Source organism: Coturnix japonica, chromosome 1 (assembly GCF_001577835.2).
Source record: "Coturnix japonica isolate 7356 chromosome 1, Coturnix japonica 2.1, whole genome shotgun sequence".
NCBI classification, from domain to species: Eukaryota; Metazoa; Chordata; class Aves; order Galliformes; family Phasianidae; genus Coturnix; species Coturnix japonica.
Genome location: NC_029516.1, coordinates 10,105,077 through 10,177,165, shown reverse-complemented (window position 1 = coordinate 10,177,165; position 72,089 = coordinate 10,105,077). Strand labels below are relative to the sequence as shown.

The following is a 72,089-nucleotide window of genomic DNA, read 5'->3' as shown; positions in this document are numbered from 1 at the left end:
TGATCAGGGGTGGGGTATATATCACCTCTCTGGGCAGCCTGATCAGTTCTTCACCACTCATTTGAATGGGACACCAGCTTGGATCAGGTGAGCAGAATGGAGCTGAGAGATGGTTTCAACCTGGACTTACTTAAACTGATTTAGATTATATACATAGGTGATTTTCCTCGTATAGATTGAAGATGCTGAGTTGTGATGATTAAATCCCATGTACTAAACGTAATTATATTGTGAGATGAGACAATGGGTCACCATCATAGTAAGTCTCCCATGACATTTTTGTTGGCTTAAGTAATGTTTACTTAAGTTATCAGCACATGCAATAAGCTTGTAAGATCAGGTTAGCCAAGACAACTGAAATCAGCTGCGATTTTAGCACTCAGGGTCTGTCTGTACCACAGTGATTTCCAAAAATGTCCCCAAAAAGGTGTGGACTGAATAGCTCTGATGCAACACACCGTTAATGCAACTGACCTGCATGGACCCAGAATCCTTCCAAGACCTTTCTGGAAAACCCTGTCATAGGTTCCCTAAGAGGACAAAAAGACCTCTGTTCAAAAGGCTTGTGGAATTCTAAGTCTTGATTTAGTTGTTTTAGTCAGCATTTTCTCTTGTTAGTAAAGGCACAGTCTCTCTCCTTTGTTCTCTAATTCCATTTGTGCGGCTTGGTGGCTGCTAATGGGCCAAAGCCCCACTGTAGCACTTGAGTGCTACACAAAAACAAACAAAAACACAAGAACCCTTGCTAATCCTCAGAGTGTCATGTGAGACACTGCATGGTTTATGGACCAGGTCATTAACTTGCTTTACTAAGCAGGTAGTAATTGAATCATTAAGGTTTAAAAGACCAATAAGAACATAGAATCATGGAATGGGCTGGGTTAAAAATTACCACAGTGATCATCTAGTTTCAACCCCCCTTCTATGTGCTGGTTTGCCAAGATCATCTAGTCTGGTCATCAGCCTGTGATTGCTCTAGACTACATTGCTCAGTACCAAGCTACTCTTCTAGAACAGTTCTGGGGATAGTGACCATGAACAGCTTGTTCCAATACCTCACCACTCTTTCTGAGAAGAAATTTTTCCTAAAATCCAACCTGAACCTCCCCTCGTGCAACTTACAGCCATTACCTCTTGTCCTACTGTGTGATTGATTAGATTTCATTAATTATTACTGGACACCCTGACTTTAAAGTTGGTATGCCTTGTATAGCCTTTGATAGGTGCCTCTTTTTAGAACGCAGGATCACACAGTATTTCTTTGTTTTCAGTTGAGATTGTTGCTAATAAAACACAGAGTAGTGGCCTTGCTATAATTTTTGCCTTGTCCTTCTTTCACTTTGTTCTCTTATCTTGTGTATTTGAGCTCCTCACGTCTCACAGTTAAGGGAACACCCTGATGTGAACATTCTGTTTATCTTTGTAACAGAATTAACAACCAGATACCAGCTAGAAAAATCCAGCAGAAGAAAAAACACGCATTTTCTTAACCATCCAGGGAAGTAGAAGCTGGATCTTGCAAGTGAGATCTTAACCTGAGGCACTGTGTGCAGTTGTTACTCTCAGCAAACTTGCTCAGAGCAAACATGCCAGCTGGGAAGCCAGGGGAGAGTGGCAGGTTCTTACCAAGCCTCAAATATTTGTTCTGAGACAGCTCTAGTCAGCTGCTAGCAAAGGCAGCAAAGCTGCTAGCAAAGCGTCGTTTGGACTTTGCAGAGGATTATAGAACTGTCATGCATTTTTTCAGTTGTGGCCACAAATATTTGTTTTCTTGCTAAAGCAATGGCTTGAGGGTAAATTTACTCAGACTTCTTAAAAACCTCCTTATGTAATGTTTGCGGTCAGATGATTTTCAAGAAAATTAAAGAAAAAAACTTTTGTAAGGTTGTACAGCTCTGGACAGCCAACCTGTGCTGTAGGAAGGAGCTGCTGAGTGTTAAGCTCCTGAGATGTAGGTGGAAATCTCCCCTTTGCAGGAGCATCCATTCTCCACAGCATATCGGATGAGGCCAGGAGAGACCTCATCCAAAGCATGTCTCGCTGATGTTGAGGTCAGCTCTTGATAAGGACTTTGAACTAAGTGTGCAAGCCAGAAATCTCTTCTCTCTACCCACAAGTCCCTTCTGTACACAGTGTTTTCTTAACATCAGCACAGCAAACATAACACAGGTTTTGGGGAAAATTGATGATTCTGATCAAATTGTTCTGCACTGAAATTAAGCAGCAGCAAAGTTTGGGTTAGTTCTAGTTGACATTCCTTTTTTTTTTTTTTCTGTAAAAAATGAGAATGTAAATGAAACTCCACAGAATACTGAGCTTGCAGCTGCAAAAATATAACGTGCAGCACCTGGCCAGGCTGCTCTCCTGCCTGGTGAGAGGACTGGGGCTGCGCCCTCCCACTGCATGAGAAGGACCAGCGCTTCATGCTGACATTTCCACTACACCAGCACTGCCTAATTTTAAGCAATAACAGTCTAATGTTTTAAGTTTTAACAATCATTTTTTAATTATTGAGCAGATTTTATACTGGTTTTGATAGGTATGTTTTTGTTGGCCCACGGTCACAGTTACCTGTGGATACCAACCAAACAAGGAACATTTGTAGGAGTGCTGATGGTGAAGCTGTGATTGAGATCATGTTCCAGTAAGATTAATTACAAAGTGCATATCCACTCTCCCCTGCTATCTTATCTCTGAATATTTCTTAGCAGCTTTTTAAATGGGTGTGAGCTGGTGAACTACAGCTCCCTGTCACTTAGGGGAAAGAATTTGTTTATTGGAAGAGAAGTTATCCAGAAAAGCATGTTTCGAGCATTAAAGCAGTTACATGATACATTTACTGCTGAGGAACATTAGATTTTACTTGAACTGGGATTCTAGAAATATGAATTTTACATAACAACATAGGTAAACAGAGAGAGAGCATCAAGTAGGAAATCCTGCTTGGATATATAGATTACAAAGTCCCAGTGATGAAGCTACATTTATAATTTGTTTGTGCTTCAGAGCAGACTTTGGCTGAGAGACCTAGTTTTTCTTTTTTTTTTTCAGTTGAGAAATTTCTGGCTATTTTCGTTATTGTTGTAGTTCAGTGATTCTCAACTTGGAATTATACAGTGAAAACCAGATTAATCAAGTCAAATCATTTACTTCTACTATGTAAAGCATTTACTGACTGACTGCTTCAGCTCTTCTTTTATTCCCCTGAAGTAAACTGGAGGAGGCAAAAACCCTATTCACAAATGAAGATATAAGTATGGTCCCTTTAAGCAAAGGCTGGTTTACTACCTTAATAAGAGTCATGGTGTGATGCTTCTGCCCTTGAGCACTCTTCCTTCTTTGATGTCGCCTATCTATTTATAAAGTGCTCTGAGACTGCAAGGGTGAAGCACCCCGTATAAAGTACAAGGTCTTTGTCTGCATCTATTAAAATGAGTCTAGACAATTTCTTTTTAAAAAGAGAGGAAAAGAAAGCAAAGAAGCCATGTTCCATGTGTTGTTTAGAGATCTGAAAAAAATCTTTGGATAAAGCTCACGTTTTTCTTCTATTTCAATCTAAAATGCACAGAGCTTCAGAAAGCTTCAGCTACTTTTCTGTTCAGAGCAAATGAGCCTGAAAAATTAGAGAAAAAAACTGAATAATAATTAAAAAAAAAGGAAGTAGAAATGGATGTCCAGATTGCCTTTGGCTGAGGAAACACACAGAGTTTACAAATCATATGAGAGCTGCTAGGAGTCCCCTTGGATCAGGCCCTCAACCTCACCATGTCATCACCAAGTTCAGGAGTCCAAATGCTCTCTGCCTGGTGTGGCAAAGCTCCATCTGGGGTCTCACACTGGAGAATGGCTGTATTCACTGATAACAAGAGGGACAATTTGGGCAGCCAATCTGTAAAGGACTTCAAGCACCTGAGCTAAACATTCCCAGTTCTGTAATGATTCTGAGTACATCCTTAATTGCCATGTTGAATTACAAGCCAGTTCTTCTGTTCCTTTCACTTGTACACCTAGGTCAATGAGATTGTCATGCTCTCTGTCACACTAGGTTAGAAAAAGAAGGTTCAAAATGAGACCCTTTCTTCTCATCTCGTGCTGCTAAGAGCTTTCCAGTTCCTTTATACTTAGTGGCTTGTGAGGTATTTGAGAATGGCTGCTTCTAACAAATTCAGTTAGCTGATTGTCTGCTGAAAGGCCACGAGAAGAGAAAAAGCCCTAATAAATACTAAAGGTTTTTTGTTTGTTTGTTTGTTTTGGTTTTGTTTTAAATTGTGTTGCCATTCTTTGTATTCCAGGTTTTGAGATTTGATTAGCTATTAGCATATAGCTGAACATTTTACATCAAATAGAAGATATCCAAGCTTTGGACACAGTGCTCATTTATTCTGACCTAACTCTGGGCTCCGTGTGAGCACAGCTATTGTTATTTCATGCAGGACAGATATCTGATACAGTGTGTGTCCCTGTTATTGTGACTCTGTAAAGCTCCTGAGGATTAAGAAAGAAAGGCAGTAGAAATGTGCTGCCTGAGGTGTCAAACATGAAAGAGGAGAAAAAGCAAAATATGGGCAAAGTGGATACATTTGTACCTAAAGCCCTCAGGAAATCAGATAATGCTCATTCGGTTTCTGACTCCATTACCATGTTATGAATGTGACTTTGGGAGAACCGTTTAACTTTTCTCTCACCATTTTCTCTTTTGCAATACTGACGCCACGCTTTGCTGAAAAGTAGGGGGAAAAGGGCAGATCAGATTTTGGCCTTATTTCAACACAGAGGTCATCCCATGTGGGTAACAGGAATATGAATGCTTTTTTAAAGGAATATACATAATTTATAACATTTTCCTTCTGAACTAGCCATAAATGCACAATGCTTAATGTACTTCTTTTTGGTTTATATCTCATACTTGAGTAAAATAGGATCTGTTTAAAACTATCTGCTTGCACCCTTCCCCCAGAAAAAAAAGGAAAGCCGACATTTGACCACCTGAAGCATAGAAAATAATAAATACCTCTTTTTTTTTTTTCTTTTTCTTTTTTTTTTTCCATCCTTGTTCCTTCTAAAGCTTTTCCTAAAAGAGTTACCTTTGGCAAAGGGTTTGTTTGTTGTAAATCTTCAGAAGCTATGTCAGAAGCCTGCACTGCAGTTTTCCATGTATTGGATCAGAACAAATCTTACACATTTTAACAGTAGCTATAAAACAAATGGAGAAGATTTAGGTATATCTCTTGTCAGCCAGCAGACCTCTGCAAGCTCTCCCTTTGGCAGACAGCACTTTTAAACATTTATATAGCCTAGGATTTATATGGTAACAGCATGAAAGCAAAAAAACACCCTAGTTGGTATCAAAAAGCCTTAGTGGATGTCTTATTTTGGGAATCAGCTTTTTAGGTTTATGCTGAACTGAAATCAGATGTTCTGCCATGAAGAACTGCTTCTGTTCAAGTGTTTACATACCACAAATAAATGTTTAAAACAGCCTTTCCTGTGAATAAAGCTCAAAACGAAAGGCCACTTTTACAGAAAACAGAGTAGATCACTTCGTGGTTGCTCCTGAATGTTCCAGGACAGCTGAGCTCCAACTGCGCCTGCAGTCCTCCATCCTTGGGTAGAAAGGTTTTGCATTTGTACTATGCTGCTATGCAGGTGCTGGGATCCTGCCCTGCAAATGCATGGGATGCAGGAATGACTGGGATACCTGTGCCACTGTCATGAAAAATGGGATTTGTCACTCATAAAATAAGGCCACAAACTCTCCAGGAGTCCAGTCTGGATCAATCCATATGGTGAGAATTGTAACCTCCTTCCTGCAGATGTAGCTCAGAAATGCTGAGAATCTGACCTGCAAAAGAAAAACACATCTCTAAGCAGAAATGGATGTATGATAGAAGATAACAAGGGCATTTTGAGCACTTGTGGTGTGGGTATCTTGGGATTTGGAAGAAATCTAGATATGAAGAAACTCTTCCCTATGAAGGTGGTAATGCACTGAGACAGTTTGCCTAGGGAAGCTGTGAATACCCCATCCATGAAAGTGTTCAGCGTCAGGCTGGGTGGGCTTTTGCTAACCTGGTCTAGTGGGAGGTAACCCTGCCCATGGCAGAGAAGTTTAAAGTGGGTGACTTTTAAGGTCCCTTCCAAACCAAACTATTCTGTGATTCCATGGTTCTATGAATATCTGTGGAAAAAATAAATAAATAAGATTATTTATATTGCATATACATAAAATAAAAGAACAACACCCCCCCCCCCCCCCCCAAAACACACACACACATACACATACACACAAGGTTCTTTACTCCTTTTCTGTCACTTTGTCACTTTTCTGTACTTAACTTGGCATCCTGAGTTGTGTCCTTAGTAATCCTCATGACTCATATGTAAGGTATTTGGACAGCATATGCTCTCCAAATGAACAGATTTTTAAAATGCGATTATTCACATTTGTATGAGCATAACCCCCTTCCCAAACATCAACCTGCACAAAAAATGATGGCTATCTTGTCCACAGCAGAGCAGCAACTGCAATTATAGGAAATGGAGAAATTACACGTCTTCATACATTTCTACCTGCACTTTCTTATATGTGAACCTCAGGCCTATGTATCTAGATGCCTACCAATTCAAAGAAAGCACAGCTTCCCTATTTTCACAGCACTGATGAAAGATGGGTATTTGTGCATGTTGACTGCAATAGAAATAGGCTCCACATTTTTTCACAATAATGATTTGATGTCCCTTCCTTCTGTTTCCCAGGGTTCTGACCTTTCAGTGGATTCCCATCGTTTTCAGCACTGTGTACTCAATTGACACAGGGGTAAAGCTAAACTGCAGGACTTTATCCTAGGAAATGCAGCAAGTATAAGCTCTTCTTCCTGATACAGTTCTTTCTTCCTTTCACAATTATGGACAAGCCCTGAGTAATACTTCAGGTACTATGCATTATGAATTGCACACTCCACATTGACCTATTTTTAACTAACCTTTTTTTTTTTATTTTTTTTTTTTTCCCTCCTCCCCTTTTTTTTCCCTGTAAAGTTTGCATCCAGACCAAGGATACAGCAGCACCCAATGATTCAGGCTTACAAATTATGCTACCAGGTTCTGCCTTGTTAAACTCACACCACATCATCTTCTTGACCTCATTTACCTCTTACAAGGCTAGTTTCTGAAGTAAAAGGGATTTAGTTTTCAAGGGGTTGTTTTGGCTTCTCATGTTTGAAGCTATTGAAGAACTAAGTCTCTGTAAAAGAGCTTGTGCCCCTGCAGCCATTGTTTAATACATGGCACCAGGAGAACATTATACTGTGCTGTAACAGCAAGCAGACAAACTGACAAAAGCATGAAGAGAAAACAGATCTGTTACGTTAGATACAAATATTCATTTATTAACCTTTGTTTTCATTGCTTATAAAGAAAGAAAGAGTTTTTCAAGCAGTGAACATGCAGGAATGGCACATATGATGGTTTCCTGAGCTATGAGCCTAAATATAAACAAGGGCTTTTGCAAATTCTTTGTCTAACTACACTGAATGCATTTGATTGGGGTTGATTTGCCTGTGATTGTACAGTACAGTGTTTTCTTACGTGGTCAAGCTGCCTAACAGCTGTGCAAATGGACTGGTGGGTGAGAGCACTCAAATACAGGTGTAACTGCATAAGAAGCAGTGTTCTTCAAAACACTTCAGGCGCACAGATTGCTTCCCTCTCTCAAAATATTCCTTGGGTCTCTGCAGCAGCTGGAAGATGAGAGGGCCCTAACTCCATTGAAAAGACTGCTTTGGTCCAGAGAGGTGTATGCATGTATTAAAGGCAGGTACAGAGAAGATGGCGTCCAAATATGTAGTTTAATCGTCACACGTTTATAACTCTACATGATAGCAGTACTATTCCTAAGATCAAAGGAGACTGAAGTAGGTCTGATCCTCCTTCCAGATCTGCAAATTAGGTGTATGTGTAATCATACATGCCTTTCTTTTTGCCGGCTTTTGTCTGTGCTCTCCTTCTCTTTATCTTTATGGGCCTTCCTCTGTGTATATGACAGCCAGGATGCTTTTGTTATTAAAAAAGAAAAGTCACATACCCTGCCATGTGAGTCACAGCAACTGGGGCTAAGAAGCTACTGAAACAGTTTTGTTCAACTACAGAACTATAAATCAGTTAGTTTCTCCATCAAATCCAATTTATACACATTGTTGCCATTAGTTGTGGAATCAAAACAAAAGAATGCAATTTTTTGGACAAGGTCCTTGAGAGCATATGAAACATCCAGTCTTTACTTATAAAAGTCACACACTGCACAACAAGTTTCTTCTGGCAAACATGGAAAGCCACTCTCTGTTAGTTATTATTTTACTTACATTATTTTTTTTGCTTTAAGTACTAATACCTCTGAGTTATTATCCTCATTCATGATCTCAGGTTATTGCTGTTGCTGTTTCTTGTGCTTAGTGTCTAATGCCTAGACACATTTTTGTGGTTTAAATCCTATGGCTATTCACTCTTTGCAACCAATAAATGTAAGAAATACTGACTCAAAGATTTTGCATTCCAACTCACTCTGCACATAATTTGATTGCAGCTGAATGAGTTTGAGCTAATAGTATAAGCTGAAGAAATACTCCCATAGCAAAATACACTTTGGCCTCCTCTGTGTCTGCAATATGTCTAAGGGAATAATCTGAAGAGAACTCTCTGTAATTAAGCACAAATGAAGGGAAACAGCAGGCTCCATCACTGAGAGGCTGATGTGTAGTTTCACTGACCTGGCAAGGCTACAGGGATAGAGTTCACTGAAGTGTGCTTTATGTGAATTTCGGGGATATTTAATCATTATTATATGCATGCAGCATGGGGAGGGAGCTTGGCTCTGGGTTCAGAGGAGTGGCTTTGGCCACAAGTAGCATTCACAAAGCATTTGCCAGCTCACACTCCTGTGTCTTTACCTTTATGAAGTTACAGCCTTGACTATTTGGCTGCATTTCTGATGCCATGTGCACATGCACACTTGGCAAAGTCCTATTAGCACTGGCCTTGCTGGCAGCCATCGCTACATCAAAACCACAGACGTGGCCTCCTCCCTGCTTTCAGCTGCTAGGCCAGCAGCTAGAGTATGTTTTACTTACCCACCCTCAAACCACCCAAGCTGTCATGAACTCCCGGTTGGGTTTGCTTTTTATGGCTGTTGGTAATTAAGGAACTCTCCTGAGAAAGGCGAGGACAGAAGTCACTGACCCTCAGCACTCACATGCAGGAGCAGGGCCACACTGGCAGAGGCAGACACCTGCCACCAATGCCACAGCCCTTTGGGAAGGCACATTTGAGCCACGTCCATCCCAGGCAGGCAAAGAAAGGTCTCTCTTCACCTTGGTGGCCATCATCTGGACTCTCTTGGCCACCTTGTGCCTGGAGAACCAGTGGCTAAGGCAGGTTGCTCAGCAGTGGCAGCCTCTGGTGCCTGCATGGAACGCTGTAATCATGCACAACGAATGATCAGAGTCTCCAAATTGCTTTTTTTTTTTCTTCCTTCTCTTAGAAATGAATATAAGACAGGCAAAATGAGAAGGTGCAGGTATCACACTAACCAGCTTTAGGCTTCTTTAGGTATTCCCAATCTTTAAACACCACAAATGTTCTAGTGTCACATCCTAGCTATGCATCTGATATTTCCTGATGGTTTTCAGGCAACCCTTCAGACCATTCTAACCTACTGAAGAATAATTTGTAGATCAGGGGAGAAGAGAGAACCATTTGATTCCCACTCAACCTCAAATCTAATTCCATCTTTCCCTGCACTATTTTCATAAAAACTGTGTGATTCATGGCATATTGCTAACATCTTTTCCTTTGCTGCAACTCACCCTGCAACCCCTTAAGGGAGCAGTTTCTTCCTAAGATTTGCATCCACAGCGGTGAATTTTTTATTTTACAGTCTCACCCCGTATCTGTTGTTTCCTGCTGCCCATCTGCTGTGTAACCTGTCCATGAAACAGCATCATTTTCTACACAAGAGAACAGTGAAGAGATGGATTTTTATTTATTAATCCATTGATGATCCCTCTTCAAGTTTCTCCTGTGTTCAGTAAAACTCAGGGTCAGTTGTTGAAGCTCAGCTTTATTGCCTTTTACATTTCTTCTAAGCGTTACTTCTATTAATGGAAAGAAGAAAGTGATGAGGGCATCTATATAAAAAAGCATTTAAGAAAATATCTCTGGGGATGTCATTACTACTTTGAACTTAAAAATAACCAGAAGGGGAACCAGAATATTTCTTATTCTCACGTGCATTTTATTATCCTTTCAAGTGTTTCACCATTTCCAGAATCTTTACTTTCAGGGATCACCCTTTTCAAACTTATAAGTGAGTTAATGAATTTATTTCATGTATAGAGCATTTCCAGATGCTGAAAACCTTCTTCCCCTAGATGCATACTTATTACTTGTTCTTTTCCATTTTCCCACATATTCTTCACTCAAATGTTATTATCTAACAAATAAGGAGTCTTTAAGAAGAAAGTATTTTATTAATAATGCAGTAAATTATACAATGATGAGATTAATGATGAGAAGATAATGATAATGAAAATCTATTATTTATTCATTCCACAGGTGAAAAAATATAAATCAAATCTTATTTGGGAGTATTAATTAATGATTCCATTACTGTTGCTAGTATCAAGTCTAAAAAGAGATGAAGTATTATGTCAACACAGTGCAGAGGAAGTGATTCAATTATAAGTATAAAATATTTACGTCTCCAGGCAGTGAGCTGGCAGTGTAGGTTAGAAATGAAACATGATGGTTCCAAAGTTTAGAGGATGATAATTTTAACCGCGCAGAGATCTTTGTCATCTTCCACAGTGTCCATTTTCAGATTACTGCTTTCAGATGCTGCCTCTGGAATGCAGACACAAATACGAAGGTGGGTATGAATCACCAAGAGTGGGCTCCCATCTTTCACAGAAAGACACTTCCCAAGCAGGCAAGCATGTCATCAAGTTCTTACAGCTCTGATTTCATTGTTTTTCTGTCAGTGAATAACAACAATGACCAACTCAGTACTGAGGAAACACAGCCATTTCACTTCAGGAGAGAAGAGGAAACATGACACTCATGATGGCAGAATAGGACCTTCACTTGTGGAGCAGGTTACTACAGTTACTTTGCTCTGCTCTGTATGGCACACAAAGAGATAAAAACTAATATGTAATGGTACAGAGAAAGGTGCTTTCTTTTACTGCAGTGTATGAAAGCAGTCAGAATGCATGGAGCAGCTCCATTCCCAACACTGTTCTAACCTGTGCTTATATAAAATAAGGTTTTCTTTTGTATGAAATATGATGAGGGTAAAGCTGGTTAAAAAAAAAAAAAAAAAAAAAAGAGGACAGTTTTATTTTACTCAGAAACCTGAGATACATCCAGTTACATCCATCAAAATTACTATGGCTCTTTAAATCCCTGACAAAGTCAGTGGAAAAATTCCCTTTTCTGGAAAGGACTTCTGTGGCTGAAAAGGCAGTCAGTGCACATCAAGATAGGACCCAATGAGCCAGACTGTACCATGTTTGGTACCACTTCAGTATTTCAAAGTCACATATCACCACTGTCAAATGGTATGTGTTCAGATTACTAAGATTAAGATCTCAGTATTTTCCAATCTATGATTTAAATATTAAGTCTATCCTGTAAAAAAGTATACTAAACACGTACTTCACACACAGATCTGGCCTCTTTCAAGACTCTTTATGGGTTGACTTGAAATACAGTTGCAACAGGTGTATTTATAAAACTAGATGTAGTAAATGTGTCTGTGCTGAAGCCTTCAGTTTCACATTTACATGCATCAGTGAAGGGCAAAGTCCTTTTCACTGACATTTGAGTTCTGAAAGTACTGATACTTTCAGTTTACTTGAGATTCAAACTTAATTAGTGTTTTAGAGTGATTCTGAACCTCTTGCAGTGTATCTGTACAAATACGGATGGTTCTACGCACAGAGTATCTGATTCTTCATATGGTTTATCAGTCTCAGTTACAAATTATGCATTTCACAGTGTCTTATAAAGTTAGCCAAAATTCAGTTGTTACTGAAAACATCATGGTTTTGTTACTAGGGCAACCCAGGACTTTTGCTATGGAAATGTTGCTTTCAGAATTTGATATACTGGCAGCATTACACAGACTTATTGAATCATTTTTAAAGATAAAGCTGTCTTTAATGGGTATGCCTTGAGAAAGAACTGGAATACTTTGTTGTAACCAGCTATACTACCTATGGCAGTGGATTAGCAGCAGACTCACAAAATTGAAGTAAAATTAGCCTCCAAGCCTCTTGACATAAATAAGATTAACTTTTAAAGGCAGAAAATCTGCTTTAGAAATGTGTTAGACCACAATTTCAAATTTAATATTATGTTTTGAAACTCATTGCTCCTAAAAAATGATGTGCACATTAGAAGAACCTGCAGAGTGCCAGATGTCTGGAGACCTGCCTAGACATTTCATGATCCTTCCTGTTTTATAAAGCTTCCTTCCCCAATTTGTTTGGTGTGATACTGATTTCTATTATAACCTACTGGGTTAAGAACCAAATCTCAAATCAGCTCCTCTTTAATGTGCTGGCCTGTGTGACAGAACAGGAACAGCAGCTTCAGAGAATCATACTCAGAGCCCTAACTTGCTGATATAATGTGAGCCCAGACAGACCTCCTACTGTCCTGTTCCATCCATTGACAGAGGTCTGCAAAATGCCACCTGCAAGCACTCAGATAGCAGAACCATATGTTGTCCTGACAGCTTCCAGTTTCACTTACAAAGCAATTTCTCAGAGTACTCCCATGTATTTCTCTACCACTCACTGCTGTTGCCCCAGCTTTACAGAATCAAAGAATCATAGAATCACAGGCACTGGAAGGGACCCCAAGAGATCATCAAATCCACCCCCGCTGCTAAAGCCCAACAATAGGTCACACAGGTAGGTGTCCAGATGGGTTGAATATCTCATAGAAGAAGACTATACAACCTCTCTGGGCATCCTTTTCCAGTGCTCCATCATCCTTACCATAACAAAATTCTTCTGCATGTTAGTATAGAAATTCTTATGTTCAAATTTTAGGCCATTACTCCTTGTCCTATCACTATGTACCACTGAGAAGATCCTGGTCTCATCCATTTGCCTCCCACCTCCATTTAAATTTTTATAGACATTTCCCAGATCCCCTCTCTGTCTTCCTTTCCCCAGGCTGAACAGCTCCAAGTTACTCAGCCAGCTCTTCAGTTCATCCAGGTCTTACTGAATGGTGCACAGCCTTCCAGTGTGTCAGCCACTCCTCCCAGCTTTGTATCATCACCAGACTTACTGAGAGTACACTCTATCCCTTCATCCATGTCGTTTATGAAGATGTTGAACAAGACTGGACCCAGCTCTGACCACTGGGGAACACTGTAGTTACAGGTCTCCAGACTGCACCACTGATGACAACCCTCTGAGCTCTGCCCGTCAGCTTTATTGTTCTTTCTACAACAGCAATATTTTCTCCCCTGTTTGGGGAAGGAGGAATGAATGAAGACAAGGGCTTCCATATTTTTTTTTTCTCTTTCTTTCTTCAAAATGTTTGAACAATAAGGTTCTTTTCAATAACTATCTTTTCAAAAATCACTGGTTCTATCTGAGCCTGGATAAGTATAGATAGATATCTGATGGAAAGGAAAAAATAATGAGCCAACGCAAATTATTCTGAAGAGGGATGTCATTAATGCCTCCTTACTCTATATGCCTTCAGTACAGCTGCTCCCATCTGAACTAGTCCTTCCTGGAGCTCTTGTTAAAGACAAAGGAGAAAAACAAGCTCTTTTGTAATGAGTCATCTGACCTATTTTATCTTTATTAGGGTGCTACAAAAGTGCCTGTTTCCCTCTGTGAGCCAAATGGTCTAAGTGATAGGTTCTAGGCTGGGGATGCCTGCATTTAATTATATGAATTCTATTGATTCTGACATCTCCTTGACATGTAATGAAAAGCATCCTCATGGAATGGAGAAAACAGTACCTGTTTGTCACCCACTCTCCCACGAAGCATGGAAGAAAACAATCATTGCCAATGCTATTTCTGGATGGAAGCTACATGTTTTACTTGGAAAAAATGTTACTGGGATTTTTATCTGGGTAATGATGGATAGCAAAATGGCTTCTAGCTTCTGACTGTAAATAAAACAAAATTTTTATTTGAGTTTTTGTTATGCATCTCACATGCTGGCTTCCAGCTGCATGTGAATCATGGTCTCCAGGCTCGGCACTATACATACAAAGCTTTTTGTGGGAGGCTTCGCAAGTTGTTTGGGGAGCTAGCTAGGAGAAACCCTGCCACCTCTCTGTAGGAAGGGATTTTCCCAAGGTTGAGGTAATTTGTTAAAAACAGAAAATACTTCTAGGTTTTATTTTGCAGAGTGTAAAAGTGCCCTAGAGATTGCAGAGTAATACCCCATTACCTAATTAATATTTAATAATTAGTGCTAAGTGGAGCAGTCCTCACAAGAGATTAGGAAATAATTCACATCTTCCTTGCTGGGACAATCCCCTGACACTGATGATCTCACAGCAATGTCTGACCCCTACAATCAAGGTGAATGTTCTTAGCTAACTGACAATTGTATGTTTTAATAAAATCCCATTTTTTACTGACAAGTTTTTCATAGGTCTTCAATGAGCTCCATATTGATGAAATGGGCCATTGTAACTCAAGCAAATTTTTCGTGCCTCCTGGATTTCAAATTAGGACTTCAAATCTAAGGTGAAATAACAGCTTGAAAAAGATGTCGTTTTGCAATGACCTTTCCATTTAGTGTCCTGAGAATTGCAATCAAATCCTAACGTCACTGAGAAATCCACGACTGTTTGATTGACTGTTAGACTGAAGATAGCTTTTTCCTAAGTTAATTCTGTCAGAGAGATTCTTTAGGGAATCCTTAAACACCGTGAATGTTCCCAGGAGATAAATTGGGTGGATGAATCTTCAAATGTTAAATAGCATTTAACATGATGTAGCTCAAATTTGTCCTCTGCCTTGCACTTGCTATAATTGCCAACAGAGAGAGAACTGGATGCTATCTGAATACTGGTGCAGTGCATCTATTTTATCCAGAGAAAAGTGCTTAAAGGGGGCAGACTGCGTGGAAAACAGTCTATACATTGAACACCCACATGTAAAGACTGGAAGAACAGAGCGTACTTAAGTAAGAGTTATGACAGTGGGGTTATTGTCCTGTTTCACATGTAGGAATTCTTGGCCTACTAACAAAGGAAGAACAGTATTCAGGGAGAAGCCACTGCAAAAGGAGGTGGTTTTATTTTGTCATTCCTGACTTTCTCATCATGTAAAAGCAGAACAAGAACATACTCCAGCCATGCCTTGTACCAGAGATAGGACTGATAACAGGGAGAAAGAAGAACATTACTGCAGAAGATATAAGGATGAAATCTAACTGGAGCTGCTTTTCCTGATTATAGGAAAACACGAAGTGAAGCAAGGTAGTTATTTCCAACCATTTTTTTTAGATCAACCATAGCTAGACAGCCACTATAAAATAGCTGTAATCTCTGAACCTGAGAGGCAGTCCCTCATTTAGAGAAGTTATTTGGCTGTGGTCATTCAACTTCTCTGATTCAGTAGAGGAGAATAAAACCTCACCAGACTGAGCTGATCTTGTGCCATCCTTAAGGAACAGGAAAGATGAGCTTACCTAAATCAGAAGAGCAAAGTGCAATGATGTGGAGCTTGAAAGGTTATTGGTGGCTGAAAATACAGCCTCTGTAAGTAATGATATTGTTTTGATTCACTCCAGTGGTATTTGGATTAGGCTTTTAGCAGAAAACAGTTGCTAGTTTTGTTGTGTCTTTAGGGCAAATGAATTATAATCCTAGTGCTTCGTTCAGGGGATTCAAGTGACTAATTAGGGACTTAAAATATTGGATTAAAAGCTCCATAGAAATTATTTTAATAGCTTAAAAATGATGTTGTATCTTCAGGTAAATCCCTAGTTTTATTTTCCTTCAGTCTCAATAACCTGTGGAGGAGAAGAGAGCTGGAAAGATTTATCAGTAGAGATCTCAAACAAATTGGCATCTTCACCCTCCTCTAGCAGTCTCTTGGGGCTCACTGCCAGAAGTGAGCTCCACTGGCTACAGATTTATTTTTTCAGTGTCTCTTCAGAGCATGCAATCTTTTCTTCTGTATGTGTAGAGTTGGCAGCTTGGAAAGCTGGGAGGTTGAGGGATGGGAAAGGACACAGTGAAACTTAAACAGGCACCATATTTAAGTACTAAGCATATTAAAATGTCTTCTCACAGACATGGTAGCAGCAGAGGAGGGCCAAAAGTGAGTTCAGTCCTGATATAAGCATTTAATTTCCATGTACGCTTGCTGGAAGAAGTTTGGTTTCTCTGCAGATGCCCAGAGAGGAGACCAGGTTCACTTCATTTGTGCACGTATTTCACTGTTGCTGCACTGAACCAATGTGAAATGGTAGGTGTGATATCTAGACAGCATAATTCTGAGAACAAAAGTTTAGTGAGGAGAATTTACTTCTAATAAATTATTATTCTTCTGTCATCTGTGTAGCTGCATCAGAGAAACAGCTATTTAAGGAAGCTTGGACCTACGGTTGCTCCCCTTGAGTGCACTGCCCTAACAAGGAGGCTGATGCGCAAAATCTCCACAGAGCAGTACCTATCTATCACAAAAAGCTAACAGTGGTTAAAAAGATAATAACTCTGTTGAAGAGAAATGTATGTGGAGTTTAGGAAGTTACCTTACATCCAAATTTAATGTACACAACTTAGGATCACAAGTTTCTCTAGGTAATAGTTATATTCCTAAACTCATCAGTTGTAATGGAATTTAGGATAAGCAGAGAAGCTTAGCTGCTTACAGTTGTTTCAGCACTCTTCCTTCCTATATGCATTTTGTAACATATCGAACAAGACTTTTCTAAGCTTTCTTATAAACTTTATTGTAATGTATTTTTTCTCAGCAAAGGAAGTCAAATTTAGTGATGGTAATGACACTTCCTTTTTGAGATCTGGGTATTTTTGGACCCCAGATTTCAGAATGGATAAGAAGATAGACATTGCTGGCCTATATGAATTAACACGAGAAAAGAAGCTCATCATGAAACCTGGAGTTGAGATATATCACATACCATATTAATCGGCATTCATGAATACCACACTTCTGATATGAAAGACCTATTACTGTCTTTATGCTTTTTCCTAGCAGTAACTTTCCAGTTGTGATCACGTAATCCTTATATCTCTACAGATATCATCAAATTGGAATGTGTGCCCTAAGGCAGTTGAACTGACTCCCCAAATACCTGTAGAGTTTAAAATACTTTAAACTATAATACAGTACTGAAATCCAAATTAACAGTTCCTATGGCAACTAGAGTTTACACACAGAAAATATCTGTCCTAAACAATCTATTCAGTGATGCATGAGCCATGCTGTAAGAATTACAGCATTCTGTATTGCACTAATTTTGAATCCTAAAACTCTCTTGCTCACTAACTCTAAGATCACTTTATGTGTACTACTACAAGACTTACTCTTCGCTGAAGTGCAAAAAAGCACATCTGTTTGTAGCAAGGATGCATATAACTCATTATAATAGGATTTGGACATCCATAATTGCTATGTTCTGTTTGAAGACCTTCTGTCATATTCATATAATCTTTATTGGAGATATCCAAACAAAATGATTCATAAAAAACAATAATTAATTGGAGGAAAGCCAGAGATCTAAAACAAACACTACCATTATCATCTCTGGTAAGCCCAAAATAGCCTCAAGAGATGCCATTGTCACAATGAAAAAGCTTTCAAAACAGTATGAAGATGCATTCTACATGTTAATAGAATAATTCTGCACAGTCCAAGACCTTGAGAGGTATATTTAGAATACCATTTTTTGAAAATAAGCTGTCTACATTATTGCTGCTAACTGACAGCTGTCTCTAATTTAAGGACCACAAAGGACCACTAATTTAGGGCCATGAAGATGATCAGGGGGCTGGAGCACCTCCCCTATGAGGACAGGCTGAGGGAGCTGGGCTTGTTCAGCCTGGAGAAGAGAAGGCTGTGGGGTGACCTCATTGCAGCCTTTCAATACCTGAAGGGAACCTACACCCAGGAGGGGATTAAACTCTTCAAAAGGGCTGACAATACCAGGACTAGGGGAAATGGATCTAAGTTGAAAGAGGGAAGATTTAGGTTGGATGTTAGGGGGAAGTTCTTTACTAGGAGAGTGGTTAGGCCCTGGAACAGGCTGCCCAGGGAGGTTGTGGATGCCCCATCCTTGGAGATGTTAAAGGCCAGGTTGGACGGGGCCCTGGGCAACCTGATCTAGTAAATGTGGAAGTTTGGTGGCCCTGCCAGGCAGGGGGGTTGGAACTACATGATCCTTGAGGTCCCTTCCAACCCAGGTCATTCTGTGATTCTGTGACCAGATCATGGAACATTTTGTTTGTGGAAAGTGAAAAGGGAACCCCACATGCTCTCATACCCCAGCTGAATGCTCCAGCCTGGGAGGGCAAAATAAAGAAAGGAGATTTCACTTGACTACCATTTGTTGTCATTCTTATGTATTTGGGAAGATATGAAGAGTGTGGATAGTCAACTCAGTATAGCCCCTAATTTGGGTGTGTAAGCATTATGATAGACTGTAAAACCTATAATCAACCTTATCATATTTTCTTTTTGTCTGGATTGTGGAAAGGCCATGTACCTTGAATAAGTACATAAGCACGTTACTGGAATTAATTTTGGAAAAATTATTCAACCAATAAAATGTGTTGTACCAAAAAAACATGTTTACAGAACAGAGAAATGAGCTAGAGGGTGCTATTCAGGACTTATTTAATTGAATTAATCATGCTTCATTGGTAAATTTTCTAATCAGTATCAATACAAAAAATATTAGATTTGATTAGATAATAAGGTAATTATCTAATATAATGGATCAAATTTTTACTTCATCAGCATGGATTGTAAGCAGTAAGTTGTGACTTCCTGGTTCTTTGCCCAACACTGGCTTGTGACCTAGTTACTGCGCCCTAGACAGTGCTCTTAAGTGCATCTACTGGTTAGAGTCCCTAGTGGAAAATTTAGTGCTGTGAGTTAGCTAAGTGTGCATAACCACATTTCCTCTCTGCCCCTCCTTGTACCTTAAAATGACCCTTCCATTAGATGAGACAGGAGAGAAGGGTAAAAATTAAATCAAATTTTATATGGATAAATCAAGATTCTTGATCTTCTTTTACAGTCAGTCTTACCAATTCAGATACAACAATCAAATAATGTAATGAGCCTGATTCTCAGGATAAGAAGAAAATAAAGCTTTATGTGCCTTCCTCTTTCTTGCAAAGTAGATACTAACCATAATGTTTAATATCAGCCACCAGTGAACTAGAGCATTCAGGTTTATCGCTTCGGTTTTGGAAACCTGAGGTGTACCTGAGTGAAAGTTAGCACTGACACTTAATTTTATACTTTTTATCAATTCAGAGTTTTTTGAATCTGAGCCTTTTAAGTCAGAGAGGCTTTTGTAAGCATACACTCTACTCAAGACCATATTTAATTCTGTGTTTTTATCAACAGCATACTATAAATCAGCCCATTTATATAGAGTTTATTTCATGCCTTGTTGATTTTTCCTTTCTAAAAACATTATCAATACTAGATATTGAAGAAAAGGAGGTGAAATGAGAAAGAGTTTCATTTGGAGGATGATACTGCTTGACAGAAATCTGAATTAATTCGATACATTGTGCTCAGTAAGATCGAATATGATTTTTTTCCCAAACTCTAAATGTTCCTAGGAGAGATTTAAGTTATATTTAAGCTAGTGATTGAAAATATATTCCTCCTGTACAGTTTTGTGAAATACCAATACATAAACAAACAAACAAACAATGTTTTGTGATAGGTGGGCTTGCTGATATGTAATTTCATACAGCATTACATATTAAAAATTGTATGTTTCTTATGGGCTAAAGGGAAAAGATGGATACCTATGAGAAAGCTCTGAACTGAAATATCTGTAATTGATTAATTAAAAATCTACAAGTCACCGTTGACCTGTAGATATGAATATTCTCTTAAATGCAAAGTGAAAGCCCATCAGCAATTAAGGGTAATCCTACAGGAGACTGAGGAGAAATGGTTATTATTACTAATGTCAGGAAATGTAATGAAGCGAAATACTCCTTCCCATTAAAATGGCATGCTACCTTGAAATGTAAACATGTTAGCCATCAAGGAATAAGATTAGCCAGAGGGATGAATTTGTGCATGAGTCATGCTGATTAGTAGGCCTATAAACAAAGGTTCCTTTAGAGTTCTATTTTGCTATTCTGCCACCATTAAGTTCTCATGTAGAAATAAAAGGAATGGAATGAAATCAAAAGGGATTTTAAAATGTCTAAAATTAGTGTTTCATCTCTTTCTGCGAAGCTTTCAGGTCAAATTGTTTTGATAATGTAGGTAATGAAAGCAACACAATTTTTACTTCAATCAACTACTCCAAGGGAAGAGCTACTGATTACGTGTTCAGTTTCTCTGCATGCAGTAATTCACCTCATAATGCTCAGCTTATTTGTTTTCCCATAGTCACTTAGAACAGAACCACAGAATCATAAAGTTATTAAGGTTGGAAAAGACCACTAAGATCATCAGTCCAATCATCAACTAATTCCCAAAATGTCTGCTAACTCGTGTACCTCAGTGATACATCTACCCTTTTCTTGGACACCTCTAGGGACACTGACTCCAACACCTCCCTAAGCAGCCTGTTCCAATAATTCATCAACCTTCTGTAGAAGAATTTTTTCTAATATCCATCCTGAAACTTCCCTTGTGCAACTTAAGACCATCACTTCTCACTCATTCTATCAGTGTTACTTGAGAGAAGAGGCCAACCCCAACTTTTGAATGACACCTGGTAAAATATAACAGAAGCAGAGAGCCACAGAAAGTATTTGAAAGTTCAGCAAAATATGCAAAAAGCCCCAAAACTGATAATTTCTATATCTCTTATTTACTTCTCATGGTCCACTTGTGTGGACAAAGGTACCTTCAGGACAAGGCATTTCCATAATGCTTGGCCAATGAAGATGTAGTCAGAATGTGGTGGCTGTCTGATAGAATTAGACCATACCAGTGACACAGTTAGCATGTAAGTCCCTTTCTCTCCAGAACTGTAGACTGGGTGCAGGAGTGTGCAAATAACTACTTTCATAGGATTTTATTAAGCTGGGAACTAGTTAGTGAGTTGCTGCTAGAAAGCTGTCACATGAGAGCTAAGTCCCCTTTCCTCACAATAATAGTAGCTGATCACATGAAAACTGGGAACAGTTTAGTTTGCTTGTCTCTTATCCTTTGTGTGAAATAGAGAAAGGATGATAAAGCAGCTGTACTCCTGCCCCAAAAGAGGAATTTAAACTCCTCAGATGGTCTTTAACATACTGTTTTGCTATACTTTGTTCCTAATAGCTCATATACAGCAGCTTGAAAATCCAGAAGAGGCTGAAAACTATGTATTCACAAGCCTCTGATAAATATTCTCACATCGGTTCTGACATTGATATGTCAAAGAGCAAAAATAATAATCCAATAACAATTAAATAGAAGTAACTTTTCAAGAATTAAGAGAAAATGTTAAGTACTTTGGATTAAAATACATTTGGAAGGAAGATATCACTAAGTCTGACTGTTGAAAGTCTTTTCAGTCAAAGAACATAATATAGATGTGGAGCTTAAGTGAATGTCACTAGAACTATGGTCTCTGTCCCCTGAGGCACTATTCATGTCATTGTAGATATCTGAGTGAAGTGTGTGCTTCATTTTTTCCTTTCTTTTCATCTACAAAGAGAAAAAAAACATTAACTAAAAAGCGTAGTTCTGTCGATGAAAACTAAAGCATGCAGGCCCTTGTACTTTGTGATCTAGATATATCAGACAGTAAAATGAATTCACCTTTGGAAATCGAATTCAAATTTAAATTGAGGTCCTGTATTATCATTTTAATATTCAATAGCATCGTTTTTAATCATCATCTACTAATCCCTCTGCAAAGAGTTAAAACAAGGCTTTCCAAATGAAACAGGTAGTAAAAGACAGCATTTTTACAGTGCTGTATATTAAAGGTAATTGCCAGCAGAAACCAGCTTGGAACTCAGCTGTACATTCACTCTAGCCTGTTTTATGTTTTTACTATAGTAGCTTAGAGGTCATGGAAAAAATGCATATGAAAAATATTCACAATGACGTACTCTACAATTGAGTCAAAAAAGAGATGAGTGTAGTGGATTCTGGGAAAGGTACTACAAAAGATAACAAGCTTTCTAGAAGACTGTTGTTTACCTTATAAAACTTCATAGCAAGCAAATGCCCATGTATGAAAACACATTTTTTTTATCTTCTTTTAGTATTTAATGCATAGGAAAAAATGGACATGTATGTACATATGTAAAAGGTTGTGAATAGTATGACAGTCATAACCACCTGGACAAACACCACTGGTACCATGTGGCGTTAGGTTTTGCTCCTGCTGTGTTTTGACTCACCATGAGAACAATGCCACGGACATAAATATTGTGTCTCAGATCAGCAGGAAGAGGAATAGCACAACTGGAGCAGCATGGACATTAACCATTACAAGTGCCTGAGGCATGGAATATCGGAGAACCTGAAATTAATAACCAAAGCCTAATTTGCTGATTTGAGCCTTGTAGAAAGGAAAGTGGATCCACTGATTCCTATGGGAAACTTGGTCTACAAAGTGTTGAATTTAACAGGACTCTTACCATTGCCTCTACCAGGCTTTGGGCTGGGAAGTAGAATGGCTATTCTGAGTCAGATCAGGCCTGATCTAAACTAGAACCCTTGCTACAATACTGAGAATTTAATCTTGAGATAAGCACAAAAGACAAGCAAGCAAACAACAAAAACAACAGTGACAGAGAATAGTATTAATATAGCCCACAATACACTTTCATCCAAACTTGCATATCTGGAGCTGAAGTGCTCTCCTATTGAAAAAGATGAACAAATGGATCAAATAATCTCTTAGACAGTTTGTTTTGGGTTATTATTATTATTTCAAATCATATGTAAGAATTTTTTTTTCTCAAAAAGTCCTAAATATTTTAAATTGTGAGATGCATTTTTACATGCAGTTGCAGCTGACTATGCTCCCCTCCATATTCTGAACTCTAAAGGAAAAGCAAATCTGAGCTCCAAAAGCTGTGTTCATTTGCTAATGAGTATTACCTAAGAAACCATGCAAAGGGGTTACATCCTTACATATGATTAAAAAAAAATAAATATGACAATGACCCAAAACAGTCTGTCTAAGAACAGGTTGCCCAGAGAGGTGGTGGGTGCCCAGTTCCTGCAGACATTCAAGGTCAGGCTGGATGGGGCTCTGAGCACCTGATCTAGCTGTAGGTGTCCCTGTTTGTTGTGGGGGAGTTGGACTAGATGGCCTCTAAAGGTCACTTCCAACTCAGATGATTTCGTGGCTCTGATTCTGTCTGCTATATGACTTCTGATCTCTAACACACCCTGTATGTCTCTACATCTTTTTCATCATTTGAACATTTCACTTTTGTTTTCAGATAATCCCTTGCTAGTTTTGAGGGTGTTCCTGAGGACTGACTGTTTTTCCTTTCTTCTCACACATCAGATGAGACAGAAGTTCTTACTTTGTCATCTGTAACATACTTTTCTGGGTGCTTGTGTTTGTATGTATAGTTTGGAGTTCACAGAAAAGCAAATTCCATTGTGATGTACTTTCTCTTATTCATTATGCTCTTTCAGCAGCCAAGAAACCATTCTTTATACAGCAGATATTCTGGGAAAAAAAAAGCTTTCCCAGAATTCTGACACAAGATTACAACACTTTTATGTGTAAAGGATAAAAGTAATCACCTAACAGAGGATTTATCTTTTGAAATGCATTGAACTAAAGTAAGGATAGATTACTCTTTTTGTTTTCATTGTTATTTCCTGAAGTTTCAAAAAAGATTTAAACAAACCAGACAAACAGACTGAAAATTCCTTTGCTCAGAAAAGCTTTCAAATCTCTTAAGAAAAGCAGAGAACAATTTACAAAGAGCCCTTGGTGCCTACGTAAACATAGAGGCCTTTGGGACTTCAGAAGACTGAAATTCTGGTAACTGAAATGGAAAGACAGAGGTCAGACCTTGAGATCTGTAGAAGCTTGGAAGGAATTTGGTTGCTAGGAAGCAGTATATTTTCTAAATGTGGTTCATAAAAAATGTTTCAAGGATTTAAAAGAACTTCATCTATAATATTTTCTTAATTTGCATAGTGGTTTTTATTGCTTTGAAATGTTTTTTTATTGCTTTGAAATGATAACACATGTAGCAGCAGCTACTTCCTACCATGCAAATGCAAAGTTATGCAGTTTAACCTCTGTGGTACTATGTTACAAACATATCAGAGATTATTCCTGCAAATGCCAATAGTTTGATCCTTACACATGTGGTCATCTCATGAAAATCAGTGCCATCTGATTGAATTTTCTTCCTAAACCTACTTATTTACTGCTATTTTTATGTCAGAGGCCAAGGAGGACATCCTTCTACCAGCAAATTCAGTGGCAATCCAAAATAAACCTTCTAATTCCACTAGAATCTCTTAAACAGGGTGTACAGGGAATGGTGCTTCATTGATGCTTGGGCAGAAGCAGCCCACATACCGTGCTGCAAGGAACACAGAAAAAGGAGAGGAGCCAGCAGGGTTTGCTCCATGCCCATAGCAGAATCAGGATGAGAAAAGGAAGCAGATCTCTGCACTACATATCCTGATTAAGGAAAGTATAGCAACAGAAAAATCCCCTAATAACCTGCATGAAAATAAAACTATGAATAAGCTTGGAATATTTGGATGCAATGTTAGCTTCACATTTTACTTTCTGCAGTTTGGCTGTAAAATGACATCAGCAGTCAGCTCACAGCTTTATAGCTGTGCATTTGTCACCATGCCTAGAGGTGTGAGGGGTGGTTGTCTGCCCACCTTCCCAGGGCACATTCTCAGTGATTCAGACCATAAGGTTCAGTTCCTGTGACTGAGGAAAAATAATGCATCACATCTGAAAAACTTCTGCTCTGAGAAAGAGTCTGGCAGATCAGCCATAGTAACAGAAAGAAAAAATTGCAGTGATCTAATATTCCTATTATGTTACGATTATCTGCAGAGCTCTGGTTCTGCAGTCTTTCTCTCTTTCTCTTGTTCTAATCCATGTCGGCATTTCTATTATGCCTGTCACCATAGCATCTGAATGCCCTCCAAGCAAGAGGTAATACTGCCTCCTTTTTCTGCCATCAGCAAAATATGAACATTATCTGAGCTAGAATGGGGTCTTCTGAAACTGTCAGCATGCCAAGAAGGAGAGCATGGCAATTTATCATAGATAGAGCACCTCATTCTCCAGTCTTTTTTTCTGTTCTGTTTGTGTACTGCATTGAGTCTTTCTGCGACAAGAACAAGTTGATGACTGTGGTATTAATAGGATGTTTATATAATGAACAGTTCTTTAACTATAGCGACAAGTTTGAGTATGCAATAGCAACTCAAGAAGTGCTTATGATAAACTGGGTAACTCCTCCCAGAAGATCAACCATTGTTTTGCTTTATTTATATTGCAAATGTAATATACTTCTTGCATTATTGTGTCTATCTTCCATACGGTTTGTCATGAAGTCTCTGTGGAAAGGCAGACCTGCTCTAAATCAGAAAATAATCACAAGTCACTGTGTGATAGATGAATTAGTCATGCTTTGTATGATTTAAATCTCATGAAAAGACGCTCAAATTGTAAGTTGTGCTGTCTTGACAGGACTTTAATTAAAGTTTCAAATCAGTCAGCTCCTGTTCAGCTATTGACCAGGGAAGTTGACTTGAGTCCTCTCAGCTCCATTCATGTTTCAAAATGAATGAACCTTCTGACAATGCTTGGTTTGCATTTTCTCTGAATAGAGAGAGAGGCAGGGAGGTAATGATAGAGAGAGAGGCAGGGAGGTAATGTCTTTAGAATTTTAAGAATATTTATTTTATCTTCATTCTTCATATTAGTAATTCAAACTGTTGCACAGTATACTTCAAGAATGAGACAGAAAGAATGTTGTTCACTTCTTTCTTTCTCTCTCTCTGTCTTTTTTTTTTTTTTTTAATTTTCAGAAGAGTCCTTTGAAACCTTATTTGCATTGAAAATGCTTATTGAAAAGCTGAGCGTCATGTCAGGGTTCCTGTTCTACTCAGAGGATGTAATTTTGCTTTGTAAATTGGTCGCTCATCTTGAATGAGCAAATAAGCATCCTGGTGGATGCCAATTATATGAACTTTTGTATCCCAAGTAGAACTGCTGAGAGAAATTTTGATGGACTGATTTTGCATTTGAATATGCTTCCAACTGGATCTAAAACACATTTTAAGATCAGATTGACCTCTCTAGAGTTTTCTGAAGAAAAAAATTCCAGTTGTGCTCAGACATTTTATTTGGACAGTTTCAGAGGAAGACATTTTAATTTCTTGTTTCTATTCCTAAGGCTTTTTTGTTGTTGTTGTTGTTCACAACCCAAACAACATAACTTAAAAAGTCAATGTGAAAATATTTCAGTTTTTCTATAAGTAAACATTGAGAATGACTGCATGTATGTTGTTCACCCACTTTTGAGATTTATCTTCAAGGAAAAGTCTGGAACTCTGATTCTTATCAGAATCTAGTCAACCATTGAAATCCTGACATTCTTTCTAAATGTAACTTCCATTCTCTCATCTCATCTATAGAAAGAGATGCGTTGGTTGCTTAAAACGTCTCCAGCTGCAATAGCCTAAATCAGGAATTTGAAAACAGTTTTGACAGACTCTGCCTTTGGTAATGGCAGTACTGGGTATAATCAGTGACAGGAATAGTACTGATTATTGGTGTCAGTCAAAAGCACTTCCAGCTCACACTGCCTGTCTATCATTTACAGCCAGCTCTCATACTCCTACTGGTATATGTGGTACCTCCAGAACTGATGGATTTGTACCAGGGTTTCTGGTGTACTGCAGCATGTACTGACCTGGGCTTTTATTGCTTCCTCATATCTGAGGCCGTTGGTAATGTTTGCACTTTCAGAGAAAAAAGCTTTCAGGGGGAGGTATCAGTCACCATCCTTCTGCTGGCATGGAAGATAGGGAAGAACTTTTAAAATCTTTTCCTAAACAACTGAGACTCCAGTGAAAGCAAGATATGCCTTCATCTTGCCTTTAGACAAATGATACACCAATCTTTTGCTGCAAAGATATATTGCTCAGCTCCACAAAGCTACAGAGTGATGCTATTGATACACTGCTGTAATCCCTGCGCATCCATACTCATACATATAACACCAAATCTTTCTGGAGGCGATTAACAGAGAAGATGAAAGGTGACATTTCCAATGAAGCCACTCACATATCTGTTTGCATTTAAAAGCTCAGATTCAGCAGTTGTGGGCACTGCAGTATAAGCACAGGCATGGACCTGTGACACTGGATCATCCCAGCTGGCTGCTCAGAGGCTGTGCGGTTACCCAAGAAATCCCTCTCATTTAGTTCCTGAAGACTAAACTAAAATCCTGTATCAGTGGGAGGTACTGACTCCAGCACTGTGGGCTAAAAAGGAACCACTAAAAGAAAGACAGTGAACTTCTAGACGGATTCTCATCCTTTTAATGGTAAAAGTAATGTACTTCCCTGGAATGGAGAGAGAGCAAGCAGCGGACACTGCTTGCCTTTCTTTTATCTGCAGATTACATCAAGAATATTTCTCTAAGTATGTTCCAGCATGACTCACATTATCCCCCAGCTAGAACTGATGGGATCCATGGGCAAGAAATTTGGCTTCTCCTTTTGTTTTATCTAACCCTGATCAGTGTAAATTTAACAGAAAGAGCTATTTAAAGCCAGCAAGCAGAAGGCAGATGAGGAAGCAATTCGGGGCCCAGTGGGTAACGAGGGAGTCTTCTGGGGCAGTTTGCACAGGGCAGCTGACAGATTACAGCACTCTGTAACACAGCCTTTCCAGGATGAGTCCCTCCTCACACAACCACCAGAGCTCTCTCTTCAGTCAGCACATATACAATTGTCCCCATGCTGCTTCTTTGTGGCTGAAAGGAAAATGAATTTACCAGAGGATGTCTGTTCAGCCACCAAGACTCTGTCATGATGAATGATTCTGTGGACAGCCAATGTCAAACAGATAATAACAGGGAACTGAAAGGCAAGAAGGAGGGAGAACTGTATCATCTTGATGTCTCAAAAGGCTATTGGTTTCTGGTGCTAAAGATAGCCCTTACCAGTTCCACACCCTCCAGCAGTTATATCCCATCTTCCACATACTGCTGGGCAGTAGTCCTCTGTGAAGGACAACCTCACATTTTTAGCACTCTAAACAATTATCTGAAGCACACATATCCATGTTTGTAATGGCAGCCAGACAAACTCACAAACATCTCATAACAGGCCAGGCTCATATGAGATCCAAGTCTTCAGGGAGCAAGTGGATAAACATGAATCTGTGTTGTTCTTCTCAGAAGCTGAAGACCATACCCTTAAGTAGAAAGTCCTGAAGCAAAACACAGCTTTGTTTCTTCAAAAATGACCACAGTTTGGAGACATACAGTTTGACTCTATTATAGCTTACTAGAAGCACAAGAAACACTTAGCCACAGTTAAGAAAAACCTTCAAATCATTACGAGTTTAAAGCTTGAAGTTGTTCATTTTGCTGGGCTAGCTCCCTGACTGTGCTCTGATTTCTGTAGCTGCAGAAAATGGTACGTTACAGTAAATAACTGTTTGGGAGAAAATATCTATTACATCCAGATGTAGGGGTTGAGCCTTTTTACTCTCAGGAGGGCCTTACAAAATGGAAAATATCAAAAGCAACCCATAAATTTTTCATATAACAATGCCTGCATGTATGCACACATGCACATTTTGGTGCAGCACTTTGTTCTGACCTATATCAGGTGGCCATGCTTCACCCTGTGGGCCAATTTTGTTTTAGCCATTTTTCTTCCCAACAGAGCTGGTTCAATATCTTCACCTATTTTCTATCCAGATACTCTGCTGAGAGGTCAAACTTTGCAGGGTGGTTTCCAGTAACACTCTGTGCAGTCAGTGCCAAGCTTTATTTGCCTTCAGCAAGATTATCCAGGTCATCTCGCCCCTAAGGGAATTTGGAAAATGGCATAAGAAATAACAGTCCTTTCCCAAAGGTTCAAAAGCATTTGAGTTGCTTGGCACCACAGCCTAAGGTTCTGCTTGAGCTTCTTTTTATTGGTGGGCAGCTAGTGTTTATCACCTAGACCTCTCCTCAGGTATGCAAAGTGTCCCATGGCAAATGCGTGTCCAGTGCTTTGAAAACATGAAATGGAGATTTGAATCAAACCTGCCTAGGAGAAGGCAAGATCTTCTCTGGTTCCATTATGTTTTTTTCTCTCATGAGACAAAGAGCATCACTGCAAATCATTTTCTTTAGGGGAAGAAAGTGAAGTTAATGAACCTGGAAAAGGAAAATTCAGTATTAACAGTGCTGCACCTTTCCTGTTCACGAGGAACACTGCTTCAATCTGCTTGACTGAACAGTCATTATTAATGTCATTTCAAAGCACTGATTACTTTAAGATTATTCTTCTGTATTGCACAACACTATCTAGCACTGAAATTTCATGTAATCACACACAGAAACACAGAATGGCTTAGGTGGGAGAGGACCCCAAAGATCATCTAGTTCCAAACCCCCTGACAAGGGCAGGGTTCCCAACCACTAGACCAGGCTGCCCAGAATCCTATCCAGCATGGCCTTGAATTCCTCCAGGTCATAAACTCTCCAGACAGCCAGTTGCAATGCCTCACTACCCTCTTATTCCTAACATCTAACCTAGATTTCCCCTCTTCTAATTTGAAGCCATTCCCCCTTGTCCTTGTCCTATTCAGTCTGTGAAAAAAGTTGATCCTCATCCTGCTTGTAAGCTCCCTTCAATTACTGGAATCCTCGAGGAGACAAAAGCTAAATGTTGTGGTTAAGAAGATGAATCTATTACTGCTCAAGCTAAAAAAGTATCTGACCTGTGGTTGCTGCAGCTTGAGCAGAAAAATCTACTTCCTCACAAACTATAGAAAGAGGCAGAACAGGCGGAACTTTTTACAAGATGCTAAGTGCAAGCTTTTTTTTTGGCTAACATGTTTTCCATCGTGACAGCTCTCAGTCAATTCCAGTTGAAAGCATCTGCTTCTCTGGAATGGGCCACAGCTCTTCTGACTTCTCTGTCTTAGCCTCATGTATGTCAGAATTTGATATACAATCTTTTAGTAAAAAGCATATGTAAACTTTTTTTTTTTTTTTTTTTTTTTTTTCTGGCTATGGAAAGCTTCTTGCAATAATCTCCAAAGTTAACACATGCTCCATCACCTCAGAAATGCATTCTCTGCAATTCTTTCTCTCAATATTCTCTTTGTAATTACTCAGTGTGCACATTTTTGACTGATTTTGGTTGTGCACGTAAATTCCATGATACATTGCTGCTCTTTGTCATTAGTTATTATTTGATTTTGGCATTCCATTTGCTCCAATAAAATAGAAACACTGAGGTACATTCAGATTTTTGGCTCTTTTTCTGATTTTTCACAAATCCTTTACTCTTTGAGGATCCAATTCTGTCAGGTGGTCAGGCGCTTAATACTTCTAGCCCAGTGCTTAAGTTTGTCTTCACAAGTGAAAGTAGGTAGCAAGATCTGGCTTTTGGCTGCTAGATTTTCTTACAGAGAAGTGTCAGGGTTCTTCTTTATGTCTAGAAAAGACAATGTCCCTATATCCAAACCTTTCCTACAGCGTTTTCTATTGACTGCACTGAACAACTTTACCACATGCTGCCTATTGTAACCTCACGATGACTTGCCAAACTTCCCCCTCTTTTTTCAGGGAACTTCACTGCTCTACTCAGGGAGTAGAGCCAGTTTTGCCCCAAGAGCTGCTTGTTTGCACCTAACTCCCTTAGCCGTGTGGCACGGAGGCATTTCTCAGCACCCAGGTCTGGGTGTCAGTCTGAGCTACATATTGCTGCAATGAAATCCACCACCTTATTTTGGGTGCTTAAGAACCGAGAAGTCCAAAATCAGAAGAGAGAAAATCCAAAATTGAATGCACTACACTTTAAAAAGAGTGAGTCCATTTGCATTTTGCTTGCTGCCTCCTACTCCTTCCCAATCCATCTTCTGGATATGTACCAGCAGCCAGGACTACACGACTTTCACTACAGGATGAAATGACTTTAAATGGCAATGTGGCTACAGTACAGCACTAACATCTCAGCAGCAGACAGTGTGAGATTAATGTCACAAATAGCAAGTGGATCTTTGATATCTTAACCTCAAGGATTCATTGCACTTGTAAATCTGCGGAGGCTCAGTTGGGTGCTCTGCTGTTACAGATCACTGAGATAATGTAAACAGGCGTTTGCTGGGGCCTGGTGGAACCAGGAGGTTTCTGTTTGCATGAGCAGCCTTTTCAAAGGCTTGTTATAATACAAACATCAGGTGTATGTATGTAAACATTGTTTTATAGAAGAAAATGGAATAAACCGAACTTCAGTAAACAACAGTTCAAAGCAACTCCACATTAAATACTGAAAGGGGGAAGGAGAAGCTCCCTTCTACTTGTGAACTCAGGAATAATAACTCTAAGCAAATATTGTGTCCAGAATTCCTCTGTTCCTGGCAGCCTAAAGAAAAACATAACCGAGGACAGCAAAATATCGGGTACTATTGCTTGCGCAGATCCTGAGATGGGAGCAGTGGGATAAAGAACACAGACCTGGTATTGAAGAGCTTTCTGGATGTGAGTCAGTGCCTGCAGGCCCCACCGTGTACCAAAACTGAACAAAAATAGTGATCCTGCCAGGCCTAGCCCTTGCTGGTGGGGGTACTACTGCTCTCTGCTGGTGCAAAGGCACTGTTAATAAAACATTCCTGAATGTGCCCTGCTGATGCAAAGTATCTCTGAGAAAGTGAATGCTGTGGGTAAGAGGATGGACATTCCGCATCAGGGAACATGTTGAGACTTTCAACATTTATCTTTGTTTCTGTTTTCTTTTTCTCTTTTTTAAACAATTGCCAGAAGGTCTTCTCACGTAAAAAGGGAAATAGATAGGATTTATCAAAATATTTTAATTCAACCAACCAAAATGTTTCGTCAGAGCTTTGAAGTTTTTAAAGTCACGATATGCGAAATTGCAATTAAAAAAATAGTTTTGAAATGGTAAAAAAAAAAGTTATCTAAAGCCCCCCAAACATTATACCCAGTTCTTCTGCCTCCTGTGTCTTTTCAAAAGATTTATTTAGAAGTTCAGATTACTTATAGTACAAAAAAAACTGGCTATAAATCAACTTCAAAGTAAATGATAGTCTGCTTATTCCAAAGAAAAGGTATAAAGTACCTTATTAAGACCTAGCTTTCATTTTACTTTCACACAGCTACTACTTACAGACTCTATTTAACTAATGGCTTTTTTTTTTTTCTTCCAATGGGAGAACTGTTCTCTATTCTAAACAGGATTGAAGCATATTAGATTAATCAACTGAGTGCATTATTTAAGAGAGTCATTATTGATTCCATGTAAAATAAAAACAAGGAAAGAGAGAGGAAGATAAACTTAGACACTGTGATACACATATACATTAAAAAATCAATGGAAATTCTGCATGTATACTAACTTTAAACACTGTTCTGTTACTAATACAAGATGTTGTGAATATCTTTTTTAAACGGAACTGCTAAACAAGATTTGTGTTGTCTTTTCCATAATAGTACAATAAGGTGAAAAAATGTTATCATATCCAACTAAGCACAAAGAAAAAAAAAATCACAGTACATCATATTACTGATGTTAAGCAACTTCTAACTCACAGTGAGCTCTGATATTAAAGGGCACCCCTTTGCAAATGTATCTTTATAACTGGAACAAACATGATTTCCCCTTAAGCTGCATCTCTGCATCACAGTAAACACACAAAAATTGTAAAAATATTCTCAGCACTAAGACATTATTTCCCTTTGTAAACCAAGCAGGATATGAAGCCTTATCTTTCCTCTCTATTTGTCTTGTTATCACAAATACAGCCACTGAAAAGAGCTGCTAGGCAATGAATTAGTTTTGTACCTTTTGAGAAAAATTCCCTAAGAACATCTTTCCTGGCTGTACAGTTTAGTCTGACAGCTTTCTGCTCCTGTGTGGACAGAGTTTGCACCCCTGTGTGCACATGGTTAGTAGTTGCATGTTCAGCATGTATGCATTCTTGGGTCTCAGGTTTCAGATGATTTTCCTGCGTGCGTATTCAGAATTCATGGTTTGTTTTTAATGAACTGTAGCAAGGCTAAGAAGCTTTCACGATGTTCATAAGCAGAGTCTCACTATCCTGTGATATATATGCCACTCCTACACTTTTAAAATGCTCTAGGAAAAGGATGTATTTATGGCAGATTTTCTACAACGTTTTAGAAGTGGGTTCGGGACATGTCACACATCTTATAGATTATACATTATAAGTAGAATATATTATCTTCTCTGAGAGGCTCACAACCTTCATTGACACTAACAAGATTTACATGTCCCAGTGGACAAAGGAATGGACTTCAGAGTCCTTAATTCAATTTATTAGAAAGAGTGGCTGACTCAGAGTTGAGAAGAAGCATGACCTTTTGACACTAGCTGTTTGCTTCTAGGGCCAATGTGGAAAAACTCCTTGTGATCCCCAGGGAGAAGAATATTTTTTCAGTGTTTATTGAGTGGCCTCTCTGGCCATTTTGGCCCCAGAAGAACAGCTCAACAAAACAGCAGTTTCTTTTGCTTAAATGTATCTTTTCACACACTTAGTGACTGATGAATTTTGCTGAGTCAGGGCCTTGGTAAGCATTTCACCTTCAAGATAACTCAGCACAAAAACAAGTACATCACAGGGTGATTTGTTTCCTTCTCTAGAAGGTGCCTATTGACAGTTCTCAAAGGAAGAGAGGAGCCTTTTTTTTTTCTCTGTTATGCTTAAAGGGGCCACACTTGGATCTCTCTATCCTTCTAGATGCTTCCTAGGATTAGAGGAGGAAAACAGAATGTGTAGTAAAAGAGAAGAGAGGAAGAAAACTGATGGAAACATAGGCAAAGGAAATCAATTCATGCAGATATATCTTGTCACTGAAGTGGTCCACATCACAGTTCAGTGGTCATGAAACTGTCCTCATGGACATCACACTTGTAACTTCTGAATTTCAGAAGGGTTACAGGTAGTCAAGGTCTAATCTATTCATTGAAATGGTTGGGATAATAATTAGTAATCAATCAGATATAAAAAAAGTGACCTTGCGACCTTGCCAATACAGAAGCCCTGTTAGCAATATTTAAGGCTGATGAGACTGCAACAGATGGACTGAATGTCAGTTCAGTGCATGAACAAAATGATCCCATACATCTCATTCAGTTATATCTATAGTTCTAAAGAAAACAAAGTTGCTTTCTTGATACAAAAGATTGTTAAATTTTGGATGCCACTTTCAAATTAACGTGAATCATTCAAATATTCATGGACTATCAAAGCCACAGGTAAACTACTGCAATAATGGCACCAAGTAAAAACAATTTAAAGGCAATGCAGTAAAGTCTATGATTTTCTGAGTGCTCCTTCAGCTAATGTTTTTATTTATTTATTTATTTATTTTAATGTAAATAAAGTTAATATCGTCCATAGAGGAGTCTGAAAAGTAAGCAAAAAATTGTAAATATTCTATTCAAGAAATCTTGCCTTTTCTATCACGTGGAAGACTCTATACACAAAATGGATGCCAAAGAAAATTAGGAATGAGAATTAAACAAAATCAGAAATGTGGTTCCTGAAACAAGAAGTTCAAAGACATTTACAAAGAGGTGGTGTCCAACACAGTGAACCTCTTCTCATTTGATCCCATAGGAAGGCATATGCATTCCTAGCGATCATCTAAAAAGCAGGGCAGGGGTCATATAACTAGTCTGATATAACTACAACCCCAGAGTATCAGTACATGCCATATACACTGTGCTTGAAGTCTTGTCATGGGCAAGGAGAGGACTATATCTTACACCTGAAGCCAAGATTTTACTGTTAATCTCATTTAAAGGCTTGTCTATGTAACCAAGATACAGAAATTAGTTAATTATATTAGCCTAAATAAAGTTTAAAAATTTCTTTTAAAATTATATCAAATGGGCAGTGCTACATATAAAGGCTATAACAACACCCCTCTCCTAGATCTAATGCTTTTTCTTTGGTGCTGCATTTACCACTCCACTGCTCCACTTGCTACGTTTACCCCTCCATCTAGTAATGCTGACATATTTTTATCTAGGGAAAGAGGTGTGACAGAAAGCTGCCATCCTGAGATACTTGCTGGGAGGAGTACAATTTTCATGTAGAGGATTTTTCCTCTTTGCTAGGAAAAATGCAATATTGATGTTAAGCATTTCCTCCTCACTCTAGGGACCGCTTGAGTGCATTTTTATATGTTTGTTAATGTGCAGTCTGCCCTGATTTTGTTTCTGTAGTTTTCAACTCTTATATTACATCTAACTTTACGTTATGTGGTAGGATTTATACATGAGACACTTGACCTTTTTTGTTATCCCTAAAACTGCTGTTGCCCAGCTCCTAGGTTTGCAGTATCTTTTCTTATGACTAATTGAGAGCCCTGGGGCCTCTATCACACTATACCTTCAAAATGCTCAGTCATTAATTTAGAGGTTCAGGGGTCATTCTACACAGCATAATTAATTGCTATTCCTATTTATACAAGAACTTTTAGCTACAGGCATTACATCAATTATATAAAGATAAGAAAAATGAAAACAAATACAGGAATAGACACCTGGTCATTAGACAATAGCTGTTAGAGATAAACAAGCTGAAACAAAGCTACAAGCTGGCTGAGACCAGTCTACATAAAATCTGACAAGCACTCGGGACTGTGTTAACTCAAAACAAAGCCTGTGGCTTGTTATCAGCAACAGTGATACTGTGTTTACCTGGGGCTATACAGGACACCCTAAGGTGGACTAGAAATTTCAAGGGATCCAGTCTCCCATTATTATTATTATTATTATTATTATTATTATTATTATTATTATTATTATTATTATTATTATTATTATTATTATTATTATTATTACTTAACCATTTAATGATCAGTTTTGCATCTCTAAAATACACAGCATTTAGACTAAACTTTAGGGTGAGAGCTGAAGATAAGTTTAGAGTCTGGACATGAAGAATTTTGAGAAATCGAAATTCTCAGTGAATAACTGAGAAAAATGGAAAGGACAAACAGATTAGAATGCTACTTAATCTTCTGTCATTCACATCTCAAGGACCGGACCTGATTTGTACCTAGAATAGGTTTAAGCTGGGAATGGGGTTAGAACCTGGGGAACAGTAGTCAGAGAAGCCCAGCTTCCTGCTGTATCTTGTAAGTCATTTGGAGTAGGGAAAGGGATCGGTGTTATCTTCATCAAAACTGTGTTCTTAACTCTTTGTTGGTTCCTGTCTCATGTCCACCTTTACATTTTGGTATGAGGTAGGATAGAGAACATAATTATATATAATCAGGGCTTTGGAAAACACTGAACTCCTTCTCCCTGCTCTTTCCCCAACAGCCTGAGCCAAGAAAGAAGCGGAGACGTCGCCGGTCAGAACCTGATGACCTGGGGCTTGGTGGTCCCCCGCGGTGCCGCAGCGGTGTTATGGCGCCCCCTGGCGGCGGTTTACTCACTATAATCACTAACACATATTTTTAACTCTGATTTGTTTTATTTTTGGTTAACTTGATTTTCTAAATCGCCCTTTGGAGCAGATGCAGGAATCCCTGAGCCTGTCTGTTGTGGTCACCGCATTCCCCCAGTGCGAGCTGTCGGTTGTCGGCGCCTCCTTTGGCAAAGTGTGAATCAATGTGCCGCAGCAGTTGTCGACAGTGTAAATAACACCCTTAAAAGTGAGAATGAAGCGATTATTTGGGGTTTAGCCACCTGTTCTAATTACTCTGGCACCAACGTGTGGAGTAAGGATGTGCAGTCCCAGCCAGCAGCTCTCCCCAGCTGTGCAGTGTCTGGGATCACTGGCTTCACTGGGAGATCTTTGAGTCTGGGGATGGCTGGGCTCAAAATAAACCTCTTCCTGGAGTAAAGAGGAACACATCAGTGAGTTTGCATCCAGAGTCATTTCTCTTGGAGGAGCACAAAGCATTTTTCCAGAGACTCAGGTTAGGGATTGAAAAATGAACAGGTCACACCAATCACCATATGTCAAGTATTTTGTTTCTACCAGTGGTCAGCCTACCTCCTTAATGTTTGACAAAAGATACTCAATACAGCTTTATGTTTACCAGCTCTCAGCCTGCAGTGTAAAGATTCTGATTCTAAGGTGTTTGCTTGAAGAAAGTGTTTGAGAGATGTGTTTGGTTATGGGTTTGTTTCTTAAAGATCTTGACCTTTATTATTCCACTAGGACCTCCAGAAATTAATGCTGATGCCGCCACAGTTCAAATTGTTCATTTAAAGTGAGATTTATTGCTGGAAATGAAAGCAGAAACCTTACCACTGGAAATCCATTATTTTCAGGACAAACAAGGAATTAATCAAGTGAAGCATTACAGACCAGATAGTAATAGAAATCCAGGCAGGACAAATCGTATCTTGTGTGCTGGTTTAGGACAGCTCTCTGCACAGCTCTGGATAAGGCTTCGTGTTCATGATTTTCAAAGTCAGGCAAGGAAAAACTGTCCTTTAGCTCTGCCCTGGTGGGAATGACTACAGATGTCCCTGGAAAGGTGCTCAGCTGAAGAACTAATATTAACTGTTTTGGTTTTTTTAGTCAAGTATTTAATTGTTAAAAAGCTCTTCAGCTTGTCTTTATGGCATATGCAGAAACTTACCTGCTATCTGCCTCCATCTTACTTTCCTGTCCCCCAACAACTGGATGGCAGTGCTTATGGATTTCATATACGTGAAGTTTTTAGGTGTGTGTCCCTCAGCAATTCAATCAAAACACTGTTACTAAACAATCAGATTTTCACTGCTCTTTGTTGTATGCCAGTGAAATATGGGAGTTTGGTTCTGTTAAGTTAATGGAATGTCATTTATGCCATTTTTTTTTGTTGTTGTTAATGTAACATGAAAACATGAGTAGTGAATGGAAATTACCTGCTGATAGTATTTTAATGTTATTATAATCTTTTTTAAAGCTTTAAACATGTCAGTTATCTAGTAGCTGTTTGGCAGTATCCTTTTAAGCCCTCTCAATGGAAAACACAGGACACTGAAGTATGAATTTCCTGAGAGCTACTGACTATCTACAAAACATATTGATTGAGATAGGAATGTCCCTTTGATTCATGTATGGCATCTCTGTGGAGCAGAAGGATGTTTTTCAATCTTCTTATGATGCACAGAAAATCAGTGTAACTTTGCAATGATCAGGCTGTACCCAGAGCTTCAATTCACAGCTAACAAAAGCCTAATTGATATTGTTTCATTCCTACCGAGTTTTATTTCAGTCAGCAAGCAAGATGAAGAGAAGAAAGCGTACAGGCATGGAACTGGGCTACAAGTCAGGGAATGAATGGCTAGAAAAGCCCACAGTCCTTGAGGTTCTCCTTGATGATGATATCTGTGACGGCGTCAAAGACGAACTTGACGTTCTGGGTGTCTGTGGCGCAGGTCATGTGACAATATATCTCCTTATCTTCTTTCCTTATGTTCAAGTCTAGGAATTGTTTCTTGATATAATTCCCAGCATCTTCAAATGTATTTAGTCCTAGTGGAGACACAGAAGACACATAACAACTTTCTTGTTTGTTTTTTGTGATGTGGGAATCAGGCTTTAGATATGAGAAGTTTGTATCCATACTTCCCATCCAAATTTAAACTGCAAATCCTAACCAAAACCCCTCATTTCTTTGAAGAAATGCTCACTTGCGAGTAAGACACTGCTAAGGACTTCAGAAAGAAAGCAGAAAGTGAGACAAGGAGGAGAAGAAAGGAGGAACCATCAATTCTGGGAGAATTAGATACATAGTTTGCTGCTGTTTGACAGTACTTTGTTAAAGCAACTACAGGTTTAAACACTGGAATGGGGACTCAGTGTTGGCCCAGAGAAGGATGAGACATCTAGAAGTAGGCTGTAGTATAGGGGCCCTGCTGGCTGCCATGTGACTATGTAGGTAAAGTGAAATTGCTCCATGGACTCCAGCACAGTGTTTGATTGTCCCAGTGAAGCAGTGGGCAATTTTAGGTCACAATATTGATAGATTTTCAAAGAAAGAAGTGAAGCAGCTCTTTGTCAGGAAGTCCACACAATCCATCTCCCACTAATAAAAGTTATCGGAGTATGGTTTATTTCAGGTGCTCACTATCTGAAATACAGGAGGTTAGTACTAAAATTCTGGTTGCATTTGTTTTTATTCTGGCACTTTCTGGCATAGCTTCATATATTCTCTTGCATTAGTTTGGAACAGCTGTCATTCTCTTTTTTCACGTAGATACCGTTGTAACATACAAAAAGAGACAAAATTCCTTTACAGAAATGGTTTTCCAAGACAAAAAAAATACCTGGTTGAAATATGTGAGTGATAAACTTCTACTGTAATGTGAACTGTTTTCATTAAACAAGACTTCAGCCTCTTGAAACTATTTGTTGTCTCATATTCCTCTACTTGCAGTAGAGAGAAATAAGCATCTCCAGAGACAGCTCACCCCAACATAAGTACCCTGAGTAGGTGAGATGAATTCCAATATCTTTCCCTTTCCTGTCTTTTGAGAGAAAGGCTAGATGTTCAGGCAAGATGCTTAGTCTTTACATTGCTATCTATAGGTGATCTGAATCAAAATCTCAGGCATTTGAATGTATTTCCTTTTGAAAACCCCAAACTTACCATTGTATTCAGGAAAGCAGATGTTCAGATGAACTTTTGCTATTTTCTCTTGAAAGAGGTCTTTCTTGTTCAGAAACAGCACGATAGAAGTGGTTGCAAAGCACCTGTGGTTGCAGATGCTGTTGAACAGCTGAAGGCTTTCATGCATTCTGTTCTGTTGTGATGCAAAAGGTGAAGATCAATTCTTAACCCATATGTAATTTTTACTGTAATACTCTTTGAGGTTGAGAATGCATGCAACCCATACAGCAAAATAGCCTTTAAATTGTTGTGAGGGAACAGGAAAATTCTGATAAGCATTTTAACTAAGCAACAAAAAGGGTTGTTTCTTCTGACTCACCACTTCTTTATCTTCCACCAGAACCATGTCATAGGCACTGAGTGCCGCGCAGAAGATGATGCACGTCACCCCCTCAAAGCAGTGGATCCACTTCTTGCGCTCTGATCGCTGTCCACCCACATCAAACATCCTGTGCAGAAAAAAAATGTATGTATAATGTGAAGCACTATCTTATAAGCGTGTCATCACACTGTTAACGTGCAGAGTGCAACTGGAGAGGGATGACATTCAGACAGCCATTTTGACAAAATAGTTATTTGTTGGTCTGTTTCCATATCAACGGGATTCATTATTGTATACATATTATTTATGGCTTTATACGTAAAGGCTTAAATATCTGCACAAAGCAAACAGATATTCCTGTCTGTTGAGGAAGCGGGACTCTTCACAAGAGCTGAGGGCAGGACTTAGCTCTGCAGGCAAGGATTTTTCAGGACAGAATTTGTACAGGAAATATTCACAAAGGACTCTTAGAACAATGATCATGTGTTTATAGAATTGCTTGTGATGAACTGACACACTCATCAATAAGGCATATGACTGGAAGCCAGCCACTATTTGATCCACCAGTTATGCTTCATTGGCTAGTGTAATTTTATATTTAGTCATCAATTCATTGCCCCTGTGTGATCATTTAAGTACTGTATAACCAGCAGCCTGTGTTTGTGTGTAGAGGCTTTACCCATCTCATTTAGTTACTGTTTAAACAGTAATTCATGGGGAACATAAATTCATTCATTCATAGAGAACAAAATGCAGACTTGTCCTTCCCTGCATTATTTTACTTCAGCTTTTGCCAGAAATTACTGCCTTTGGGTAGAATCATATAAACCTTTTATGAACTTTTTGTATGGCTTCCAAAAATAACAGCATACCTAGTTTTAAGTGTCAATAAAATGCAGTTTTGTGCCTAATACAGACGGACCTTCTGTCAAAATTAGTATTGTTTTTCTTAGCATTAGATTTTAAAATTACTACTTATATTTGCAGTTTTACAGTGATAAGGAATTGGTCTTTCTCTTCACTAGTGAGCATTTTTCAAGTACATTGGAAAGGAGAAATGATAAGTTACAAGTCTGATTCCTTATGTGCATGACAATATTTCCCTGTTAAACCTAATCCCTTCTTGCACTATCTATTCATTTAGGAAACTGTATTGGGTCTTACACTTCGAATTTACCTTCCGTAGTATCTAAAATTAAACAGAATTCATTTTTTCTAGTAATGAAAATTGATTCAGTATTACAAAAGCAAGTCAGTAGTAATCAGAGGAAGAGAAATTTATTACTTGGAACACCTTTTCCTTTTTTTGCAATACATCAATCCTCTTTTCTTCACCATCAGCAATACATCTGATTGAAACAAAGTTTATTACCATTTTTTCATCCTTCTTAGAAGAGATGAAATCCTTTCTAATTCTACTGATGAATGACTTGGTTAGCTGAGAAGCAATTAGAGAAAACAATGTTTTTAGTACATTACATCTCCTTGATCTTTTCATGTCTACAAATGTGAATTATTAGGAAATCAGGAAGCTGTTTTGGAACAAGATTCTGTTAACAGCAATGGCATTCTTCCAACCACATCTTCCCTGAGTTTAGTAGGCTAAATTGAGTGAGATCAGCATAAGTAAACCATCTTGACTTTTTGGTTTTGATTGGTGCCCAAAAGTCAACTGCCACTTTGTTTCTTCCTTTGTTTGTGGTGTGAAACTCTGAAATCAGGGACACGGGAAAAAAAAGAAACTACAAAATTTATTTGGTGCAGTTTTACAAGCATATGTTATCATACAAACCTTTATTCCTTCCTACAAGCTTTTAGCATGTGGCCCTGGGAATATTCATGAGAGGTCAAGTTAAAATAGTGAAAGATGAAGGCCAGAGACAATGCTTATGAACAGTTTTTATTGTACTAAGCTTAGTTTGCTTAGTTCTTCACTTGTCAGTCCAGAACTTAACATGTAAAGCAGAAGTCATGCCATGAGTGGTGCAGTTCTGATGTTAACTTATTCTTTTATCAACATAGGATAAGGAAGTCTTGAAAGCTCTGCAGTTTCCTAACACTACTCATGGAAAATTGAGCCATTCCGGGTATGAGACTAATTGTGTATTCATTTGTGCCAGCAGTATGTACAGTGGGACCTGGAGGCTAAAATAAAGCTTGCCTGATTTCAGTGAGACTGTTCCTAGCTCTTCAATGGATACTACGGTAGAAGAGGACCTTTGGAGATTGATCTCCTTTTAAAAATATTTCAGCATGTTCTCACTTTTGAAAATTAAAGTCAGTTAAGGAAAGAAATTAAAGACAACTGGAAAGATAAATTACATTAAAACAACAACATAATAACTAAGAAGATAGCAAAGAAAAAGTCACGTTTCCTATGAAAGTGCAGTACTGCGATATTCAGACTTTTACAGCAGAAAGTATTTTCTTCCTCATTCAGTTCAGAAGAGGGCAAAAACTTCATTGAATAAGGCATCTGTTCATGATTTTTTTTAATCCATGTTTGGTTTGTGACCTCAGGCCTCACTGAAGTACATCGACTAAAACTCATTCTGAACACTGAAGTGTCCTCCCTTTATAGATGTTCCTATGGTACTTATCAAACTAAGTGCAGACTCAGCAAGATCTCCCAGCTGTTTTGCATTGCTCTGGCACTGGAAACTAGCTGTAACTGGCTGGTTAAGATGGATTTACTGCTGCTCAGCATCCCAATAGATGAACAAAACTCTCAAGATTGTTTTGTAGTGACTTCATATTACTTAAGGTAATAAAAACATCAATTAATTTAACCACATAATACTACTGTGATGCAAAAAAGACACTAAATATAGATATATATATATATTTTTAATGTGTTTTCAGTGTCATTAGGAACCTCTTCCTTGTTTACAGGCATACAGATAGGAATCTTATTTTCAGTTGTGCTACATTTCATCTGGACCTAGACGCAATTCTAATATTGCATTCTTACTGGTAGCATTCATCTCATGGATGGCTTGCAGACTGATGTTTTTGTCAATCCTGATTTAGTTTTTTGTTTGTTTGTTTGTTTGTTTGTTTTTATCTTGCATAAACTATGGTTGTAACTTTGTAGATGCTCAGATTTTCAGTGTACAAAGCAGTCTGAAATATATTAATCAGAGAAAAAAAAAGAACAGTATGTTTATGACATTGCAGTATATATTTTTTTCCAACAGTAATGTATTCCATTGTTAAGAGCAGTTATTTCTGTTCCTAAATGAGGAGAGTGAAAGGTTGAGAATGCATGCAGATTAGCAGTCATCAAATGTTTTGCATGCTGCTAAGGACTTTTAGTTAGGCAAATTTCATAAATGTCACAAGCAATTATTCAAATGGCAGAATACAAATAACGTTTTGTAAACACTTACATATGTAAAATGTCCTTTTAGAACCTGATATTCTGAGATCTCCTAATTAGAGTCCATTATATACTTAAAGTTGGAGTGCTGATACTAAAATATCTTCTTTGGCACTTACAAAAAATAAAAGATTCAAGAATATCGCAGTTGGATTAGTAATAATATAGTCAACGTCTTTGAATAAAAAATACCACAGAAAGGTAAAATCACACAAGCCTAACATATGCATCTTTTGTACCTGAAGTTCAAGTCCTTGAAGGAAAACTGAGTCTCAATAATCCCAGTTGTTTTCACTCGGGAGTGCAAAACATCTTGCTCACTAGGCACGTAGTCAGGCATTGCTAGCCTATCCAAATCATTAAGGTAACTAAGGGGAGAAGAAAAGAAATGGCAATTGGTGAATTCAGAGGGTGAACCAAGCATGGCATATTCACTAGTCCATTCATACTGATCTCCTTCTAAATATTTTCTGCAAATTATACACTTAAAATAATATTGTTTTTTATACAATCTTTATGTAAATATATGTAAATATTACATACATTTTGTAATACTTTGTAAATATTACATACTTCATACTGAGAATTGAATGTCAAGAAAATACATGTTTTTCACTGGGATGCTAAAAAACACAAAGTCAGGAAAGAGATTTTGTCCATTTGACTTCAGTTAATGCAAATTAGTGCCACAGGGGAGGAGGCACTGCATCTACATAACAGACTGATTAGAAATATTTTAGCATATCAAATCATACTCTTGTAATGATATCCTCCTTCCCAAAAGAGGAGGCAGAAGAGTTTGGAATAATTCACACTTGGGGGCTAGTTTCCCTCTAGTTAGGTGTTTGTTTGACAAGTTTACAAGAGGAGGGCTCATGACATTAAAAATAAATATTTTCTAATATAAAACAGATGTTTCAACCAAGCTGAGAACCCATGAGGTTAGCAGTCTCACAACTCCCTGGAAAAGAGTGGATTATCTGGTTTTGTGTCTAGCATACAGAGATAAAATCAGCATGAAATGAGAATCTGAACCAGATCTTTGAAGCCAGTTCTTGGCCTTCCCCCAGCCTTTCTCCTTTCTCTTCCAGGGAGAAGAAAATTTCTGCAAATGGCTGAACAGAGTCCACAAATTTTACTGACTGATCTAGGAAGCAACGCAGGTTGGTTTTTATTCGACAAAGGGAAAAGAAGAGGTGAAATGTGAGTAGTTTCTTGGCTGCTAACCTTTCTAGCTACTGACACTCAAATAATGAAGTAAAATAAAAGCAAAAAAAAACCCAAACAAACAAAACACATAAAACAGTTGAAATACTTTAAAGCTCTTTCAGTGTCTCATTCAGCACCTTTCTTTCTATAGTGTTCATACGTTTGTTGTTCTTTTTTTTTCTTTTTTTTTTCTTCTACGCTACAATCTGCCCTGCCCAGTGTGAAGTTTTGCTGTTCATCTTTACCAAAAATCTACTAAAGCAAACCTCATACCTTGTCATTCTTGTCTGCAATATTTAATACACTTGTAAGTAAAAAGAAAAACAAAGCCACTTCTGCATATGTATTTATTATAAAGATATGGCGGTGTATGGTCATAAAGACCCTAAAATTCAGCTGATCCAAATGCAATTGCAAGTTAATTATCTAATAGAGAAAGAGACATGCCACCACTGTAAATAGCGCCAGGAGGACACTTCAGGCCAACTCTCCAACGGCAGAATGAAGAGCTGGCCAGTAGATTAGTCTAAATGCCAAATCATGCTCACGTTAGCACAATATTTTCTGAGTATATCCCTTTTATTATCTAAAACTGGTGAGCTATTGCTAACCAGAATCAAGCAGACTGTGACCATAGCTTTTTCTCCCCGGTGGAAGTAGCACCTCATATCTCTAGGCAGTTTCCCTGTAGAGGTGACCTCATCCAGCAGGAGGAGCTGCAGGAGCAGCAAAAGCTCAAGTTGCAGCTCTTGGAATGGGCATGACCTGGAATAGTACTTTTCTCCATGCCCAGGGTCAGATTTCTGCACTCCAGGACAATCTTCTGACAGTCATCTGACAATCATCGAGTCATCATCTGTGCAGCCTTCTGTGCTATGGTCTAAGTCCATAGAGGATTACTGATCCTCAGCTGGATCCTGACCCTCAAGTCAGAGCTGAGCAGCACTAGTCTCTGTTTATGTGTCTGCCACACCCCAGGTCTCAGAAAGCAAACTGGAGCCATCAAACATCATGGTCTGAGATGGATGCTGAGAAGCTAGCAGCCCAGGGCATGCAGCCAGATTCCTTTAAAGGAAACTTATTGTTTTTGCTGGACTTATGTTTAGATGCTTGAAATCTTGAATGTATTAAAGTACAACTTTAGGTAAAGCCTAGGCTGTTTCAGTTCACCTTTTCCTCCATGTTGTCAGTCCTAGAGGTCAACAGACATTTTTAAAAACAAAAAGTTAAGAAGACTCACAGAACCGAGTTATTTAGTTCTGCTTGCTTTCCTTGGTTGAATGTCTCAGATACATTATTAACAAATCAACAAAAGCCTCATTCTTTCTTAGGTTAATGAGCAGTAATTTTTGTAGATTACATTTATGGAAAGGTTCTAATTGCAAGGATCCCATGCTGTTGCAGTCATAGCCAGGTGCCCAACACTCACAGGTTGTGTCACTTACTAGGCTGCCGAATCATTGAGCTCATACTCCGATGCCCTTGCAAAACACGCCTGGACCCCACCATCTTTCCATAGTTGTTTGATGAGTTCAACCAGCTCAGAAGACATGTTGCCATCATCCAGATTTGTTTCCATGTCACAGAGCTTCTTTTCATCTTCCTAAGAAGAAATTTCAGTAAATATTCTGCAGGCACACTGTACCGTCTTTCTGGGGGTGCTTGGTTTACAAGGAATTGCTGTGTCAGGGAAATTTCTCATTTTCATAGTTTTTTCCATGTATCTCACTTATGCATCCTTATGCAAGTTCAGTTTCCATTAGTGCAAAAGTTAGACTCGAACTGTGATATGTTTTCTTTTGCTTTTTACTGTTTTCTTTTATTCATACAAGGGCTCAGTTTCATTTCTCTGTAGGTGTTCACAGAAGGTCCAATTTTGAAAGAAAGCTTTTATTTTAAGACAGAATAGCAAATCAGCTAAAAGTAAATGTAAAAGGGTAAGCATATTATGTGACTATATTAGGGCAGAAATATATAGTTAATATAATTATGAATACATTGGGAGAAAAATTTTTTAGCTCTACAATATGATGAGATAGGAAGCAAGGGAAGTAGAAACAGCAAATGCATTTCCTATTTTTCATTTGTTTGATTGTTTGTTTGTTTCTTTGATTTTCTTGTCTTTTTCTCCCTAGGAGAAGAAGAAACTGGAAAAATTCCAAATATTTTGTATGTATTCTCTAAATTGTTCCTTTTGCAGTCATTCCAAAAAGTCTTCATGCAATCTGTTACATTAAAAATATTTCTTTTTCAGAAATTAATGCACTATAAATAAAAAATATGATTAAAATAGAGTCAACATTATGTGGGCAACATTATTGCTTCCCAGCTGTATAGTAGACAACTGAAGCAACTTGCAGTCAACAATTGCACAAGTAAAAATGAATTCTGACAGACCCCGTCTTGCCAGGGAGTATGTTTTATTCAAAGGTGAATCTTTCCAATAATTTATAACAAATTATTTCTGGACAGGCTGGAGAGCTGGGCTGTAGCCAATGGGATGAGGTTCAACAAGACCAAATGCTGCGTCCCGCATTTCAGCTACAACAACCCCAGGTGACGCTACCGGCTTGGGGCAGAGGGGCTGGAAGACTGCGTAGAGGAAATGGACCTGGGGGTATTGATTGATGCTTGGCTGAACATGAGCCTACAGTGTGCTCAGGTGGCCAAGAAGGCCAACAGCATCCTGGCTTACGTCAGAAACAGTGTTGCCAGCAGGAGCAGATCTTTTAGGTCTTTTCCATCCTTGGTGATTCTATGATTTTAGGGATGTGATATATTTTTTACATTTCACTAGAAGTTGCAGTCTGTATAAATGATGTGAAAATCAGAGATTGATCAAAAGAAAAAGATAGAATTTTGTCTAAAATAGTGGTGAAATTAAGTTAATTTGCAGATATAATATAACATGTCCCAACCCTGGGTACATTCAAGATTAGAATGAATGTGGCTCTGGGCAGCAGCCTGGTCTGGTGGTTGGCGACCCTGCACGTAGCAGGGGGGTTGAAACCAGATGATTGTTGTGATTCAACACTCAGGCCATTCTGTGATTCTGTGATTCTATGATTCTATGATATAAGGTGGAAAAATAGAAACTTAGTTTTGTTTAAAAGAAAAAAAGAGAACAGTACTTGTACAAGTGCCTTGTACTTTCAAAAACCTCACAAACAAACAGCTCCATTCTACAGCCCCATCCTACAGGTCAGTGCTGTGCCAGCAGACCTGACTCATCATTTCTTGCATATGGAGATTCATTTGCCTTCTGGAGTGCTCTCTTCTTCTTGGCTGCTCTCTGGAGTGCACACATATTTAGCTTCAAGATAAGAATTGGCAAGTTCTTACCTCAGTGATATCACATATCATTTAATGTTTATAACTGCTCGCCTGCAATGCTGAAACTGTTGGTTGAGTAGTGTATAATGAGAAGCCTTGAGCTCACTGGTTATTGTGCAGTGGGTGGCAATGGTGGATTTTGTTTCCTACGTCAAAAAGGAAGATAGCAGCAAACAGTCTATCGTAGCCCTGGTTTATATAGTGTTTTGTTTGTCTCTGCTACTTAGACAATACAATTTACATGTTAAAAAGAGATTGCAGTGGGGAAAAAAAACAACAACAAAAAAAAAACACAAAAAAACCCCCACCAAATATAGGAAATGAAGAAATGAAACAAAAAAAATCCTCCAAGAAAACAAAGAAAAGAAGAAGCAAAAAAATAACCCCAAGCTTTTTTCCCCAGATCAGGTGCTGTTCAAAACTGCTTGTTTAGGCACTTTCAGTATCACAGAGTGGTTTTTAAGGGCAGTCCAGGAACATGGTAAACCTACTGCTTTCAGCACTCAAGATAAGCTCAGTCAGTGCCTCAGTGACTTTAGTCAGGTAATTCTGAACCAGAAGTTATCAAGAACAAAGTCCAACTGAAATCAAGCTTTATATCTAAACAGTTTAAACTTATGTATGTGTAACAATTTTACAGAAAAAGAAAGTTAGTTTTGCATTTGGAAGAAGGGGTAATGTTTAGTAAATGTGAGTGAAATTTACAGAATCTTTAAAACTTACAGCCAGGTTACTCTTCTGTGATTCTGGGGGAATAGAAATAAGGCACTGCAAATGCTTTAAACAGGTGTAGTTGACTAGAGGTCTGTTCTGCCAATGACAGTGAAAACAAGGCTGGACTTACTGTACTGTAAGTGATAAACTCACAATATTTGAATTTTTGCCATTTTGTTTGTACGATGCTAAGAAATAAACTGTGCCTATTTAACAATATATATATATTTATATATTTAACTATATAAATGTATTTATAAAATATAAATATAAATAATTATATTTAAATAAATATATATTCATATATTTAATTTAAACATATATATATATATATATATATATATATTTAACCAATATATATATATTGGTTCTCCAATCTGTGAGAACCCTTGCAAATAATTTTTCTGAAGTTAAGCATAGATTTTTGGAAGAAGTTTTATAGTATCTACTTGCAGTAATCCTTTTAACTTCAATTTTGTTAAAATAAATGTATACAAAGGAAAAAAAAAAAAGTTGTATCTCTTTTGCACAGCAGTAGTTCACACATCGCTATTCGTCAAACTAGCTTTGGGCTTCCTTTCATATTATAATTTTCTTGTTGAAAATTGAATCTTTGTGTTGCTGCTTACAGTGTGGATAGCAGTAGTCTCCTAGGAGCAAGCAGTGGATACTTGGTGTATGTTCGTTTCTGAGAAGCTGCTCCATGATCAACTCATGAAACAATGACTTGTCCATAAAGGAACAAGTAATTCCAGGAAATTCTCAACTTGGACACTGGACAAAAAGTAAAAGTGAAGTATAAATTCAAAATTTCTTATTTTCAATCACTTATGTCTTGATATAGTTTAGACACACTGTTTTTGAACAGCCAGCATGGATTTATCAAGAGCAAATTTCACATAACCTTTTTGCCTTCTACAGTAAAATTTAGTTTGTGAATGAGAAGTGGAGGATGTGACATATATTAGTTATGCTGACGTAGGCCATATAGACCAGCAGATGTATCCTTGTGCAGTACCTATTACATGTGTCTATTACAATTGAGACTGGGTCATATTGTGAAGCATATTCACATATCCAGTATATTCTGCATGCTGGTTTAGGGCACTTTTGCATTAGTTTGCACGGTTTGTGGACATGAACTCTTAAAAGAATAAAAGAAGAAAGCTTTTTTTTTCTTTTTTTCTTTTTTTCTTTTTCTCTCTTCCCCTTCCCCCCCCCCCTCCCCAAATGTTTGTATGTTCTTTAGTAACCTCTGAATTGTTTGTTTATCAGTTCTTAGATCAAACTACCTTATACTGAAATGAGATACAGGCTTCTGGAAAAAGGAGAGCTCCTTTCAGATAAGCAGATGTAATTCCCTCTAAGATGAATCTTTAGGGAATGCACAGAATGTTCTGAAATTGGAACCACTTGATATTCTGACAGACCTTTGGGAAATTCTCATCAAGATCTGAATTATAAACATCGTACTAATCACTGCACCAAGAAGAAAGGTATTCGGCAAGATTAACAGAAGACTACAGGTCTTCTTACTGTAAATAAGTAGGTATTGTCAGTTTACTTGCCAAAAGAGGCCCAAAGGTTTCTGATTTGGAACCAACATACTGAAGTACGTTATTACTAGCCTTTGCTCTGGGGCACAAAAGTGGGAATTGAGTTTCTGCATTTTTTTGTCTCTCTAATCAAATTTCTGATCAAAACTACTTCCTGATGACTTCATGAATCCTATTTAAAGTCTCTTGATAAAGTCCACAAGGCACTGAAATCAGTGTTATGAGCTCCTTTAAAGAGGTTGGACAATCTGAAATGTGTTGTTTTTCCTCAGTGTTCTTGTGCATAGGACTGCAAACCATACCAGGAAGGTCAAACTCCACTTCTCTTCAGTGTCAGTGCGTTGAGACTGTGGAAGTCTCTGCCTCAAGAGCAAGACAAAACTGAAGTATTCCCAACAGTTCTACATGACATTATCACATTTTCTAATATCAACAAATAAGTGTCTAAGCAGACAAGAAAAGTTTTGTTGTTGTTGTTTTTCTTTTCTTTCTTATGTATCTTAACATTAGGATGTCCTGTTGAATCCATAACACAAACAGTACTTAGTTTTCATTATCAAAAGCAGATACTAAACTCTCTTGCTTTACTCTCATATTACAATAAAATGAATAATGAACTCTCTTACTTTATTCTACTAGAATCTCCTGTTACTTTCAAAAGAATGTGTTTTAATGCCTACTTAAAGAAGACAAAGAACTTTATACTCACAATTCTAGCTGGGTTTTCGTAACTGATCCCTAACTTAGTCATTGCTTTCACGATAGAGAGGATAGACTGCACTGTGTTACTGTAAATGATAGGTCGGAACTCCATGCGTTCTTGGTATGTGAAGCCATCTTTATGGATGATCCTGGAGTAAAAACAAACAAACAAAGAAGTTGTAGAGGTTGCATTAAAAAGGAAAAAAAAAAAAGAAAAGTTGGATCTGAATCCATCTGGCTCATGGAGAAGCATTTATCAATGGTTAATTTGTCTGTTCTGGTGGAGTGGGTTAAAAGTGATTTCTGTAATGACACAAAGCTAGGTTTTGACTTCCCAGTTTCATGACTCAACATAAACTAATGCTGTCTGTCTCCATTACAGATCCCCACCCCACTCCTGTGGATTCAAAGCAAAATGCCTAGCTGGACTTAGATACTTTACCACTAGAATCCACAGTATTAGACTTGAGCTCCCACACTGCTTGTTTAGTCACTATTGTTCTTAATTTGAATCTTGTTTGAGAGGTCAGCTCTGTCAGAAAGTAGTTCATTTGCATATATACATCTCAGATCACAACTGAATGTTCAGGAATTTTAATGTATTATGAAATTAAAAAGTTCCATATTTGCATTTGTATCACTCACTGTAGGAGACACCGGTTCTCCAATGGTTTCCACAGCCACTTTTTGAACAAGAAAATCTATATACCCTATCTTGAAGCCTTTTTATTTTGAGTGGTGTTCTCACCATCAATTTGAGCACCTGTGTCAACTTGGTAATTTGAAGGACATAGGAAGTTTTGCTGGGGGAGAAGATTAGTTCACTTGGAAGAGTCTGATACAGCTCGATGTCAGTGCAGTGGGTTGGGGATGGCTTAAGCCGGGGCCTGTGTACAAGGCACCATATAGCCCAGAGCTCCCCACTGCTGCCTTTAATGGAACAGATCACCTTACAGTCAAAATTCTTTGAACTCTCATCACAAAATATGGAACATTGTATTTAAGCATATTTTCTCCACTTTTTCACTTGCTACCTGTGAAAGCAGGTGCTTTTTCTATAGCAAAATACAAAAAAGCTGAAACTTTATGAAGCACATGAGCTTGGTTCGACTGCTTTGAGTCTCTCAGAGTACTGCCCAGAACAGGATGTGTGGGGAAGATGAGTGTTTTGCCTGTGGCTGCAAAAATCCAGGATAAGAGTGAAGGCAAGACCTTAATGCAGTCCCCAAATGACTATTTTATATGTTGTTTTCATGCTTTCCTTTGAAGAACAAAGAGAGGAAGAACATTTAAGATCCTGAAATAAAACAAGAGTATGTAATTACAGAACAAAACCTTGTTTTTGCTGAAGGCTTGTTACGTGCTATTTTTTTTTTCAACGTATATATATTTATATCCTCTGGCAGAAGATATGTTAGCCAGCTTGTTAAATCAGTAGTGAATTTTGCTGCTTTTATTAAACATCCATCACTCTTAAGAAAGGATTTTAAAACAAGGTGACATCTTGTAAAGCCAGAAGGATCTTTCTATCAAACAGAAAATCTTCCTTGGGTAAAATAAACAGCCTATGAAAAAGACATTCAGGATGGTGAATCTGTGAAGAGTTTTGCTAGTCATAATATCTAGATGATGTTCCTACGAGAGGAGAGATTTCAATCTCCACATTTTATTTGTTGTTGTTGTTATTAGTTTTTAGTTTTGCTCCATAACCATCCTAGCTTTCTGGGGCCCTGCAACATATTTATATTTAGAGCATCAGATGATATTGTGCAAAGCTAAGTGGAATGATTGATTGAAATCTTCACTCTGGAAAGAATGAGGTTTTGGAAAATTATATTAATAGTTGTAAAATAAATCTGATTTTAATGTGAATTTGCATTATCAGCAAAATGACCCCCTTATGTCATTTATCAGTCTTATAAGCATTTATCAGTGTTATCTACGAATTTGCTTCACCAAAAAAAACCAACTTTTTTGAAACTTTAACTTTTCCCTTTTTAGGAAAAAAAAGAAAAGATTATGACTGAAAGTTGACATTCTGTTTGAAAAGTGTTAATTTTTATCCTCATTTTTATTGGAAAATAGTTCAGATTTGCGCTCACATTCATAGCTCATATATGTGCAAATCTTTAAGATAACTTAACTTTGTCATTTTCTACTCTTTGTTTGAAGTCGTTTAGGGTTATCTATCTTATTAAAGTGTTCAATTCAGAGGAACATCTTCAATCCTTTCCTACTTTGTGAAGTTTACAGCCCAATATGTTTTGATGGTTTATTGCATAGTGAGTGTTTCCTAACTGCAACTCTAAACAAAAATGCAGTCATCCACCACTGAACTGGAACAAAAAGTAATTAGGTAACTATTGAATGTATGGTCTTAAATCACTGATTTAGAATTAGAAAATGAGGTGCTTAAGTAGTTGCAAATTGATTTTATGTTATAAGAGTTTTTACTTCACTGTTGAAAATATGTTGGTGAAGATATTGAACAAATTATTTAGAAAATCTTACAGTAGAAATAATATTTCTGATTTAGCATAACTTTTTTTTTTTTTTTCCCTCTAAGACAGGAAAAGAGCGGGGTCATGACTTAATAGTTCTAATGTCTGTGTAATTTTTTTCTGTACAAGGGCTGCACTGAAAGTAATGCCTCCCATTTTATGATATTGGCTCATGATGTCACAGGTGGATGTTGATGGTATGACAACAGAGGCTGAATCTTTCTACCAGTATTCTCTTGCAGGTTTTCGCTGTGTGACAGATGACAGCAGAGGTGCAGTCTGACAAAATGGTATCTGACGTGGAAGTGAGTATGAAGCAAAGGTGTGGAACTGAATTCCTCCACGTGGAAAGAGTAACACTCAGTGACATTCAACGATATTTGCCTCACGTTTATGGAGAAACAATGCTATTGACACCAATCTGTGTGGCATCTATGTACATGTTGAACAAATATCTACCACAGATATTCTTGTGGTAGACTTCTGCATAGTCACAATTTTTCTATAACAGTTAATCCAAATTTGAACAAGGATTTCTGTATTTGTGCTTGTACAGGCTATTTTCCTCCCTTCTGTTTATTGTATGATTACTCTCTCATTGCTAAAAGTAGTGCTCTCATTTGTTCTTATTCATGCTATACAGTGGGTAGCAACTTACTGTAAGGGTTGACAACTAAATATTTTCTAGTCTGAACTGTGAAAGACCTGAGAACAATCATTTTGGCTGCTGGCAGAATCTAGAATAATAACATGGAAACCAACACTTTTCTATAGGATCCAGTTTGGAAAAACAATGACTGGGCACTATTTGTATATAATGTGAATACTTCAATATTTTCATTTGAAGTACAGTGAAATCAAATGAAATTAATAAGGACTAAATTAAAATTGAGCAAAGGGAGATGATTGATATCATGTGAAATTAAACTGTGGAACTACTTGCCATTGAATAATGTAAATGTTTACATTGGTTCAGAGAGATTCGGGAGAAACCAGACATAAAGCTTTTACTGAGCTTTAAAACACTGTGATACCACCTCCTGTCCTCTGCCTCAGGGTGCCACCTAACTCACAGATCACCAAATACCAGCAGGATATTCAGATCTTCCAGTAGATACTGGAGGAGACAGGATACTGGGTTAGGTGGATCTGTTATGGCCCCATTTTCTTATATCTCTATATCACCGCAGTGCTGTAACTCCTACCAAAGACAGTTTTGAAGCTTCCCTTCTCTTCAGCAAGAAGATGTGTGTGATTTGAGCAGATTTGATTACCAGTCCAGCTGTGTGCCTTAGTCACTTAGTCTTTATATGGTTTAATGGAAACATGATTTTAAAGATGTATCTTTGCATATTATTCAAATAAGCATAAATATTGTATTAAGACATCAGCTAGACAACTTATGTTACAAATACAAATCTCAACAACTGATATGAATATTTGTGTACTTACTTCATTTGCTTTACAATAGTGCTCTTTCCTGACTCTCCAGCACCTGCAGAAGGGGAATATTAAAATTTGACTGATACATAAATAAGTAGCAAGTATTAAAAACACCACTCTGAGACACAATTTTATATCTGTGAAGTGCAATAGAGATGCTCCAGATCCCCATTTCACCAACAATAACCCTCTCCAGTAATTAAAAAGGATGAAATCTTGGAGAAAATATTAATTCTGAAAGAGGAAAGGGATATTAAAAGGAAAAAATAAAAAATAAAAAAGGAACAGGCAGTCAGTTAAGGCAAAAGCATAGTCTCTTCAATTGTTAAAGAAATAAGATAAGGATCATATTTTGATTGAGTCCCCATCAGCTGCCGGTTATATGTGCAGAAAGACATGGAAAGAGCTCTGGCTCCTGGAAGTGTGTTCATTACATGATTCGCAGCTTCTCATCTGAAGTGTTTCATGAGTTTTTTAATGTGTGTTTAAACAACTGGAAAAGTGGCTTATCTGTGGTTTATCTCATGGTGCAGAGGAAGCACATTAGAACGTGTCTTGGTAGTGCTACATTGACTTTTTCCACGTTCTAGTGCTGCAAGAGGGAAACCAACAGCACCATGTAGAAGATACATCTTGGGAATGATTCTGCAGTATAACTGCAGTATACTGTAAGGGAGATGCAGGAAAATGGTTGCAACAGAGATTTTTCAGAAGTGGGGATAACTTTTGGTTAGATTACTCTGATTAATTTTGCCTTCTCATCTCATGCAAAGTTTATAATCACAGTCGAAATCTTTACATTGGAAATTAACTGATTTAATTTCTGTCACTGAGACTGGTGAGGAACAGGACTTGGCCACACCTGACCAACAAGGGCTAGATTTTAAAAGCACACAAAGGGTGGTTTTAATTTTGCATATGAATCTCTGGGACAAGATTCATCCTTGCTCTCCTTTCTGCAGGTTATCATTTACCTCATTTGACAGTACTGAATACTTTTGACAAAAGAGGAAACCTGAGGCATGATGACTGTAATTAGGGGCTCCTCATTGAATGGAACAAACAACTTAATTTCCCAAACAGATTTTGTAAATCTAATAACATTTAAATAACAGAGATTAATTTAATTAATTTACTTAAGACAGCAAACCATATGCAAAACATTTTCTAATGCTCACAATGGGAACAGCAGAAAGTGTGAGACAAAAACATCAAGACTATGCAAAATGATCTGATGCTGCCATCTGCCACAGTTTGAACAAAATGCAAATTTATTGTAGATCAATTTTATCTCTTCAGTTCCTTTCTGAAGAAACTGGTAAAGCACTATCAGTGAAATAACATTTGCTGAAATTTCTGTAGGGAAACAAGCAAGCAGTTCTAGGAATTGCAACATTCATATCAATGGAAAGATGACAGAATCGCGGAATCACAGAATTGTAGTTGCTGGAAGGACCTCTAGGTATCACCGAGTCCAACCTTCCTGAATAGTAAGGCCCCTACAGCAGGCTGCACAGGTAGGAGTCCAAGTGAGTCTTGAATATCTCCAGAGAAGGAGAATCCACAGCCTCCCAGGGCAGCCTATTCCAGTGCTCCATCACCCTCAATGTGAAAAAGTTCCTTTGCATACTCATGTCAGGAAACATAACATAGAAATGAAGCTCTCTTCCAGATCTGGAAGACAAGTTTAAAATAGAATAGGCAGCATAATTTATATCTTATTGAGGCATTTCTTTACCTCTGTTCATCTCTAATTTCATAGAATCACAGTATGATGGGGATTTGAAGGAACTTAGAAGATTGAGTATTTCCATCTTCCCTGCTGTAGGCAGGGACACCTCCCTCTAGACCAGGCTGCTCACAGCCCTATCCAGCCTGACCTTAAATGCTCCTATGGAGGGGGAATCCACAACTTCAGTGGACAACCTGTTCTGGTGTCTCACCACCCTCACATTAAATAATTTCGTCCTAATATCAAGTCTAAACCTACCCTTTTCCAGTTTAAAACTGTTTCCCCTTGTCCTGTTGCTACCTATCCTTATTAAAAGTCCCTCCACAGTTTTCCTGTATGCCCGCTTCAGGTACTGGAAAGCCACTATAAGTTATCCTTGGATCCCCAGGCCAAAAGACCCCCTATAAGGGAGGTGCTCCAGCTCTCTTAAATAACAATTGACTTTCTGATATTGGCTTTGCTCTGGAGTATTCTTTAGTCATAGCAGCATTTGTACCCCAGGAGATGGGTCAGAAACAATTTACTTTGCACCTGCTTCCTCTCTTCCTTCCCCTTCCTGTACAGCCCGCTCCTCAGGATGGGAGAGCAGGGCTGCATTTCAACTCACTGCAGGATCTTCTGCTCAAGCAAACAGCAGCAAAAGCATTGGGTAGCCCTTGCAAGACTTCAGGGGGAACTGAGGGCAGCTTTCCTTTAGGAGGCAGTGGAGAGGGAAATTGTAATCTATCCCAAATTTTCTACATAAAATAGTAGGGCTTAGCCTGAAGTCAGTCTTGTCTTAAAGCTTGAAAAGTTTAGCTGACTTCTGAATAACAGTCTGTGAAGATCTGTGAAGGTCTCTTCCTAACCAGGACAAGTAATATCCCATAGCCTATTTCACATATGTCTAGTTGATTTCACATTTATCTTTGATTTCTATATCTCTATTTGGATGTCAGGTTTTCTTGAGATGGATAAAAATAAGGAAAATAAAGGCAGAGATATCTCAGACAGTGCCTGAAATTCTGTCTGTGCTCTTGGAAGCCAGAAGATATCCGCTGTGTATGGATGTGTGCTACATCCTCTTTCAGCACTGTTCTTAACAGTCTGACAGCATGTAAACTGCCTCTTTTCTTGGCTGGGATGTTTTGAACTTGGCCTCCCAAGTCTGATCCTGATATGTGCCTCTGGAGTTACTTTGTCTTCAGGGAAGACTCAAAGTAAGTGCATTGTGGTAAGGCTGAAAGCACAGAGCTGCTGCAGAACCTCACTCAGAGTCATGATATGATTTTTCCTCTTCTCCAGGAAGGCTCAGCCTCTACATTTGCACAAAAGTATACAGATATAGCTGGAATAGAGTAAAAAACTGGAGGTGCCTTAAATGTCAAAGATACTTGCTTGATTCAAAGTAGAGCTAAAAGCAAGACCTCAGCTGCATCTCAACTCCTCTACTTTTCCATGCAGAATTTCACAGAATCACAGACTGGTCAAGGTGTGAAGGATCTCTGTGTCTGTCTGCTCCAGCCTTTGGCCAAGCAGGGACGCTCAGAGCAGGTTGCCTAGCACCATGTCCTGGAGACTTTTGGAGATCTCCAAGGAGGTGACTCCACAGCCTCTGAACACTTGTGACAGTGCTATGTCACCTGCAAAATATTGAAGTACTTCCAGAGTTCTGATAGAATGTTCTTTGTTAAAGTTTCTGCCCATTGCCACTTGTCCTGTCACTGGGAACCTCTGAAAAGACCCTGATTCTGTCCTCTTTTGCTCCCTCCCTTCAGATATTTATGGACACTGATGAGATTACTTTGAGTCTCCTCCAAGCTGCACAGTCCTAGGTAGTTTCTTCAGCCTTTTCTCACAGGAGAGGTTCTCCAGTCCCTTTGTCATCCTAGTGGTGCTACACTGGATTTTTCCAGTATGCCCATGCCTCTCTTGTATGGGAAAGCCTAGAGCTGGACACAGCACCAGTGCTGAATAGACGGGAAGCATCAACAGCCTCAACCTGCTACCAATACTCTGCCTAATGAAATCCAGGATATGGTTAGCCTTCTTAGCAGCAAAGGTGCACTGCTGGCTCATGTCCATCTTGGTGTCCCCCAGCACCTTCAGGTCTTTTTCTGCAGAGCTGCTTTCCATCTCATGTCCGTGGCTCATCCTGATGCCCAAAGTTGTTTCTCCCCAGATGCAGGAATTTACACTTCTAGTTCATGAACTTCGTGAGGTTTCTATCAACACATTTATTCAGCATGTCAGAGTTCCTCTGGATGATAGTGTAATCTTCTGTCATGTCAGTCCACTCTACAGTTTTATGTGTCATTAAAAATTTACTGAGGATACACTCTGTGCCATTGCGCAGATCATTGATGACTATGCTTTGTTTGAATATTTTTGGATACCATGGAGAGTAAAAAATCCCTTTCAAGATTAGCATTTGTTGAGCTGTTGAAGAAGGGTTTTCTTTTTTTTTTTTTTTGTTTTTTGTTTTGCTTTGCTTTGTTTTATTTTGTTTTTAAATATATTATGCTTCCTTCCTGTCTCAAAAGAAATAGGTGTTATCTCTTTACAGTTATTATTTACGTGATAATAAAGGTTTGGTTTAGGAAATTTTCCAGAAGGAAAGGTAAGAAAATGAGAAGTACTACCACATGAATATTTTGTTTGAAATTTGTCACAGAAGCCCCTGACTTTCATGTGAAATGGCAAAAAAAGGGGAAATAAAATTCTTTAAGGTCAGAACATGTCTCACCTCTGCCTGAACCTTATCTGTGGTGCTTACAGCTCTGAAAATCATGTCTTTCTGATCCTCTTATCAAACTGAGCAAATTTCTCCACAGGAGGAACAAACTAGAAAATAGATCCAAGTTCTTCATTAGCCCTCTTCTCTCTTGAGGGTATGAAGTTCTTAAATGTCCCCTATTAGAGACCTCTTGTATTCAGTGGAGAAACATATTTGTGTCTAAAACTAAAAAAAAAATAAAAATAATAATAATAAAAAAAAAAGCAAAAAAAAAAAAATCACTTTACTTTTTTGTCACCCTGAGGCAGATTAACTACTCTAAAAATAAATACTTCCAAATGAGATGGAAGTAGTTAGCACTCATGACTGGAAACTCTCATGGACTAATAAACTTCAAAGGTGTAATCAACTTCAAAGTAGTAATAGTTGCCTAATCTACAAATGAGTTCTTTCTGTGAAGTGTCACTGTTGATATCTGATAGTGTGATTACCAGCTGTTGTGGTGTGCTTTGCAATTTACACACAAATTACAGGCTGGACAACAAAGTACATAAACTTCATGCAATGTGGTACAAGGCTTGACCATATCTATTTCCTGAAGCAAAAGAAATAAAACATTCATCTTAGAGTTCCAGTGTGATATTTTAAGTATAAATATGCAGAGTGTAAATTTCTGGTAAGGATGGCATTGATAACACAGCAGCATTTAGCACAGAGGGCTTAACCCTCCTGGCTCCCAGGCAGCTTCTCAAGAACATGATAATGAGACATCATTTTTTTTATTGCTTCCTCTCCCTGTGTATTTTATAATCAGCAAATTATCAACTCTGTGTACAGAATGTGTTTGCTTAGATCACGGAATGAGGTATAAACAGCTGTGTTGTCTTTAGTTTCTGTATGTAATTCAATTTGTTTAGAATGGTGTGTCAGAGGACACAACAAGCACTCAGCCAGGTCATGGCTGTTTCTCAAAGGCACCTTTTTGCAATCTATCCACATCTTAACACAGAGAGCAACTCCCCCACCCCTTATACCCTGCCTATCCCTTCTAAAAACTTGTAGACATCAATCTTAGTATTCCAGTTATGTCACTTGTCTCACCAAGTTTCCATGACTGCAGTTAGGTCATAGTTTTATAATTGCAACACAGTTTACATTTCCTCTTGCTTATTACCCGTGTTACATGCATCAGTACTTCTGCTTCTTGGGGGAACCTCCCAAATTACTCCAGGACAAATTGGGAGTTCTCCCATTCTTCCTGAAGTGACAGTGTTCCCTTGTTCTTCTCTGTCACTCAGAACTACATCCCCTTCCCCCATCAAATCTAGCAAATCTAGCTTAAAGCTCCAGTGATAAGACCAGATAAGACCAGCTGGCTGCCTGTTCCAATAGTTGGCTATAGAAAAGTTGATGTGGTGCCCTTTCTACATATTGCTTCAGCAGATATTCAACAGAAACTTTAACATTGTACTAGATTGAAAGCAGGTCTAAGTTTTATTCACTTCATTATTTATTTATTTATTTATTTATTAAAGAACAAGTAAATGCAGGTTGTTAACTGTGTGTCTATCTGTCTAGCTATTTGTCAAGTGTTTGGTTTCTTGTGATCTAGATAGTAACAACTCCCCAGGAGAAAAGCCTTCCAAAACAGCACCCATACACAAATTTGAATTTTCATTCTGTGTATTATGAATACAAGTAGATAACATATAAATACATAATATAGAGAGAAATTTGATAAAAATGTATGAAGTTCAGATGGTTGTCTTGTTTCATGAATAGGATGTGAATAGTTGAGAATGAAAAATGTCAAACTTGAATTAAATTGAAGTCTTTTCCATGTAGCTTGCAACTGATCTCAAAGCATTTTACTAAAAGAATTGCAATGCTGAAATATTAATAATGTAAAAAAAAAAAAAAAAAGAAAGAAAAATAAAAGGAAAAAAAGACTTTCTATGTTACAGTTCTTAATATTAAATACATATTTTCTAGAATTTTTTTTGTCCAGTGTAAGGCAGCCTACAGTGTAAGTGCCAAGGTTTGAAGATCAAAATGTATTATCAAGCTGCTTATTTTAGAAATTTCTCTTTATTCTCTAAATTCCTTTGAAGGATTTAATGTATTTCCTTCATGGATCAGTGTTGGTCAGAGGCAGGATGTTGGAATAAATGTACTTTTAATGAGTTTTCTTAGTAAAATAACAAATTTATTGCAACTTTTCAAAAGTTTAAATATAATTATTGTTTTGTCTGACTCGATTTTGACTCAGCGGGACCAATATTTTTCATATTATTTTTAATAACATTAGTTCATTTTACTACCTTCTGTTCTGCTTTTTGCATTTTTATACACTAAAAATAAAAAGCCCTTTTAAGAGGTTCTATAAAAAATGCAGTGGAACAGTTTGGAAAACAATCAATTTCAATAAGTGGTGACACCTGAGGATTTTCTATTTAACTGTTTGTGTCGCTTAATCCTGCTGTAAATGAATGCATATGGCATCATAAAAAAAATCTGTATTACATTCTGCATAATTAAGCATCAGAACATGTATTTTAAAAGCAACCTCTAATTTCTCAAATCTTTACATTCTCAGATATTTGTACAATTTTAGATTACATACCTAGAATTACAGAATGGCTTAAGTTGGAAGGGACCTTAAAAACATATGTTCATCTCTCGTCCTGTAATTACACGATCATTTTCAGCCCATTCCTTGCATCTTAGTCACTGGATTCATACATATCTACAACCAGAAAGTGTGCTGTACTTCTGTTATAGGACAGTTTTCTTCCAGTAAATTAGTAAATTCAGAGAAATTCACTGTTCTAAAATTTTAAAGCAAAATAAGACATCAAAGGAAGAATATTATTAACAATTTTTATTGTAATTACCCAACAGCAGTAGTTTGACTGTCCTCGCTTCCCTCTCTGCATCTTCCTGGAGTTTCTTTTCCAGTTCTCTGGATCTCCTGGCTGACTCCTTGCTCTCAGAACTGGCTCCACCACCCATCTTGAGGTGTTCACAGTCCTTTCTTTGTCCCAACTGATTTACTTCTAAATAGATTAGTTACTTTTATTACAGAGGAGGAATGGCCTGTTCTTTGAGAAAATGTAAAGATCCCTTTCAACCCCAGTGCTCAGCTTTCAAATCAAGTTGTCCCTTTTCACGTGTCATATGATCTGAAGACACTACAGTCAAGGATTTACATAGAGACATAAAATGTACTGTTGTGATCTCATAGGTCCAAAATGATCTATTCAAAAATAAAAACAAGGTCTGATTGGTTCTCTGTCCTTGTTTGGACAGGGTACAGCCTCAGATATTTCAAATAAATATGCAGAATATCTTCAAATGAGAAAAAGTTGGGAGTAGATCAAGGGAAAAATTTTCAGCATATGAATCAGTGTTTGTTTTCTGGAGAAAAAAGAGAAGAGATTTATATGTCTTTGAAGCATTTGTATAATTTATTTTTAATCATTCTAAGTTATCATAACTAAATATCTTTATAATTTAAACACATTATTAATCAGCATACAGTATGTTCGATGCATTTTCATGTTATGGCAAGTGCATTTATTTACTTGTAATGATAGTAAGTTCCTCACTGTGGTTTGAAACATCTTTTATTATTGTTACCTTAATGAATGTCATAGTGCTTTTCCATTGCCCTGTGATTATGTTATCGGTTATCATTTTCAGCTGAGAGTACCGCACCTTTTTATGAGTAGGTAGGACAGGAGAGAAGTCAGATTCTCCATATTGATGTAATGATTTTGTCTAGCTTTTTTTACTCAGTGCAATTGCAATATAGAAGTGTTTTTTATGTAATATGGTGAGTGCCTGTGCTGTCAGCAGTACACTGAGAAATCTTTATTGACTTTATATACAGTATTTCAGTTATATTAAATACACACATTTGTATAAAAATGTATGGCAGTTTTACAGTTATTGAATAATAATAGTTGCTAATGCTCTGATTTCACAAGATTTATTCTGGAAAGAATGTTTAAGGGAAGTATAAGCATGCAGGTAGATAAATTTTCAGACCAGAAGAAAAATGAGGAAGAGGACCAGAAGGAAAGTATTTCAACCATCCTATTCAGTGGAAACGTAACTTTCTCCTAGCAGCAGCCCAGATGTACCAGGAAGGCAACCAGCACTGGGACATGGAAGTGGGAGAGAGAGGAATGAAGATGAGTCATGAGAGTGGGGAAGTGCTGTCTTCTGAGAAAAGATGGGCTCTCTGCTGTTCTGGTCCCATTCACTACTGAGTGTCATCTCCTACTTAAAAAAGATCACATAATGTAGTAAAAATCTGAAGTTGTGATTGTTCAGTATAAGCTTCTCAGTGGAGCAGAAAGTCTTTTTTCAGTACCCTGCACTGCTTTACCAGAAAGGAATTACCAGTACTTGCCAACAGTTGCATTTTTGCATGTATATCTACAAAGGATAAGAGTGCTTTGTTTTGTTAAGCTTGTGTCCCTAGTTTGTTTATTCTTTAAGGCAGACCAAAATAAGACCTTTGTTCAGCTGTGCTAACAACTTGTTTGTTTAAAAAATGAAAATAAGCAGCCCCCAGCTATCATATCTGTACCAGGTGTCTGTTTACTGTGCTCCTATGGGCTTCAGTGTTTAAAAAGTAATTGATTAAGCATTTCTCAGTCATTTCTCTTTCATTTTGGCATTTCTACTAAATATGTATATTAATATATTATTAGTATATATAGTATTAGTATTAGTATATATATTAGTATCAGTATATTAAGCATATACTGGTAAAACTGTTAATTTTGCATTAAATTTTTACAGTATCTAACTGAAATTGTGCAATAGTAAACTAGAACCTATACAGTTACAGTGGAAGGAAATGAAGGTAAATAAATAACAAAGAAAGCTCTACATCATCTTGCCTAGATAGAAAGCAATGGAAAACTAAGTCTGATTTCCATAGCATACATTTCCTACCATTTTCTATTGCTGTAATGTTGGAATATAGGATTTATTTAGGTATTTGACAGAAGCAGGCTGCAAACAGAACATAAACAGAAATAAAGATAAAAACCACTACTACATAAGCATGTGATGCTTTTAACATTTTACCCATCTGATTTGCTTGCTTCTACCTTCTGACTCTTACCTAAGTAGTTTACTGAGAACTACAACAATCTACTTCCATTTATCTGGAGATTAAAGCAGATTTAGGAGAATAAAGAGGATTCTGATCTGCTTTTGGACATCATCGTCATTATCGTTGTTATCACTCCCTATATTCTAATTGATGAATTTTCAGCTAATGATCAAACCAAAAACAATAGGCATTGGCTTATAGGGTTCAGATGCATCTAAAATGTACCACAGTAACTTTTTTCCATCACTTCTAGTTGCAATAATAAAAATATTATTTCTGATTCTCTCTTCTGTTTTATAGATCAAGTATGGTTGAAACTGAACTCGTTGAAAAAGATTACAACTGGAAAAAGTTCCTCTGAAATACACTCACAATTTGTATACAATATTAACTTTATATTACTGGAGCTGTTTCTAGTGATGCACTCTAGATGGTGCTGACATATAGCGTGCACATGACAGGCATTTTGTAGCTACTGTGATAAATTATGAGATTTTCTGAAAGTCTCTTTCAGATGATCAGTTTCAAAGTTATGGATTTGGAATTCCAGATAGCATTTTTAAGTTTTGATTTTGGAACTTAAACTGAAGGTGTGCTCATTTGGGATATTTGTTTTGTAAGTGTGGATTGTACTCATTGTAAACTCTTTCAATTAACACATATTTGTTTTGTTTTCCTTTAAAATTTTCAGTTTCTTCAGAAAACAGACAAACAAACAAACCGCAAACAAAAACACACAAGAAACCTCTGTAATCTTCTTGGTAAAAGAAATAGCAATAGCTTATAGCACACCCCAAGGGTTTTTTGGTTGTTTATTTCTTTTTCCTTTATTTCTTTGCATTCATGAACTGACATCTGTTCGTCTTTTCCACATTTCACTATAATTAATGTTTTCCCTTTTCCCTGATAACATTTGGAAGAATGGCAAAAAAAAGAGGAAGTTTTAGTAAGAATAGAGTTCTCTAAATATAGAAACTTTCAGTACATTTCCTTCATTATACACCTAAATAAAGGAAGTCTGAAAAATCTTCAGTACAATACCTTTTACAATCAAAGGAAGCTCTTCATCTGTTTCAGCAGTTTGATTACTTTGTTACATGTTGTCCTTGTTAGAGGAGAAAAAAATTCCTTACACCCAGAATGTTGGCAAATCCATCTGGACTTTTCTAACTACTTGTGTGCAGAGATACCTTGCTGAATGACAAATATTATAGACACATCAAAGCAAGTGTGGATACTTCTTCCACACTCCCAGTCAGCTCTGCTATTAGCTTAGATCCATTGTAAGCTACATTAACATGTACAAAGCCAGAGCTCTTAAAACCTGTTAAGAATTCAGGTTTATTACCTTTGGCACTTGGCCATGGTCATAGGACTTAAATTTTTGTGGATCTGAGGTATTATCTCCACATAGGGATGTGTTTTGCTATGATGTTTGGTTTGGCCTGTCATCTGCAACGTATGGTATAGACATACCCATATCACCAAACTGTGGTAAGTGATGATATACAGGACATCTCAGGATATTAATGCATATGCAAACTTTTCATCTCTCAAACTTGCAAGAATAGCAATGTAAGATAGAACTGGAAGAAGGTAGTGGGGTTAGCTTTGAACCGGCAATCCAGCCTAGCAGTAACAAGTAACAGGTGGAGAACCTCTGAGTAGTAGGTTAGCTGTTTACTTCTTAAATTATCTCCCTTTGTTACTCTAATTGCCTTCCGAAATATTGTGATTTAATCATAAAACTGAAACAGCTGAAGCTTGAGTGTGATATGAAGACCATAAAAAGCTATGCAAGTAGATACCAAGGCCCTCTTATGAATCGTCTTCAAGACAAGGGGGAAATATATCAATCTCAAAACTAATCATGGCATTGAAATATTTGACATAAAACAAGAAAGTGTATCATCTAACTGATGGTTTTGCACACCTGTAAATGCTTATAGAAATGGCATTAGCAGACAGAATTACTTGTGTTATTTACATCGGTCTCCATGATCGAATCCAACCTTTCAGAGTCTCTGGCAGAAGGTTCTCTGATTTTTCCTATAGTACTGTTACCTTCAATTTTATCCGTGCAATCCAGTGTATTCAATTGAGTGGACTTAAGGGTAGTCAGAGATCAGACTTCCTCAATTTTCTATTGGGAATCTATAAACACTCCTTTGGGCACCCAACTTTTAAAAACTTGGTCATAAAATCTAATGGAAAGATGAATATTTAAATATTTGCTGTGCTTCTAGTCTTTGCATATGTCTTTTATCTGTGAAATAAGGCAGTTTCATCAAAAAATCTTGTCTGGTCTTTCTCACAATGGGGGAATACTGTGAAATTCATGACTGCAGATAAAGTAGAGCCAGCAGTGTGCTAAGGTAGCCAAGAAAGCCAATGGCATCCTGGCTTGTATGAGAAATATTGCTGCCAGCAGGGGCAGGGAAGTGATCATCTTTCTCTACTCAGTGCTGGTGAGGCTGCAATTTCAAGTCTCGTATTCAGTTTTGGGCCTCTCACAACAAGAAAGACACTGATGGAAAGGAAAAGGGAAAGGAGAAGGAGAAGGAGAAGGAGAAGGAGAAGGAGAAGGAGAAGGAGAAGGAGAAGGAGAAGGAGAAGGAGAAGGAGAAGGAGAAGAAGGAGAAGGAAAGAAGGAAAGGAAAGGAAAGGAAAGGAAAGGAAAGGAAAGGAAAGGAAAGGAAAGGAAAGGAAAGGAAAGGAAAGGAAAGGAAAAGGAAGAATAAAAATGGAAAGGAAAGGAAAGGAAAGGAAAGGAAAGGAAAGGAAAGGAAAGGAAAGGAAAGGAAAGGAAAGGAAAGGAAAGGAAAGGAAAGGAAAGGAAAAGAAAGGAAAAGAAAGGAAAAGAAAGGAAAAGAAAGGAAAAGAAAGGAAAAGAAAGGAAAAGAAAGGAAAAGAAAGGAAAGAGCACATTCACACACACACACAAACACAAGAAGAAAAAATAAAAATAAAGAACAGATGCATTAGTTATCTCACATTTTTTCATAAATTAGAATGACTCTAACATAGCTGATTCACTAGTGTTTCATGTGAAACACTATGGACATAACTGAATGTAGTCTAGATATTGTCCTGGATATTTGCATGATAAACTATTCTCTGTATTTTCCATGCTATGAGAAGCAACTTCAATAAAGTATGGTTAGCTAATATTCATGTAATTGGTAAGAAAATGTGAATGAATATGCTTACTCTCACTGGATACCCTTACATATCTAATTCTCAAAATTTCTTTTTGCTTGCTTGGTTTTATACAAGCACCACTTAGAAACCATTTAGAAATCAAAACGAGTTTGTGGATTTAATATTTATATTCATGTAGATATGTGGGGAAATGATGATTGACGGATCTGTCTCGCTCTATAAACAATATTATTCTTAAACTGCAGGATCTTGAACCCTTCCAACTGGAAAACAAACAAACAAAAAACAACCCTAAATCAAGCAAACAAACAATCAAAACAAAACCAAAAACCAAATACTTATAAGTTTCTCATAGGGAAGAAAATATATTTCTGTGTAAAATGCTGAAATGCAATATATCAGTAACTAAATTCCAACTGGAAATTTTCCCTTTTTCCCTAAAGATATAAAATAATTGAAAATTTGGATTTTTTTTTTTTTTTAAGTTCATTTGTCTCCTTCCTTGTTGCTTGGTATAATTAAATAAATGAAAGCTAACGATTTCTTTTTCCTAATTTGTCATCTACTTTCTAGGAAATCATGCCAAATAGCACGACAAACTAATTCAGACTACTTGTATAGTAGTAGGAAAAAATAGTGATACAGTTAATCATATTTATTGATTACAGAGGCAAAACAAACAAACAAATAAATAAAAGGAAATAGAAGAAGGAAAGAAATATCATCAAGCATGTTAATAAAAACATATTAATAAATAATGAGATGCTCAGTTTTTAATCCTGATAGATTTCTTTTTCCAAAGTATTGACCTACACAATAATTTGTTTACCTTCAGGTGAAAGTCTCAGACTCACTGTGAGATACATGAACTGTGCTGGCTTCAGTACACTCATTATCCTCAGTTCTATATTTGACACACATGCTGATGCAATGGAATCTGTGACATTGTGTGTTCTGAGTGGGGGCCAGCCAGCTAAGTATCAGTCCAGATAAGACTCACATAATTCTCATGTGTTTACAAATACTTTAGCTGAATGTATGCTCTGTACTTAGTGAATCTGTGCCAAATTTGTGACAGCAGACATGTGGCTAAACTACCATGTTCAAGTAAAGAACCAGTCATTCCAAAAACTTATTGTATAGGTGTGGCTCACCAGTGAAAGAAGCCCAGTGTACTTTGTTTCTGTGAAGTCAGTGCCCTAACTCCAGACCACACCATGTCTGTGATTTAGCTTCTAGTACAGGGTGAACAGTCAACACAGAACATTAAAAAAATCTTAAAACAATGGAGAGATATTTTGTCAACATCCCACTCTGAACATTTCCAATTCCCAGCAGAGCCATATATAATGATCTGCCAAGTCCCACACTGCCTTGGAAATGAAGCAAGAGTAAGAACAGACATAATTCTAATTTGAAATGTAGAACTCCTTTAATAACAAACATTCAAACCTTTCTTTTTCTTGTCAAACTAGCATAAAGAAAAAAAAATATGAAAAAGGCAGAAATGCATTTTTTTCCTGCCTCCTGGTATTCTGCCTTACAAGAATAAGTGCCAGATTCTGGACCTGGGAAGGGGCAACCCTGACTACACTTACAAACTAGGCAATGAGATGCTGGAGAGCAGCCATACTGAAAGAGATTTGGGGATCTTGGCTGACACAGAGGAATATTTTTTTATGGACATATTTCACTGTAACCCTGTGTTAGACCTGATGAATTTAAAGAATGGAGCATGGCAGCAAAATATGGTAAGGCAAGAGAGGGAGATTTCCCAGGAAAGTCAGCCTGTGGTACTGAAATTACTCTGTCTTGCTGTCTCCTGCTCAGTATAACTTCTGTAAGAAATGTTACCTCTCCAGATGACATAAGCTCTCTCTCGTTATCTTTGTAGGCTGCACCTATTTTAGCCTTTAATTGAGTCCTACATATTCTCATCTTCTTCTGTGATCAGATCGGCTTAACTTTCAAATATCTTCAATCAGGATGCCCAAAGTTGGAATGATATCCTGACCTTGGGTTTAATAGTAGCATGATGTGCCTCATCCTGACACATACAGCACATAGAGGAAGTACTGGATTTTTTTCTCTCTTTGGGGGACTATAAAAATTGGTTTCTGTATTCTTTTATGCTGTTTATAAAGCAGTGTTCTAATTAATGCAACTTGAGATGACACTTCCCCTAGAAAAATGTGTATTGTCCTGGGAAGAATTAAAGGGAAAATGGAAATTATCTCATTCTTCTCAGCTCCCACTCCCCTTAAAGAATTACTTAAGGGCTGTGCATTTCTTCCTGAGCTGGGCCTCCACCCCAGAAATGTTCTGTTCTTAGGGAGGAAAAACAAAAACAAAAACAAAATGTTTTTACTACTCTCCTGAATGTAATGAGTACAGCTCAGCCTCTCCCTGGATATTTGGGAAAGGAGATCCTAAGCACATATGTTGAAAACTCCACCTACATGCAATAAGTGAATGGGAAAAAAATCCCTCAGGTCTCATAAGAAATGAGGTCAGGACTTAGGTGCAAAGGAAATGGAAGAGCCTGCAAGACTAGCCAGACATTCTCTGAATGCCAATACTGTCTAATAGGGTTGTTCCATAACAGAACACATTTGGGAGTGGATCTCCATCCTCAACGACATCCAACATCAAATGAGTAAAAGGAAGTGCAAGTCTCACTTTTAATTAGAGAATAGCATATGCAGATGGGGAATGCCTCCATTAGGAAGCACATGATTTTATGCCTTTAAGAGTGAAATTTTTGTTGCTCAAAACCCCAGTTTCTCTTCCAAACCTGAATATTATCCTTCCAGTTTTATTCTGAGAGTTGTGACCATAAGTAAAATAATTCCCTAGTCTCCTGAGGACTTTTTCTCTTGGAATCTACAGACAATTTGTGTGAATGTCTCCCTAATTTCTTGTCTTCTCAGCATTTATTGTGTCTCAAAGTTGACTTTATCTAAGTCTATCTTTACTGAACTGCATTAACAGAATCTGCAGGTCCTTTTGACAGTGTCTGTGTTTTCCTTTTTGCACATTTTTCTTATCACAGATTCTGAACAGGGTGTAGCCTGTAGTAAAATTCCCTCCAGATGTCTTTGTAGCACCCATTCCTTATTTTAAAGTTAGTGTTGTGCAGCTTGTAAGCTTTGTTACCAATTCTTCATACAAATTTATCAGGCTATTTACTTATCTGCATGTTCTCTGCTGCTCCAGAGTCACCTTGATGGAAAGTCAGCTCTGGGTTGGATGGATGCCCTGTGCTGCCTTCTGTGTTTCCATTTCTAAGGAAGAGGAGGGTCACATAGCTGTCACAGTTCTGATAGCTGAGCAGTTATGCTTCGTGCTTCAGTGTAGTCTTTTGCTTGGGTCTTAGATTTCATTTGTGCCTGCTCAGTTTTTAAGTCCCTCTGACTTACAGACAACACAGGGCTGGATTCCAGCAATTGGAATCTGATTCCTCATACATGTTCAGCCCTATATACTATTCAGAGTTTCAGTTTGCAGTTAAACCACGCCCTACAAGTGGTTTAGCAATACCATTTGCCTTTTCAGTTGACCAGCTCTGTTGGATCATCTTCTAGTATGTGACAGAAAGAAATGCCTTCTTGCCCAGTGTTTGCACCCTACACTTAGTTATTTGTTGAATTTATACGCAGCAGCTGTATTTGTATATTCAAGAATGCCTGGCAATTATATTGGAATGGGACCATTAGAAGTGTTCTAGTGAAGAATTTGGTATGTTCATGACTTTCGCTGAAAAATTTGTGAATTTGACTTGGCAATGAAAACTGGGCCAAGAAAGTTTTCCCAGAGCCAGTTTGGCTTGAAAGCGTAAACAGATTATTCATACAAATCATTTTCAGTTACTGCCAGTGTAAGGAATGGGTTCTTAAGTTTGAAAAGGGGTTTGCAAGCTAGCTCACGGTTAGCCTTCCCAGATCTTAGTTCTTAAAGCCTTATGCTACATTACACCTCCCTATGTGTCCTAAGGCAGAGTGTGAATTAGAGTTCCTGTGTTCCTAAGTATAGAGTGAAGATAAGACGGATTCTTTGCCCACAACATGCATAGAACTCACCAGATACATAGGAAACACCAGATAGAAACTTTGTTTCCAAT

General features: G+C 37.8%; 1 protein-coding gene across 1 annotated transcript; it reads right to left on the bottom strand.

The window, feature by feature from the left end:
• Window positions 1-37,700: 37,700 nt before the first annotated feature.
• On the bottom strand, window positions 37,701-63,087 carry LOC107320613 (guanine nucleotide-binding protein G(t) subunit alpha-3-like). The gene is made up of 8 exons (XM_015876676.2): window positions 62,571-63,087; window positions 55,238-55,280; window positions 51,292-51,433; window positions 46,425-46,582; window positions 44,010-44,138; window positions 40,389-40,518; window positions 40,049-40,202; window positions 37,701-38,931 (listed from the first exon to the last, which is right to left on the bottom strand). Exons 1-8 carry the CDS (start codon window positions 62,686-62,688, stop codon window positions 38,741-38,743), a joined length of 1,065 nt encoding a protein of 354 aa, XP_015732162.1. The 5' UTR covers window positions 62,689-63,087; the 3' UTR covers window positions 37,701-38,740.
• Between the last annotated feature and the right edge of the window lie 9,002 nt (window positions 63,088-72,089).

Coding starts and splice junctions, on each gene's coding strand:
- LOC107320613 (XM_015876676.2), bottom strand. CDS start 62,688: ATGGGTGGTGGAGCCAGTTCTGAGAGCAAGGAGTCAGCCAGGAGATCC. Junction 44,139..46,424: donor CTCAATGATTCGGCAGCCTA/GTAAGTGACACA, acceptor TTCTCCCCTTAG/TTACCTTAATGATTTGGATA. Junction 40,519..44,009: donor TTCAAGGACTTGAACTTCAG/GTACAAAAGATG, acceptor TTTTCTGCACAG/GATGTTTGATGTGGGTGGAC.